The sequence below is a fragment of the Scomber japonicus genome, chromosome 18, assembly GCF_027409825.1.
Source record: "Scomber japonicus isolate fScoJap1 chromosome 18, fScoJap1.pri, whole genome shotgun sequence".
NCBI classification, from domain to species: domain Eukaryota; kingdom Metazoa; phylum Chordata; class Actinopteri; order Scombriformes; family Scombridae; genus Scomber; species Scomber japonicus.
In genome coordinates, this window is record NC_070595.1 from 24,062,676 (window position 1) to 24,134,764 (window position 72,089).

At 41.5% G+C, this 72,089-nt stretch overlaps 1 long non-coding RNA gene across 1 annotated transcript; it reads right to left on the bottom strand.

The window, feature by feature from the left end:
- Positions 1–4,303: 4,303 nt before the first annotated feature.
- On the bottom strand, positions 4,304–56,073 carry LOC128379159 (uncharacterized). The gene is made up of 4 exons (XR_008323388.1): positions 55,488–56,073; positions 20,513–20,574; positions 7,107–7,171; positions 4,304–5,159 (listed from the first exon to the last, which is right to left on the bottom strand). It is a non-coding gene; the product is annotated as an uncharacterized LOC128379159 (long non-coding RNA).
- Positions 56,074–72,089: the final 16,016 nt, after the last annotated feature.

Genomic DNA, 72,089 nt, shown 5'->3' on the forward strand with positions numbered 1-72,089 from the left:
GACAGATTTGGCTTTGTGGCCAGTCGGCAAACGTTCAAACGTAGCATTCAGCAGGCTGGGAGTGACGTTCTCACTGAGCGGGGACAACCCAGAGCGTTTGAGGTGGTCTCTTAGCTGGAATTCTGAATCCAGGAGTGAAATGGCCTGTCAGAGTGATGTATGATGTAGAGGGGACAGAGGGCTGGCATCCTGGACTTGAGAACGTCTACCAAAATGCTTCATTTCATGCAGACCAGCAGGAAGCACACATGCAAGCGAAATCTCCTTTTCTTTAACACATATTGTTATGTCCAAAAGTCTGAGACCACTTTCCCATTCAAGATAACTAGATAGACCCTACAGTATGTATAAGAAATGATGATACTTGCATAAAGCATAGGTAATAGTCTAACAATAATGCTAATGCTAATGAGGAAGGAAGGGGCTTAATCAGCAATGACTATAATTCATAGGAAAGCATTCTTCCAGTCATCATCTGACTGTACAGACATATGAGCCATATGGCATATGACATAATCAGAGATAAAAATGTTCATGATTACTGGCTATACATATGATGTGCTCTACAGTTCCTCTGTCTATAAATATTTCTTTTCTTGTAATCACTTCTCCAAAGACTGGACAGGAAGAGAAATAGAAACGAAACGCCTTGCTCATAAGGTCAATCTTGTATCATTCAGCTTTGCCATAAATGAAAGTAAACCCACATACCCCCCCCCCCCCCCCCCCCCTCCACTCTCACTCTCACTCTCATTACAACCTCTTGGCTCGTCTCTGCCATGATTTCAATCTTGGACTAACCCCCTCTATCCCGCCCATCCCCACCCCCCAAAACTCTCCCACACCCCCTTACCCCCACCCCACGCCTTGCCACTGCCTCTCTGCATTGATGCTGATAATTACCACTGAATGGATCTGCAGATTCCCATGGATGTCAATTGAGCCTTTGGCCTGTTCTGTTGCTCCCCTCCTCCTCCTCCTCCTCATCCTCTCCTGCTTCCCGAGTCTCCCCTTCCACTTCTCAATGGGGATTAAGAGAGAGGGAGAGAGGTGAGGGATGGAGAGGGTGAGAGACGGTGCTTGCCCAGACTGAGGGGTGGTTTGCCATGCAACTGCCTCATCTATGTCACCTTGCCAATCAAGGCTGTCACCAAGAATATACCAGAAATGCTGCTATGTGTTTTATGATTTTTGGGAACTACATATACTTAATGTCACTATCAATTTGCCATTATTGCACTGATAAAGTTCTTACTTGGGAAAATACGATCATAATATACTCAAGGTAAATCCCATGACACATTAGAAAGTGAAATCCTGTTGGAAAATAGGTTACCTCCATAAAGAACAATTGTGGAAAATACAGAGAAAAGGGAAAGTAGTGGATTCCCACCATTTCTTCTGTGCAAGTAGAGCTGAGTGGGATCGACGTCATGGTCACTGGGAGCCCACGCACCCTCAACATGCCAGAGGTAACTGATACCCAGTCAGTGCTCATCCAAGCTAAAAAACCCACTAAAGCTATGTTTTCTTCTATGGTAGTCCAAGGAGGGGCCAACCCAGCAGCCGGCACACCACAGTTAATCACATCACACCACAGGGAACAGCAAGAAAGGGAAAGCATGAAAACTGCAGAGAGGGGCACTTTAAAGTGGGCAAGAGGCTTGGCATGATGGATAAGATAAAGACAGAATGCTGCATGGGAAGAGCAAAAGGAGAAAGTTATCTTATTTGTTTATTAGGAGTTTGCAACAGCACTAGCATGCACTATACATGACTCTTTAATACAATATGTAACATTCAACATGAAAGGTGGACCTTTTCCAAAGCCATGTGGTAATTGTGTCATTTTTTCTTCGGATGCAGCTCCAATTTGAGGAAATGGTTTGGAGTCTGCTTAAAAGCGTTTATGCTGCAGGAGTGTTTGGAACCAACAAGGTTTGGCTCCAGGCAGCATGTCAACCTCATTTCAAATTATCCTCATTAACGACAATTCCAAGGGGATATGGCCATTTGTATGTGTGTGATACTCTGGTGTAGAGAGCCTGTAATAGTCCTGGATGCATACCAGCATGAAAAGTGGCATTTATTAGTCAGGGTCACAGGTTGTACTGCACTGATAGGCAGCCAATAGCAGCTCCTCTGGCTCTCATACTGTGGGAGAACCCAGGATTTGTGTCTTGACGTCATGTACTGATGAGGGGAAGAACACCCCAATTGAGGCCTTTTTTCAAATTGTGAAGGAAGTAAGAAGAAATGAAAAGGAGAACAGGTTTATCTGTGAGAGCATATGCTTCTATTTGTTTTGTTCCCTATTTAAAAAAAAGCAGAGGAGATACATGAGTGTACTAAAAAGAAAGTTAATGGATAAGAGTGAAAATAAAACCCAACTGAGCATGGATTGTGCAGGAGTGACTCCTCTCTATTGACACAATGTCTTCATCAATTAAAGACAATGCATCATGACTTGTGTGCTGTGCATAAGCTCACATGCCAAACACACACACACATGCACACTCCTTTCTTCAATCTAATGAGAGAAAAAGTGAGACAAAATGAAACTTGCAGCAAAACTTGGCAGAGCCTCAAGTGAGAGCTCTGCAGTCGACACAAGGCTTATGTTTGACATTAAAGGTTTGTGGCTTAACAATCGTTGCTGGAATACTTTCCTTATTGCAGAAAGTTACATCAACACTCCCTATAGAGGAGATGTGGAATAAAGAGGGAAGCCACCAACACAGTGTCCCTCATCCATCCACTCTTTTTTTCTCCCTCTATCATTTCCCAAGATTGTTTACCGCAAGCACAAGAGTAACGCTGCCTGAGCTCATTATGGACAGCCAAGTTGCAATATACTGCCAAGTCCTGCCCCACTGCCTGGGCCTAGCTCTGTTGTCTTGGTAACCCAGCATCCAAGAACATGTGGGGGGGGGTTCGGTTGTGTGTTGGTGATGTGTTGGGGGGCGGGGGGTGGGGGGTCGCATGATGTCATCCCGTGGCATGGAGGGGGCCAATCAAACCCTGAGAAAATTATGTCACCTTTTGTTGAGCTGGTCCATTCAGGGCTATAGAAGTGCAGTGAATTGAGAGCTGCAGAGAGGTCATTTTTCCCCTGTGCTGTGTATGTGTGTGAGAAAAAGCGGGGGAGGGAAAAAAAGGGGAGGCAGGCAAGCAGGGAAGTGCATTGTGAACATGCTAATTTTGTTGACCATAAGCAGGGCCATAAAGATGTCATGAAGCTCAACTTCCAAAACATCAGTGCCGGGGCCTTCACACTGCCTTTCTTTTGCGGCGTTGACCCTGTCCCCCGCAAATTTGATTCTTAATATGATCCCTATGACGCTTTAAACAACTTGTCAGAACATTGTCAAGCGCCAGAATAAGTGCCTGAACACACTGCAATGAAGCCCAGTCTGCTCGGCTTTGTTTTATCACTGTGATAAAGACAACAATAAGCAACCCCTTGAGGAATAATTACTCCCTTGGCAACTGAGTTAACCCACAATCCAGCACCCATATCCCATCCCTTGCAGGGTATGCAGCTTTCCCCCCTGAGCCAAACCTTATTGAATCACAGCTGAAATTGACAGTTGAATGGGAAGTCACTGCTGAATTGTTGAACTCACTTAAACTTATTGAAAACAATACATGTATTTGTGGTGTACACTGGAATGTCTTTTATGCAGTTGTGAAGAAGCTGCAGGGATTTTTATTTCAAAAATTGTGAAAATTCCCTTGAATGTGACCCATGTTAACCTCATCTCTGACATTAAACGCTTCTGTTATACATACAAGGTTTATAGAAATTAAGCTGGCTGACGCATTTTTCATTGTGTCATCTTATTTCTAGGAAAGTAATTGTAATAAAAGTAAATAATGTTAGTAAACATTACATTTTTATACCATTTCAAAATAGGCCTGTTATTCACTGTGGTATTAGTGAAGTAAAATTCTGGGATTTCCAGTGACTGTTTGTCTATCAACATTTAAATGTCACGTTTTTCCATTTTCATTTTAAGCTTCACTTTTACCGACCTCTCATTGCCTGAGCAGAAATGAGTGATACAATTCCAGATAACCCTGTAGCAGAAAGTAGCAGATTGGCACATAAGGTACAGCCCTTTTAATACAAGACACACTGGTAATGAGGCCAGTGTGATTATCATCAGCAGACATGCATATATACACACACACACACATTACGAACACCATGAAAGCATCTTATCAGTAATTAATCTCAACAGACAGACAGAAGTTTGGATATACTTATTGTTTTTATTTCCGTGAACAGGGTCTCACAGACACAACAAAAGATATGAAGTTATAAATCATCGTAAGAATAAATATCATGACAGGGTTGTTAACTGATATTAACACAGGCTGCCAATGTGTCACAATGAAATGCATTGTCAATAGAGGAGTTTTTTGATATGCATTCATCAGCACCTTGGTGACAATGGCTTCTTTGTGATTGCAATTAGCAGATGTCAAATGATGAAATTACATTTCTCCATGTCTGAGTAATCCTTTTAGTCTTTGAGTCATTTTGATCACATGTGTTTTATCTTATTTAACCCAATAGACAAGATTTCTTGCGCCCCATGTTAGATAAACTGTGCGTATGCTATACTTTGCAATCAAGCTGGTGTTGTTGGTGCTGACCTCAGTTTGTAAAACTAGCAATAAAAATGAAAATAACATCTAATTATTTCCCATTTACAGTTCCAACACTTGTCGATACTGTATCCAGAATAACATAGTAAATGTCACAACTACAGCGTAATAGCAAGAGTGTGAATAAACACTGAATATCAAAAGCAGATGTATATATGAGAAAATATGAATCAAGATTCCATTTAGGAAAAAAAAGTCAAACAATATGTCGATCTATTGTGGTAATTACGGTAAACATACAGCATATTCATTGAGTTTCCTTTCGAGCACATCTCCAGACAGGATTGACTGATCTGTTTCTTAATGTCTCAGCCGGAGAATACACGCCACTGTCCCACTGGGTTGAGCCTCTCCAAGTCCAGGTTGTGGGAGCTGGATCCTGAGATTGTCAGTGATGGAGCTCATGCTGTCAGCAGCCATGCCAGGAGCAAACATCTGCTACAGGGAATGCTGGCCTGCAGTCCCAACCACGATTTAGTATGATCCTAGAAACATAATACAGAAACTAATGATTGACTGAGTCCAAAAAACACTTGAGCTTGAACACTGACACGTGTTTTTCATACCCATACTAAAGAAAATTGGAGGTTTATTATCTCTGACCACATTTTTTTTTTTAAGTTAAGAGTGACAGTTGAACCAAGTAACTTCCAATAACCAGCAGAACAGATTTGGCTGCTTTCACAAACTCCACACAAAAAGTGCTGGGGGATTCAAAATGGCATAAAGAAGTTACAGATGAAAAACCCAGAGCCTCATCCACAGCTGAAATTATCATATTAATAGTCATGGCAAAAACCAGGCTGTGTGTTGCTTCAAGCAATGTACAAATCACCAGGCCTGCTCACAGTGCAGCTGCAACTAGCAACTTTTCAGGCCAGAAATGTAATTAAGATGTAACCACTTGTATTGTTTCAGGCCAAAAAAGTCCTGATTAGAGAGATATGTCTCATTTCAATGATTAAAGAAATTAATTTCTTGTGAACAGTTGTGGGAAAGGATGCATGTGAAAACTGTTTTATATAGAGAACAACAGCTGGATGAACGTTTTGTTTTCTTACAACAGCAGTGCTGATCAGTGTATGACATCTGCTTTTGTAACAACAAAGTCTGAACATCCCGAGGTGAGGTAATGCAGGTAGGTGGCCCCTTGACAACCCCAGCTCTGCTTTACCTGTGCTTGCACATAACCTCCCACAAAATTACATTACGTTGTCTGTCTCCACACACCACTGCACTCAACCCCCGTGGTTGTCATGACAGCAAAGTGGCAGGACCGGCCTCTCCCGTCTGTTCTTTGCCCGAGGAAGGAACGACGTGTCAGAGGATAAGTAGTCATCCATCAATGTTTCTCATCTTCTTTATGCCTGTCTGCACCTCTGAGCTGGTTTACCTGTGAGGAGTCACGTTCCACCAGCGCACAGGATGTGGCCTCACTCTCGTACTCTTTCTTCATCTCCTTTCTCCTGGGCCTCACATATCATCACTGCTTTCCAGCTTGCTTTCACCTAAGTTACCACCACTCTGTTGTTCTTATTACAAGCTCTGACTATACCATCATTTCAGAATCTATGCTTTTTCAGCCTCACATCTAAATAATCTTTTTATTTCTCTATCTCTCCCTTTTGTGCTGCATTCTGGCTTTTCCCTTCCCACGTTTCTCTCTTATGCCTCACCTTGGAGCAGTGCCAGTAGAACAGCATCAGCACACAGAACCAGGTTCCAACCTGCCTCTCAATCTCAGCCTGCCCGTGTATGCATGTCTGTGCCTGGGGCTACCACTGAGGCCGGCCCCTATCACCCTCCCTCATCAGCACATCTACTGTACCTGTCTGCTGGCACCCTGCCATCCACACACACAGTTCCCCTTCATTTACTGAGAGCACCAGGTACGAGGAAAAAAAGGAGATAATATACGCCCAAAATCTATAGAAAAAGACTACTCATGTTGGGGTCAAGCATGTTTGACCTCCACTGAGAACACCCGTGGCCACCGTGAGAGGTGCACATATACAGTACGACTCATTCAGCCTGGTGGCTACCCTGCAAAATCCCATCAACAGGTTGCTTTGAAGGCCACCGACTCTGTGGTGGGCCATCAAAGCATATCTTCATTCATTTCCACTGAAAGGATCTGAGGCTCCTGAGAGAAGCTGTGTTTGAAGTGATATCTCTGTGCCACTGCATTCTTTACCATGCTGTCATGACTTGAGTTACACAATAAAAAAGCAAGAACATGGGCAGAAAGCCAGTACCACCACCCTGAGCATGTCTCAAATATATGTGAACTACCACTGCTACATCTGTCAGATCAGTGAACATACCATACTCTGGTTGTTTATAACAACTGTCAGTGTGCATAATAGGACTGCACTTTGTGTGATCGAATATTCCTCTAAATGTAGATCAAACAAAAAAACAGTCATCCTTACCTGTTGAATCTCTTGAGATCATGTTTCCATTAGTCAGCTTCTTCCAGGCGCTCACCTGAGATCATCTGAAAAATATAAAGGACGGGGAAAGAAAATTATTCAGAGAGGGGCTCATTCAAGGTTAAAAAAAGACAGGGGAATCAAGTTTAATTCAGTCCTGCTCTGCCCAAACTTGCATTAACACTTCGGCAAACATTTATTTTTCTTCAGCACAACTAGTGAGCAAACAGTTTGCTCTTGCAGTGGGAGTCAGGAACCTATGGGATCACAAAATAAATCAGAGGAATTGTGGGATGATTACCTTTGGAAAAGAAAAAAATGTTTCTGTCACTCTGCCATCATCATTGTTCAATCAAAACTTTGGAATATGCACTGGAGAAGTGAAGTTTAATAGTTTCAAGTGTTACTACAAGTTGTCACTCAACAGCTTTTTCGTCCTACCTGGCGCATTATTTTTGGGGCTTTTGTTCAGACAAATCTGGTTTTATACTGAACAAATGACTCAAACCTCCTCCGGTATCTTCACAGAACATTTAAAAAGTCAAACCTAGAGTAGTGACATAGATCACTGCGGTCTGTTTTATGTAAATCTAAGGTTTCAGTCGAGTTTTGCAGTACCTGGCAGTCCAGGAGAATGGAAGCAATCAAAGTGGCTTTTCCATTCTACCGTTTCAAATGATGTGGTGTGCTGGTTTTATTTAATAAGGTTAACAGGTTCAGGTAGATATTGAATTGAGGAAGTTGCAGGTTTCTCTACACAGACAAGTTTTAGAGTCAAGCTATAGAGCTCTGGACCAATGACAGCCTGGGTCCCTCCTTATCCATTCACAGACAAAGGTGCTCTCTGCTGCTGAGTTTCACTGTCCTAGACCTGTTACCTAGGCAACAAGTGCACTGTTTCGGAGTGACACAAAGCCTGAACTTAAGAACCTCCTTTCAGGTTGAAGGCTCCAAGAGTTGAGGGGAAAACAGCAATAACAGGACGGTGGGGAGAGAAACTGAATACTTGCAAATTGCTTCCCAGAGTTTCTGGAGGACATGGTAAAATGATTCTTTCTTTCCTCTCCCTTTTAAAATACCTTTCCCTGGCATCAGGCACCATACTAGTTGTGTGTGCTAGTCCCATTTCTTTTATATCCCTTCTTATATTTCAGTTTTTTCTAGCTATCATACTGAGCTAAGTGAGTTATCATGTACACCAGTAGGCTGGAGCTACATGTGGCTGGACTAAGCCTCCAGATGAGGTAATGTTTAGAGGGCTGGTGAGCCAAGAGAAGGGCTGGTCAGGTCTTGATTAGCTCAGGGGTAGGGGCTCCCTCTAATATTGGACACCCCTTTGTGTGGTGAGATTACTACCTTATGAAAAACTGCCCCTGCTGACACGCCTGATGGGATCAGAGCTTCCTGCCCGCTGCAACGTCCTGCTTATGAGCTCTCCTCAGATATGAGAGAAAACACACAGCCAAACACCAAGCACACACAACTGAACTTCTCAAAAGAGGCAGACATGAGCAGTGAGAGATCATACACAAGTTATGTACATGCTTAAAAACCCACCAGCTAAAGCGTGCACAAACAGCACGTCCTAGGGCCTTCTCCTCTCCACTTGTGTATGTGATGACCACAACTGATGACCCCCAGATGGAAAACAACCTGCATTTATTAACAAGGCCAGATGACACACAAACACACACTCATGCTCGCTGACTTGCTTTTACTGTGGTTGTCTCCTCCGGCCACTGTTCAATGAAAATCACATGATGGACCACATCCAGCTTTGAAAAAACAACCGAGAATCTCCACCCCGAAAAAATATCAACAAACAATGTTAAAAAAAACAGAGAGGATTCAGAGGCAAAGCTTTCAGGGGATTTGGTCCTAGCAGTCTTCTAAAGAGCGCTGGGGCTATAGGATGATTTCAATTATTTGATATAATTTCTGATGGTCCATTAGTTCAAAATAAAGCTCTGATTATTTGAGATGTGTAAACAGAAAGTTGCAAACAAAACCTGCAACAGAGCTGTACTTTTTTCCAGATGTGTAATTGATTGTTAATTAGCAGTGCCTTACTGTCATGTAACCTTTCCCAAATAAATCTTATTTAAAACTAAGAACTGCAGAATAAATGCAGCAATCTGGTTTGTTCAACCACACAGCAAACTTCAACACTTTTCTTTTTCTACTGTTTAGAAGCCTACACTAACAGAAGCTCTCATTTCTGCACTTGCAGTGCACTGAAAACAAATAAATACTTGTAGGTGTATACACATAAGCATGCGAGCACACACACACCAGTAAGGGATACTGGCACAACCTTGCGCCAGTGGTCCTTTAAACCAGTCATGTGAAACGACCCGTTCCTTTCTGCAAATCAGATTACATCTCCGAGCTGAGGCCTGCAAGTTCACGCACACATTTAAAGCTTGGTTCCATGCAACCACACACACATGGACACACACAGCTTAATCAGATTTTGTAACCTTCTTGTCTTTGTGAATGTGTGCTGCCAGTATCAACCAGGCCCGGAAATACTGGCTAAAAAATATGCAAATAAACTAACAGGATGGAGTGATACAATGTATGTCTGTACTACAGTATGTACTTGATACTGAATTCAGCTAAGGCTGCAGATTTCCTTAAATAAGTGTAAAACTAAACAATTTCTTTGTCAAAGAAAATCATAGAGGGCTTTGATAAGCCTCCTTTCAGCAGAGCTTGGCTGCTGTTTGGCAGCTCTGCGATGGAATGAGCACATGTGGAAACATGTTTATAGAGTGTTTGGCAGGAATGCAAATGATAGATGATTCGCAAATTATTCAACCACTATTCAGGTTACCAAGTACTGATGTGCTAAAGAAGGGAAATCACACTGGTTTCTTTTGCTTAAATCAGTGTCAAATTTGCCCAGGTCAATGAAATATTTGCAAGTAAATAAGTCCAAAAAGGTTGAATAAGCACTGTGCATATGATAAAACAAAGTGAGTGTGTAAAACTTGCTTCTAAGGTGCTTAATACTTTTGACGTCTCTGCACATTTTAGCCTTAGTGATTAGACTTGCAACTATTTAGTTTTTGTATTCAGTCTTTCAGCCTAAGTCACAATGTAAAAGAAGCTGGTTGGCTCACTGCTGGTGGACTGGTCGGCTTAATCAAACCCAGACAGTTGGAGGAAATACAAGTCTCTGTTCTTACAGGATCTACATTAGTCTCCACACTGCTAATCAGAAAGCACTTCAACTACATCAGCATGTTCCCCTGGCCCAAGCAAAAACTAAACCTCATTTGTCTTTACAGCTTCATGAAGACACTTGAATTATGTCTCCATCAAGTTTGGAGAAAAACAATGGCTGCTGTCTTTGACTAAATCATAACCAACAAAATCCTCAATAAATTATCTTCCGCTCTCTTGTTGCCCTTGGTACCATACAAGTCAGAGGGTGGAAAGTTGTGGGTGGCAGGAATCTGAGACAGCATCGCCTATAATGGAGTATCAGGAGTGCCAGCTCAACTCATGTTCAACTCAAGCGGGTCAGTCTCTCTTCACATTGACATCTGAGAAGACCAGTGATGGCGTCCGGCATGGAGGGGAATTGAGAAGCAGAGGGACCGCGCCCTGGGTTAAATTGCACTGGATGCTCAGATAAGAGGACAGGAAAAGGCAGATTGGGGTAGGGCAACAGGGGAAGCTGGCTGGGGCTACTGTTACCCCAGGAAGAGCTCACTCATCCCTCAGATCACCTGCCACACCTGGGGAGGCCAGGATCTGATTCAGTCACACAATCCCACCGGACCAGGAGTTAAGAAGTGGTCGCCAGAGTCTCAGATTGGAACAGATATAGGGTAACTTCTGCAGGTACATGCATAATAAATTATTGTAGTAGTGCTTCTGCATGTTTTGGCCAAGCTAATACAATTATGCGTCACTAAATTATAGCTAATCGTTTTCCAAAACATACAAAGTTTTCAGAATTGAACATTCTAGGCACCCATTGGTTTTCCATTATTTATAGCACAGAGAAACAACTTGCAGATACTTTGAACGCACTTTACATACATATTAATCTTTTAAGCTCTCCATTAAGTTACTAGACTATTTTGTGGTTAAAACTCCACTTTTTGGACCCTTCAGAACACCCTGACATCGAGGGGGGGAAAAGAAAAATAGACTGTCAATGAATGAAATGTCAAAATGTACATGGTCTTTTTTGGATATCTATTTTGTATATTGTTTGTTATCTCTGTGGCAACTTAGCAAATTAACACAATTCTGGCAGCTGCTGTGTAAAGTGATTTCAGTGTACAACACCAGGTTGATTTTTAAACTTCAGTCAAATGACTGAAAACTAGTCACATCTACTGGGTACAGCCTCTAAATATAAGAATTTGCTACTCTGTTTCAGTATATCATTATAAATTATATATATTATGAACAGTTGGTCAGACAAAAGCAGAAATGTGGGCTTAGATGCTTACTTTATGATGTTTTTTTGCCATTATGGTTTACACATAAATGCTGTGATGTAACTAAAGAGGCATATGGTCAGTCTTATAGCAGACACACACACACACACACACACACACACACACACACACACACACACACACACACACACACACACACACACACACCGGTAAAGTAAACCACAATGCAGTATCTTCATCTGGAGTGCATTTCCTGTCCTCCGGATTGGTATATGGCTGCTGGGTCCTGTTTTACACTATTGCATCTCTCTCTGCATTATATTTCCCAACTTGCAAAGAAACAACTGTCTTACAACTGAAAACAGGGCAGAACTTTCTAGGGCAATGTGATGTACTCCACACATCTGGAAAAATCCCATACGGTGGATTATCTTGGTTTAGGATATAGCTTTGACAAGCACAGTTCCCAGTTTCAATAAATTCTCTCCAAAAGAAGCAGAGAGGTGCAACCATCAGTGTCAAACACTGACCCAGAATTCAATCTGGAATGGAAATTTAAGAGAATAATAAAGTTACAGCAAGCAGCTCTTTGTTCAGACAAATTAGACAACTTAATCCTCCTCCTCAGAAAAAAACAAACAAACAAAAAATGTGTGTGTCGAATTTTACAAGGTGAGAAGTGAGAAGACTTCGAGAAGGTTATATTCAACAGCAACAGCCAAGACCTATAATCCTATCTGAAACAAAAATGTCACCATGTGATCTTTTATCACTTTTTTAACCCAGTAGAAGTAGTGACCAGGAGTGGTCAACAGGAGCTGTGAAATGTTAGTTTAAGCACGAAGGTAAACAGCCTCTCCCATGGTGGGCCTGTATCCTACACATGTTTCCCATTGTGGTTAAAAGGAAAGGGGATTAAAGTGTAGTGCAGCCGGAGCCACAGCCATACACCCCATGGTGGGATCACAGTACTCTCAGGTCTTTCAGTACTGCTGATGCAGCCCGGTTGAAAGTGGCTGGTGTTAGGGTGAAGCCATGGCCAGGTCTATCGGATGGACTAGTCAGGATCCTCTAAAATTGATTTGAGGTCTTTCCTTGGGGCTAAGGAGGCAGGCATGTTAACATGTTGACAGAGCTGGCCCACTCACACAAACGGTGGCTAAGGATTATGAGAAGGTGTTGAAATGGAGCGGATTTCGCTTTTCAGAGGCCCAATACAGTCCCTGTGAAAAAGAGATCACCTTCAAAACTCATATTAAAAAGACAAACAGATCTAGAGAAAGAAAGAGATGAAGTCTATGTTAGACTGAAAGAAGGAAAGAAATCAGTTTAATGGACATCAGTTTAGGCTGCCAAATATTTCACCCTAGGGCCTCAGGGTCAAATAGGCCACATTCAGGTACCACAGGAGACAGTTCAAGCAGGAGACTGTGACTGTGCAGCCAATTAAAAGACACTTTAAAAAGGCAAATAGTGCAAGGGACATAGAGGAAGATATGCATAGTGGAGCATATCTGCACTTACCAAAAACTGCCAATTAACCAACACCCCATGAAGCTGCACATGGAAGGCTTCCATGTGCAGTGAGTAAAAACTCTTTCTGTGCAGGATAAAAAGAGATGTAGAGGGACGGTCGAACATGCACCCTGTCACACCCTATTTAAAGGATCTCAACTATATGAAGCTATTGACACCAGTTGGAAAGGGAAATGTTCAAATGACACGTTTTATTTGCAGCGTTTGTAATTTTCTTATGAAGATATGTGACTACTTGGACATGCAACAAATTACTTGAGACTTGAGTTGGATGCTTGATGCCTTATACACATATCTGTTCATCCTTACTACACAGTGCTCAGTGAGATGGAATTGTCACTGACATAAGTTTAGGTCAAGTATTCCAAAAAATGATAAACTATCTCTTAACCTTTTTGCCTCAAAGCCCACACCCATAAAAATAGATAATTACACGCTATATGCCTGTCAGTCTTGCCGTGTTGGTGTATCCGCTTCTGTGTGTGCTTGTGCTTAAAGGCGAGGAACTGGGATGTAGGGATTCTGTGTCGAGCTTAAGTGTTTGTGCAGATTTGCAGGACTTTTTCACCCACAAAAACTGTGTGGGTGAGAGAGTACGGCATGTTAATGAGCATGTGCGTGGTTGTGTTTTGAAACTGGAAACAGATTTATGTAGTGTTTGGGATCAGCTTTTTAAAGGTCACACTGAACAAGTTAGCTTTGCTCAATAAACCCTGTTCCCTCTCCGATCCAGGTGACTCAAGGCCAATAGTTTCACGACACACGGGACAAGACGCAAACACCACTCTGATCACTTTCTCCTCCTTAGTGACATCACTAATTTCATATTTCCAATGACGCCACACTGACATTTAGTGTATTTGATTAATTGGTTCCTACAGGGCTTTTGTACTGTTCCATTCCTGCATCATTATATCCAAATATGCCTCCAGCTGTAAGTACGGCCACATAATAAGATACCATGGCCCCGAATAAGATATCAGTCACGGTCACAGAGTTTTCCTATAGACACTGATCACAATGTTACATGGCAGTTAGGGGGGATATCTGTCAAACCTTTGATTTAAAACATCTTTCAATGACAGATGTGAAACACACTTAAACACGCATTCATGCATTGACACACAAGCCTACAAGCCTGCCATTGCATGCAGATGTGGGTGTGTATGAATAGTCCAAGCACATATTAACAAATGCAAACACCACAAGCAATGCATGCAAAACTCCTAACGTAAATGTCAAGGACTGCAGTGGTGGAACAAGGTGGGTTAAGGAACACATCAAGGCTAATCCAGCCAGGGATTAGGAGTGGGCAAATATCACCAATAATAAACAAATGACTAACATTCCTGGTGTGTGTGGTTACAAGCCCCTAGGCTCCAATTAGAACCCAACAACGTCTGGATCCAATCCCTGCTGTTTATCAGTCCGAGTAGAAGCAGCCACTGGTGAAACCTCCATGACAAACACTTGGGGGACAAACCTAGAGACCAATCATTCCTCTCGCTTTGATTTACGGCTCAGACCTCAAAGTACCCAGTTTGATATTCAGACTGAAATGACCATTTTGTTGCCACTCCAATGTTCACTTTAACACTGTGTACTTGTTAGGAATTTTGTGAAGGGTCGCAATTTTACTTTGTCCTAACCAATTTCCAGTAACAGCCATAAATCCTGCCATCCATGTTATGAGACTGGTTCCCTTTGGAACAATCTGTGCAATTTTCTGTGTCTAAATTATAATTCATAGCAAAATTACAAATGGGATTATGAGTTTGACAATATACTTTTAGTGATTGGGATTTGGTTAAGGTCTGGTGAGGACCAGATCATTAAAACTGCAGTTTCAGTGCCAGAAGATCAATTGTTTTACTTTGATGACCAAATATATGTAAAAGTGGCATTCTATGAAGATCTATGTTCTAATCTGAGGACAAGTTGGCACTCAAACAAACAGCATCCTTGACAGTGAGACTAGGAATATTTTAGCCATGATGTAGATTTCACTTGGATCCGACTGTAGTTTACTGTATGAAACACATGTTACTATAATTTAAAACAGTGCTTTTATCTGAGAGATCCCTCTACATCTTGACTAATGTTGGACCAGCCTTCTGAGATAAAATAACAAGGAAGTGCTTTAATGCTGATCTTTCCAGCATTACCAGAAAATGCTGAAAACTGGGCAAGAGGAACAGCTGGAGAGAAAGAGAGAGAGAGAGAGAAGTGATGGCAAGGAGAGACACAAGCAAAAGGGACGAGGGCAGTGTTTATAGAAGTGGGCCTGTGATCTGAAGGTTGCAGCTTTATCCTTGGACCAGGGTGGGAAAAATGAAAAAACACTGCTCAGTGGCCAGCAGGTGGTTGAACTGGGCAGCTTCTTGGTGTGAATGTGTATAATTTTGTGAGTATAGTCAAGGTTTTCTTGCAAAAGAGATCAATCAATATAAGTGAAAAATAAAGAGATCAGTAAATGGGTGAAAGAGAAGAGGGAGATGGATTGAAAGTGAGGGATGAGAATCCAAGTGACGAAGGGAATTTATCTCTATGTTCTTATAAACTCAAATTTATTTCAGTCAGTAAACCGACAACACTAACTCTGATGGCCATTTTTCGCTGTTACCTGACATTTGCAGACTATGATTATTGGTAAAAATAACTGTCAAGTTAATCAATTATGAAAGTTGGAGCCCTTGTTGTTCCAATCTGATTAAACGTGGTAATGTCACCAGCTTAAGGCCTGCTAACAAAGACTTTGACTAGCTATGTTGTTCACTAAAATTCATGAGCAGAAATCGAAGGGTCTGGAAACACGCTACAAAGTCCTCATGCTCAAGGGCAAGAAGGAATTTATAACACAAAAAGTCAACATCAGAAAGGGGGTAGAATGGCACACTTGTTGAGCATTATTGACAAAATATTGATTGCTCGTCTTGGCGTCACCATGGAGATTATTGCAAGCCAATGCTGAACATGGGCCATAAATAATGGGCCATGAATTCCTTTAAGTAGTAACAGGCTTGGTTAATTAGCAGTGTGTGATGAAACTGAGATCAAAGGTAAAGCAGTGAAAGCAGGTTGTAATTTGGTTGGTGCACTTTTCTGCAACAAGGAAATTGTGCACAAGAGGAGAAAGGGCTCCCACTGGAAATGCAGACACAGCAACATTTCAATCTCTCCCTCTACCAGCTCTTTTGTGCTATATGACATCATATGAAACACCCCACTAGGTCCAAACTTGGGTGGATGTTCAGAGGCTCTAATCCCACCATGTAAATGTGTGTGTGTTTGTATGTGTGCTGAGAAATAGTCTTCCCTTTGCTCTAATCCACCTTTTTTGTTCCGGTCCACTGTTCAGATTCAAGGTGGAAAAATGCCGGGATGGTAGTGTTTTGCCTTCTAGGTCTGTATAGCCCACAGTGCTTTACCTGCTGAGCACAGTGACCTACCAAGCCTGAAGGATTCTGTTGCTTTAACCCTGTCCCCAAGCATGTCCCTGGCCAGCACAAAAGCCATCTGGGGTGCGGCTGAGAGCTTTAGCAACAAAATAACTCTTTCAATCTGCACTCTGCATGGTTCTGACTGCAGGGCGTTGGGGTCGCCAATGCCAAGACTCTTACTGGACCCTCCTCCTCCTTTTCCTCCACCCTTCTAATCCTGGCCTACATGACTGAGTCCAACTGAAAGCCCCACACGCCAGAGGTGGGAGCCAAAAGCACTGAGATTCAAAAAAGACCACCTGCTCATCAAACTAAATTGCACTCACTGAAGGCAATGGGGAATAGAGAGAATGAAAAGGAAGGGAGCAAGAGAAAAAAATGCATAAGAATAAAAAGAAAGACAAGTCAGTGCTCTCCCTCTGTGATCTTGGCAGACAAAAGAACAAATTGCATTTCTGCGTCATGGCACCCGAGGGTCAAAATCCGCATAGGGTCCCACTCAGTACTGTTTGTGTGTGAGTATGTTGATATAGGTTCCATCAGTTCCCACAAGAGAGCCAGAGTGGTGCACAGACCTACCTTTCAGCCTTTCATCTAGGCTTCTTTTGTATTCTGGTACACTTGGTCTGTTGTCTTTTTCCTCTATTGGGCAGAATTGACTGTTATTATTCCAAACAGCATTATCTTTATTAATGCCACAGGTCTCAGGACTGTGCACTCCCTGGGAGCTGGGTCTGGACAGAGCTGCAACCAATCTCCCTAGATAAAAGCTCAGCAGAGAGCTGTATGCAAGCCAGACAGCTTGGACAGGCCTTCATCCTCCCTCCTCGTTCTCAGAGAGAGGTATAGACCCTACAAAGACTAAGATATGGCTTTAATCTTAGCACTTTGTATCAGACAGAAACATTTGAACTAAGAGCAGCTCTCTACACGACTATCAGAAGTCACTTCACATTTAGTCAGAACAAACAAATTGTATTATTATCGAATACATTTCTATTTTTAAAATTTCAAATAGAAAAATCCATCAATCCATAATAGAAAAGTTTTAAATAAAACCAGGAAATTAGAGGAAAGGTTTTGGAGTCATGAGCGAACTATTCAGGTGGTAAGTCATGAAACTATATCTCCTGGTGCTGAAGAAAACCACCCAGCACAGTTTATGAGGGTGCCCTCAATTTCTGCTGTGGCTTATATTGTTGGTGGCTTGTATGTTCTTGGAGCTGAGGCCATTTCACGAAGTCAGCCATGCATGACAAGTTATTTTAAAGATGGTGTGGAGAGCTGACGTGTGGCCAGGCCAGGGCAGCGGCTGGGGTCTCAGCTTAGTGCCTCAAGCCCCTCGCTCCACTGGTCACACAGCATCAGCTCCCGGCCCGAGCCCGGACACTGATTTATGGGACAGGGGGATTACCATCAAACCAGCCGTGAGGACCACCCAGATGGTGGCACAGGACGACAGCCGCACAAACACACACATGCATGTACTTACACATTCACACATGCACTTATATGTACCTTTTTTCACAGGTATCCATAGAAATGAAGATGGTTACACAAATACCCGCTTCAATGCAAAGAAAACAAAACAAAAACTTAAATGTAAATATTAAAAATCATAGCCTTATGAAAATAACCAAGCATGAAAAGTTGCACATGCCATTGGTAACTGCTTCGTTAAACACTCAAGTGCAGTAGGAGGGATAAGTTAGCTGAGGCTTCCTCATTACCACAAAACAAGACAGGCAGTTTTGCTCATCCGAGTTTTTATGAAACTGCAGTATATGCTTGGTTTAGAAAAGTAATTCTGCTCAATCATGTCATTTTTTTCCTTCCTCTCACTTATGTTTGCATAATGCATAATTGAAGACTGACGACTTGTGTAATTTTCTATCTCAACTGACACACATCCAGAGCAAGAGCCTTCCATGTAGTTACAGATGGGAAGCAGAAGCCAAGCACAAATTCTGGCTTTTATCAAGTCTGCTGTTAATTCTCTGAAATGGGTGACATTCAACTTGACCATGATGTTTAATTATTCACTTTCCACTTTTTCTCAATGCAGGTCTGGACTCCTCTCATTCTCATTCCAAATGCATTTACCATTCTTAATACTTTCCCACCAAGTCACATTTTCATCCAAGAACATGTGCAAATACACTGAGCAAAAGAGGAAAAAGGGAAGAAAAGCACATATTTCTCACTTGCCAGGGCACAGCATAACTCAACCTCAAGGCACCAGTTGGATGAGCTGAACAATAAGAGTCAATGACAAATCGGACATGGTGCATTCCTTGGGCAAACACTCACCTTATAAAGGGAGACAGGTAGGCAAACACTCACCTGCCCTAAGCTAATAACGCGTGTGGAGGCAAACACACAAACACACACACATGCACACACTTGCTTGTCGATACACTGAGACAATGATGGGAATAAAAACTCTACAAAACTCTGTTAGTTTAAAGATAGGAGCTGATTTGCTCATAAAAACAAAACAAAAAATACAATGAATCTCAGATCACAGAGAGACACACGTAGCATTTTTATAAGGAAAATCACTTTGCCTGTACTGTACATTGTGAAATCAAGAACCAAAGAGGAATATGTATTACTGTGCTATTTGAAAAATGGAAAAACTGGCACACAATTATAATGCATATGGTACACCCTCGATCTGTTTAGGGTTTCTCTTCATCATTGCACTGCAAAAATAAACTAAAAATTGAATGATTTCAACCAAAGCCAGCACAGTGGTTGCAGAAGGAGGATTTAAGCAGCTTTTGCAAAGTATAATAAGTTGCAAATTATAAACCACATATAGGTCTGGCCCAACTAATACAGCATAGCCTCCTCAAAATGTGTATATGCATGTATGCACATGTATATTCATGTATGACCAAGTGTGACAGTGTTGAGGTGCTGTTTACGCATGCTTGTGAGTCAGTTGTGATGACTGTACTCTCTTTCCTACACACATTTTCCCTTAAGGCCTTCTTTCCCAGCAGAGCAAAGCTCCGGTGACAGCACCGCTCCACTCAGTGGGATGCACCCTCAACACTTCCTGATCATGTGATTCCATCAAACTGCCTTTTGATTGGACATTTGGAGGCAGAGAGGATGAAGAGAAGGAGGGCGGAGGGGGTGGCAATGCTGGCAGCGGACACATGAGAGAAAACAAATTCCTGCCCCATTGCCATGGAGATGAGTCAACAGCAGGTTGGGGGAGAGCAGAGAGGGCCGGGGGTTGTGGGGCACAGGCTGACCTGCTGTAGTTAACAATTCATCCCTGTATCCGGCTCCCAAATGATTGGGCAAACACGGAGTGCTGTGGAGTCAAAAGGGCCCCAAGGGGCTGAGAGAGGGGCATCACCCTGGGGTGACACACTGACAGGCACACACTGGTTGGTGGAGGGTGGACCATCTGAAAGAGGGAGTAAGGGATAGGGGGCACCAGCAAGAGGGAGGGAGCCTGATGGGATGTGGAAGAGTACACAGAGTACTGCAGACTACAGCACAGCAAATAAATGATGGCTGTGGCTTATTTTTTTTTTAAGTAGTTTAATTAAATTATTTATGTTCAAATGCCATCTTGAAGATGAGAACATTTTTTTAGCACACCGCAACAAAAATCACCCAGTAGATTCTGTTTAAATTCTTCATGTTAAGTTAAACAGTTAACAACATTTGGCTACCAGTTGTGCCAGTGAAAGTAAGAGTTACGTCAGTTTTATAAGCCGAAACCACAGTAAGACTATAAGTCTCTGGCACATATCCACTTTGCTGTTGATAGTTAGAACATTTAGCATGTCTGGGTGAAAGGCAAAGCAGAACACGAAAATGAGACAAAAAAGGAGATCAGGTCAAAACTTCACCTTTTGAAAGCTAACCTGATAGGAACATGGTTAAATACAAGTTAGCTGAGCTTTATACAGTAAGCAAAAAATGAACACAGAAACACAAGCACACTGAGACTATTTTCAGAGTCTTTGGAAACATATATACTCACCATAAGATCCCCGGGAAGCAATTATGGATTGACACCTCATTCCCGGAATTTGGATCCCTACACTGTGAAGAAAAGAAATCAAAAGAAGCCAAACGTCACTTCACATACTGGCTATATGCTATTCCATTTATCTGCTTAACTCTTCACTGTCCATTTATTCAGCTGGGTTCAATTAGATAAAACTGTATTGGAGCATGTGATATGAGGTGCAAATGGAAAACGGTTCAAAGCCTCAACCCACAGGACCAGGTTCCAAAGCACTGACCCTGTTACAGTACAGCGCCACCTGACAATAATGAGTTTAGAGACTGGAATAACGGTCAAGTGATGGGTGGATCTCATCAATGCCACATCATACAGAAGAAGAACACAAGGCTTCAATACTGTACTTATATTAGGCTAGACTTTACGTAGTGTAAGGTTTTGTCTCAGTCAGCAATATTTGTCTTAAATGACTTTATGCACTGTCACGACTTGGTTTTCTCCCCAGAGTGGAAAACCAAATCCCATTATCCAATTGGCCATCAAACTTATAAGGGTTGAAATGCCACCATTACAACAGACCTTTCAATGGCCAATGTTGTAGGGAGGGTGTGTTAGCAGAGAGGACCTGTTACTGGTTCTCCACTGCTACTCACGTCAGAGCACAGTGTTTTCATAAACACTACTGAAGCATGTCATTCCTTTAGTGGGAATTAGTATCCTCTCTATAATAATCCACCCAACAAATCGAATAAATGAAAAACAGAACAGCATCATTTATAGTGTGTCTGTGAGGAAAAAAAAGAGAGAAGAAAGGAACAAAAACAAAGGAAAAGTACGATGATGATAACAATAGCAGATGTTAAGAGTCACTTCTCGAAAGGTGTGTTATTCAGGGAGTTTGGGACGAAAACCTTGGCGAAGACTAAGGTCTAAATATAGCATGTTCGCTGAAATAAAAAGTGAGTTCATGGCACTGGAACTTTCTCCTCCCCATTCATGACCTCAGTGGTGCAGCCAGCGTCACTCATGACGAAATACAAACCATATAAAACAACAAAAAAAGACCTCCTCAAATACGCTGAGTACATAAGGAAACAACCGCAATTTAATGTTCCTACAAATGATCCTATTATGGAAATCCAAGTCCAAATCAACAGAAAAATATGGTTTCGTGGATTCTAAATTTAGAACAGAGTTTGAGCATGAATTGCCATTTATATAACAACCTTAAACAGAACACAGTCTATTACAGTTTATTAATAAGACATCAGCCACTTTATAAGTTGTATTAATAGACAAGAAATAAAAGCGTCTTACTCAGGTTTCCATGGATGTATAGATGACTGTGTATGAATACTGTAAAATGTCAAGCTGGGATGTATGACACAGTAGTACGGTATCCATATGCTGGGAATGAGCCTGTGTGTGGCAGGCTGGGGAGGATGCCCCTGGGCCAGGCTGAGGAGTAAGTGAAGCAGAAGTCCCATCTAAGCTCTAAAGCATGCAAGTATCAGGCCTGTAACTAAAACACAAGCGTAAACACAGGCGATGTTAGGGATTACACCCAGCAATACCGCCGCAGGAAACCACAGACAGCACAGGTGTAACCCTCGCCAAGGACACATTCTTCCCCATATTCGTTTTTGTCAGTGGAGGTCTGACTGACAGCTCATCATCTACTCTTGTTGGCTGTGCAAAACTTGTGTAAACATCTGTGGGCGTTTGTATGCTTGTGTGTGTGTGCAGTGCGAGCCACAGGTGAGGAGGATACACACATACACACAAAGGGATTACAATGGTCTAATGTCATGTCGAAGAAGCCCTGCAGCACAATACCACACATTCTCACAGAGATTGTAAAATATTTCCTTCAAGAAATCGCTGTCTTATGTATTTTTTTGTTTTGTTCTGATTGTCCCTCAAGGGTTTAGTCCCCTATGTCTGACATATCCTTCTTGAGATTAAACCAGATTTGAAAAGTATTAAAAGCAATGATTTTGAGAGCTGAACAGGAAACAGGAAATGTGGAATATGCTTTGCAATTGATGTGATATTTTAAAGCCTTATATTTGTAAGTAAAGCACAGAGAATAAGATTTAATGAGAGCAGCAGGGATGAATCAAGCATTCCCTCAGTAAACAGCACCCTCTAGAGCAACACCCTACATTTAGTCCTGCACCTCACTCTCTTGCTGCTGCCTGTCTCTGCATAAACTGCAGAAAGCTATACTCATATGGCAGATTCATCAGTAACAATTACTTCATGTAAAGTGCCAAAAATGTACTAAATTCCTCTGATTTTCAAAATGAGAATCTCAGACAAACTCAAGGGCTTACTTTCTTTCTTTGAAAGTTACCAAATAAGCAAGCTGGCTTATTTCTGAGCCACATACTTACAACTACAGAGTTGAGGTTGAACCTTACTCATTTTCCCAGTTTGAGCTGATAATGAGGCAGGCCATTATTAAGATGTTTGCTTTAATCGTGTGCAGGGTTATTAGGGGCGGTTTACAGTACACATGAGAGATTAAGGTAGGCCACGCATGACGGAAAGAGCTGAAGAGGCCAATGATAAGCCAGCTACCCACAACTGGGAAGCAGGCTGAGAAATATGAGCACACAGTAGGACATGAAACCCAGCAAGACAAACCTCTCTCCTTTTCTCACTCTTTCTTTCTTTTTCTCTCTCTCTCGTTCTCATTTGCCCTCTCTCTGTTCGCCTTGGACCTTATTACACAACCACAAAGGAATGCCTCGTATATCGGAGACAGATTTGAAACAAGCGGAAAAGAAAAGAATAGTAAAGACAGGATCGCAGAGGGAAGTATAGGAGCAGTAGGTGTTGTTTGGTTCCTTTATATTTATATAAAAGGACAACACGGTGGGGAGCTTGGCAGTACTGTAAAGGCACAATGCAGTGACACACAAGTCCAGACACATACACACCTAACTACTTCACACATGCTTACATAAACTACATCAGCCTGGGACTTACGGTTCTGTGCACCAACCAGGGAGCACTACACATTTCCTCTATATTTTTCCATGCCATTAATAAAAATACACATTGTACTGTTTCAATACATTTTGTTGGAAGTAAGGGAGCACTTGAAAATCCATCATTTTATGAGCTTTCAAACTTTCCCACAGAATTCCCACCGTACATTAAAGTAGCACTCAATTAGGCCGGCACACAGAGCCTGAAACGGGGCACTCATATGCCGCTTAAACATGACAAATAGCAGCCACCAGCCCATGTTTATGAGGCCCGTGTTGCATTAAAAAAAAGAAGCTATTTCCTGACATGTAGACAATGGAAAATCATTCTTTAACTATAATCAAAAGAAATATTTTTGACAAACTATAAAAGCTGTCAACTAAGACTAAAACTGAACTGAGCTGTATGTACCATCAGGTGGATCCACACTTGTATATCATTAACGCTCTACTGCACAGTTCAAAGGCTAAAGCCCTTTGATATGAAACAAAAGTTGGATTTGGTTTACGTCAACATTATCCATGCCTATGTTGCGTCATTTTGTTATATTGCACAATAAAAATTCACACAAATCCAAGATTAAAATGAACATTTCACACTTCCTCTTGCACAGAATGACTTGACTGCATTAGTAAAAGGTGTGCGTGTGTTTGTCTATGTGTGTATCAAGTTAGTAGAAGGTCATAGTGGTGAAGTATTAGAGCACTGTTTGCTCTCTTCCATGTGCTCTTGGGGACCAGCCTGTTTGAGAGTTTGAACAGTGACGTGTGAAACCCGTAAAAACAGGACATAGCGCCACTCTGTTTGCTTAAAACACCCAAAGAATGGACCGCCATTACAAAACAAATCCCTCAGCCTGCATTCCTCCTGTCCATCAAACTCTACCTGTTGAACAAGATATGACACAGAACGGAAAAGGTAGCTTCAAGAAGATTTATTTCATGGGGGGGATGACTTGCAATTTGTTAAAAGGTTGTCAGCTGCCTGACCTTCATGTCTGACCCACGGATAAAGTTGCATCCACAAGTTTGCAACAAGCATAGATTCTCTTTCTCTCTTTCCAGTAAGAATGAACCTGCTCACGCAAATATAGGTACTGTACACACACTGTAGGCAGTGAGAAGAAAAACAGTATCTCATCTGGAATGCCTTTATCAAATCCAAATTCTATGAAACATTATGCACCTCTATTTATCATGCGATTTATAGAGCTCAATCCATGAGTTGGTAAGAAAAAATTAACTATTTTGATATTGCATTAATAGTTAAAGTAACAACAAGCCAAAAATCCCATTACATTATAAAATGAAACAACCTGAAAAGTGAGGGAGTTGCCTTTTTTGATTTTCATAAGGTCAGACAGTGATTTGAAGGTGTCACCTTGAGCTCTCGGAAACTGTGCATTTTTCACAATTATCTGACATTTAAACACCAAATAACTACTCCATTAATAGAAAGAAATCAACAACAAGAAAATAACCATCATTCATAAATCCTACCTTGCATTTTGATGCATGAAGGGAAACTGACTGAGTTTAATAACGGTGCCTTTAGTTCTGCCTTCTGTCTGGCAGCTGTTATATAGAACATTTTAATATTGTTTTCAGCGGAGATGCCCAGCTTGTTCTTATGTAACATGTGATTCGGCCCATGACAACAAACTAATGGATCCGATAGTAAAGTAGGGGTGACACTGGGTGGAAATCCATCAACTGGAACAGATGAAAAGGGAGAGAGGCACTACAAGATTCCAGCCCCTTGCCCTCGCCTCCCCTCCTTGCCATCATCCTCGTATCAGAGGAGCCATTGGGAGAACTGGATGTGATTTGTATGTGTGTTTTTGAAGAGGAGTGCTCATAAACAGCCATGAAAGGGGCCCCTCTATTCAGCCCGCAAGCCGAGATGCGCTTCACTGGGCTTGCCTTTTGTTTTCCCCAGTTCACAAAACCTTAAGCGTAGAAAAAAAAGGGGTTGATTCACTCGATGTGTGCAGGCCCAAATGATGCCATTAGATTGGTGCCCGCTTTCGGTGAAAAAGGCTTCAGTAGCGCTTGAAGTGATTTAAAAGATGCAGGAGAGAGCTGCCTGCAAATCCTATTTGGGAATAACACTGGAGGAGAATGGGGAGGCAAAATGCCAAGCTAGTGATCATTCTATAGTATGCAAAATTGCTCTCAACTCCATGAGTGCCGTGGATGTTAAGACAAAAGATATGGAACATTCCTTTGTCACGTGATGAGGGTCAATGTGCTGTGGTGGTGCGTGGGGTCAGGAAGTTCACCAAACTTCCCACGCTGCCTTACACCATAAGACCATGGTTAAAGCCTACCTCTTAATTTTTGGCACAGGATGAGCCGTCAGGAAAAAAAAACATACAGAACTTCCTCATCAGCATGACCAATCATATAAACAGGGTATAAGAATAGCTTCACATGACTCTCTCAGGTGTGTCAGTGATGTCACAGACATAGACGCAACAACACTGAGGCTAAAGCAGTGATGGTATCCACCCTGAACCACAATGTTCAAAGTAAAAAGACAAAACCTGCACACCTCTACACTCCAACGGTCCACTGCAGGCATTCCAGCCAAGCAAGCAGGTGATAATTTGACAATGACACAGTGCCAGCCAATGGCATTGTGCAAGGTATGTCATCACATTTGCCCATCGACAGCAACCTAATAGGCATGGGAACCTGACAGTGTCAACAAAAGGACAGTGCCAAACAAAACCACTTGTTGTGAGTGAGAGGACTCCTGAACAGGCTAAGTCCGGTTCCACTACGCTCCACTCAGCCTTCATTTCCAGTTACATTACATCTCCTTGACATCTCAGCTATCAGGAAGAAACATGTCATGTTTGTTTTTTCTTTCACAAATTATGTGCTATTCTCAGCTGCCACCCACGCTTACTCTCAACTGACCGGTTTAGTATTTGAAAGTTACGGATGATCATTCTGTCAAACTTATGTAGTTTATGATTTTCTTTTGTGATTAGATAAGTCCATTGAATTTCCTGCTTTCCACTTATGACCTTTAGGAATAATAAACAATTAGATCAAGAGTATGATTTAAGTATTTTTATTGGTAAAAATGTTGGGGCTTATTGTTGACTTAATTCCAAAAGGTGTGAAAAATAAATCATGTTTACAGGTGTTTACGACTACACATTCAGATACATGGGAAGGGTTATTTCTGGTTAAGAGCCTCCTGTGGCTCTGCAGTCTCATAGAAGAGATACCAAAAGACGAAAGGAAAGGCAACAATGGTGTATGAGCACATAACCTTAAACAAAACTCCCAATGGAAAAACTAAGTTGAAATAAAAGTACAGAAATATTCTAACCCCTAAAACAACATCAGTGGAATTCATTTACCACAAACACCAGGTGAGCTAACAGTGAGTCAGCTTTAAATGTCTACTGACTCAGATGGTCTCCAAACTAACACATTTTCCGCCATTTGGCATATGTGTCAGTTGTCTGGCCTGCCAAGAAATATCTCCTCTAATTGCACATGACAGGGCAGTCAAATGCCCTAAATACCTTAGTTATCAGTGCTTATTAGTAACACAGTTTGAGAAGTTTGAGATAAAGTTTCTGCTATAGACTATAGTCACCTCTGGGATCTATGGACAGTTACTTTATGTGGATACACTGTTATCTGCTAAGCGGCAGTGATAACTACCATTGCTCTCAAGGTTTATGCTCCATTCAGTAAAGGATACAGAAGCTGCATGAATGAACTAACTTTTCAATTCTAATACAAATAACGCTGAGCACTGCATTAAGGAAGCTCCAACACAGACCAGAAATGTAGTGAGTAAAAAAAAGGACACAAGGACACTGAAGCTGCTCCTTGAGAGCTTGAATGCAATTAACCCGTTTTTTTTAACTAAAGGAAAAACCAGTACACGTCTGAATGCTTGACCCCTACAGTGACGGGATCTGCTGGCTCTGGTATGATGTGGGGGGCATTTTGCTGGCATGATTTGTGTCTGATGTTTATGAAAATGATTTGAATCACATGCTATGGCCTTCACAATCACCAGATCCCAACCTATTTAAACACCTATGGGAAATTTTGAACGGACATGTCGAACAATGCTCTCTACCACCTTCATAAACACACCAAATAAGGGAATATCTTTTGGAAGAATAGTATTCATCGCTTCAGTAGAGTTCTAAGACTTGTATAATCAATGTTTAGACACATTAAAGCTATTCTGGTGGCATGTGGGGACCCAACACCTTACTAAGACACTTTATGTTGGTTTTCCCTTTATTTACCACCTGTTTATGAGAGTGATATGATGATTTTCCATTCACCCGTAATGCAATAATACTCCACAGATTGGAGTAGTCAATCAAACTTGAAGCATTTCTGAAGAAACAGTTCTGGAAAAGTGCCAGATGAATGTTCTTAAAAAAACAAACAAAAACATAATTAAATTTCAATCATTCTAACAATGAGATGAGCATGTGCTAACTATAGCTGAAATATTTATCTAACATTTACCGCACTGTTATTTTTTGAACTACCTCAATACCAAGTAAGGCTTACATCCTGGGTTTCATTGCAGTAACAGATGATTGCCACTGAAGTTGCACAACACGTTCCTTAAGAGGACACGTGTCACATTCTAACTGAAACAATAAGTGGTTTGATGTTTTTCATGCTTCATTATCAAACCAAGTAGCAGTTTCTCAAGGATCAAAATATAACTGGGGTAGACCCTTGGGACCATGATGTCAGTGGAAGTCTTTTCCAGGATGCTTGATATGGGTCCTGTGGGCTTTTGCTGATAAGATTGAGGAGCAGGCCATTAGAAGACCCTCCGCAAACTGCTTGTTGGCTTACAATGCTGCCTCAGTCTCAGCTATCAGCCCATCTCTCCACAGACCACATGTGGGCTAGCCGGACACAGGTAATCAGGGCTGTCAGAATGGGACAAGCTCCTCTTGCAGAAACCATCTCAGCCCTGTAAAACTAATTCTACTAAGCGCTGGGGACACAAACTTGTGAAAGAATATTTTTATTTAAGGGGGGGGGAGTTGAATTCTTATGGAAGCTGTAAGTGAGGACTCACTCTGTGCCACATGCAGCAATGTCCCTCTTCTCCTCTCTTCAGTGACCCTCCTTGCACAAGCGCCACCACAGACTCTCTGTTGAACCGGTTGGTGGCGAAATCACTGTTCTTTGTGATGCCTGTTGTCATGGATACACCCAGGTGTTGCTCACGAGCCAACGCTGAAGAATCAGAAAGCCAAGGCGCTCACTAATCCTTCTCCATACCACAGTGTGTCAATAATCAGGAATGCACTGCCTAAACTAAACCATTGTTCCTCTGCCAAAAAAATCACAAATATAAGCACTGACAGTGCCTCTGGGCACTGCCGTCTCTGGGACTGGAAAATAAATGAAATGAAAAGAAACAACAAGAGTGAAAGATGGAAGAGGGAAGCTTTGATATCTCTCCAGACAGCTTAATATTGTCTAAATCATAAAGCTCTCCACTACAGTGCGGAGTGGGGGGGCAGGGTGGCGTATATAGTGTTGTACTGTTGGGGACTGACAAAAGCAGTTGAGTAGTAGCTTCTTTATACAGTAGGACAAAGTCAGAGACAGTGTGCTCCTGAGAAGACCAGCTGCTGTCAGCAGTTGGATGGCTTTGAACTAGCACTAAGCCCCGAGACAGCAGGAAATATCCTCTTCACTACTTTGAACTCAGCTCCATTAGAGTCCAATTCAGAATATACAATCTAATAGAAAAATAATCCCACAGAGACTCGTACAGATGCATCTGACAATAGTGTCTGATCTTTGTGGACAAAAGCTACCAACTGCTCATCTGCCATGGAGTAAATTTTTGACACTGTTCTTCTGAGTACATTAGTTGGCAAGTTGCCATTTATGCCTACAGGTATAAGTCACCTGTCATTGAAGACCTTTAATAGTAGATGACATGTTAAAAAGTCATGTTGATGTAAAGCAGCAGTACCTTCAACTGCCTTACACAAAACCACAGCTTATACTTTAAGATCAGACATGCAGACATGACTAGTTCTGAGTCCATCCTATGGAAGACAAAACAATACCTTGCCTGTTGTCTCTCTTCCCCTCTCTCTCATTTTTCTATGTATGTGTGTCTTTGTGTGTGTGTGCGTGCATGTGTGTGTGTGTCTGTTGTGGTATCTCAGAACAGAAATGCACAGAACTGGGCAAACGGATGCGGCTGGAGTGGTGAGACCAATGTGGAACACCCCTACAATGAAAAAGTCCTCCTGAGAGCTTTATTGTGTGGGGTGGCTAGCCGCAGCTAGTTCTATTTCCCTGAGATGGAAGTTCTTGCTGCGCGCCAAAACAATGAGCATCTTTGTCAAGCAGCACTATTATCTTTACACATTACTGTAAATGACAGGAAAGAGGAGTGCGTTGAAGATCTGATTTAATAACCTCCAGGTATGTGCTTGTCATAAAACAAGAAACTCATTTAAACATCTGCAGATCGAAACTGAGAGTGCTTTCAGTGTCTGAGAGCATGTAAGTGCTAATTAGAGGAGCTGGTAGTACTTAATCCTAAATATGATTATGTATCAAAATGAAAGAGAGAAACATGGCATAAAATTGTTTGTGTAAAAATGTAAGCGTAAAACAATTTATTTTTTTCTTTGGCAGAAACCATAGCTAAATGGTGCTTTTTTGTTACCATTTTTACGTTCTTTAAAACAGTTTAAATAACAAAAAATGGTCATGGTGTACACATTTAGTGGTCTGCTTACAAGAAGAGGTGCGCATTTTCTGGAAGCATTTGTCATCAATCATTCTCTTTGGCACAAATAAAACAAACAGGCAAATGTTTTTCGGATATCAAATGAATCATCCATACTTGGAATAAATGCACTCTGAAGAGCTAAAGACACAGAACACATTGTTAGCAGCACTGACACATTTGCTGTTATCCAGCTTTTCCACTCAGTTGTACCCAATTCCATTCTCAAATGTTCTGCTTTGTGTTCTTGCAAAGTCTTTGACATCCACTCAGTGTCTGTCTGTTTCAGTCAATATCTCTGCTCCACATTAGCAGTTCTACAGTTTTGGTTATGTACCTTGTTTTGTTAACCTTTAATCCATTCTGTTTATAAGATAGTCTGGACCAGCTACAAAGCTGCACATTATACAGTAATTATTTATTACTGTGCCTCTAACATTTTTTATAAACTCTGTAGCACAAGTGTCTGTAAAGTCCCGTAGAGTCCTGATTTGAGGAGAGTATATAGTTTGCTGACTTAGCCACCATATAGCATTCAAAACAAGGTGTAGCACACTATGCGTGACATTATGTGTGTCTTGGATTTAAATTTACAGGTACAGTTAAAGCAAATTTTTAAGGGAAATGCTGTACATTTATGATTATAATGCCTCGTCTCATCATCATCAAATTAGCCAACCAGTTAAGTTAACTATTTTTGAATATTGCTACTCAGCTATCAAGATCACTACGTTGCAAACAGTACAGAAATAAAATTCATAAAATTAGAAATATACCCAAATTTGTACAAAATAATTACATGTCATTGTAATGTGCCTACTTTCCTAGAAATCCACAATACTACTAGCAATCAGATCAATCACCAAAAGAAATTACCTACTCCAATTTTCAGATTGGGTACACTGTAACACTGGAGAGCTGAGCAAGTATGCAGGTAAACCTGAGAGCACCTGAGCAGGGATGTTGCAGTAGAAAGGCAGACATTGTGAGAAACAAAATAGATTTTTCTACTCAAACTGAAATATTGTTTGTGTGATAATTACTTCCGTTCAAAATGTACTAGCAAACACTGATAAATGAGGAACAAATATAACTCCATAAACCTGAACTTGACCCCTCAGTCACCTGATTTAAGTGCCTCTTTTTTCAAAAGAGCTGGTTGGTTGAGGATTATCTGACCCCAGACTTGTAGAACTTGGCCCTCCTCATTTGGCAAGTGCACACTTGTCCTGATGTCATGGGTCTAATTGCTCGCGCTGCGTGGGATGTGAAGTTTGATGTACATTGTTGGCTGTGTGCACAGCCCTGTGTGTATGTGTGTGTGTGTGTGTGTGTGTGTGTGTGTGTCATCAGAAGCCAAGCTAACACTTGCCTGCAGCAACACACACAGACACACACACACTCATGTCTTCACCCGCCACAACCTATCATTACTGCTGTCACGTAGCCACCTCCGCAGCGGGCCTCACAAGCCCTGACAACCACCAGCACACACACCTGGAGGGCCAAACACTTAGTTCCCAGCCCTGTGCTTCGTAAACACAACCTCTTAACACACACACACACACACATACATACGCACACACACACATACGCACACACACACATACACACACCGATTCATATCCTGCAGCCTCAGCTTCTACCTTGCCCCTCCCATTCTCCAAAGAATGTCTCACTTTTCTATCTCCCTAACCGCAAATGCTTTAGTGCCATTTAATTTATTTCCTTTGTTATCATTTCCTTTGTTATCACACCAGCTGAGTGAAAGAGCACACAGACTGCAGTGCCAGGTTGGCAGCAGCTTCCTAGCTGCTCCTGTGACTGGAAAAACAACTGCATGTGTCTTAGAAGCAGACAGAAGTTGTAGAAGTTTTAAGAAGTTAAATGGTCTACCAAAGACACGGTACTTTCCAATCCAATCTCAGGTAGAGCAGATTATGATTCTATGAGAAGATATTCAAATGTGATGGCTTCCTCAACCATGTCTCCTCATCCCTGTTTGCTTGAGCCAGAGCTACTTGAGAGTGTATACGGTTGAAAGAACACATAAGACCACTAAGCAAACATGTGGCTGACGTTGCACACCTTAGCCCGGCCTGCCTGCCACACATATGTGATCTTTACAAAATCTGTCACCATGACAAATCAGACACAAGAAAAACTTCTGAAGAACCCTGCCTGCTGGTTTAAGGCCGCTCAGTGCAAACAGACACTTGAGGCAGAGTTAATCAAGGGAACAACGAAGGACCTCTGGAACGTGTTACACCAACAGAAGCCTTTGAAAAAGACAAGAATCACAGCAGTGTTTGCCCTCCTTTGTCATGTAACAAGGCTGTCTTGGGCCTACGCTTGCTCTGCACCATGCTCTATTCAGAGAGGGCTTAGTGTGTAGCAGGTTACTCTGATAGGTGTGTGAAACCCGAAACTCAATGGCTTTACAGGCAAACCGTAGAAATGGAGAATCCAGAAAAACAGCATGTCACACCTTACTGGCTTCAATTCCCTGAAACCAAAAGCAGATTAGCTTGATTATCTATGCATTCTCTTACAAAGACCTTGAACTTGAAATACTTTCCCTTCATGCTATTTGATGCTTTGCAAATATGTAGAATATAAAGCAATACTCTGATAATCATGTTAAGAACCATGGTAGCAACTGGACAAATTAAACACATCCTTTTTAGCTAATAATTTTATTTTGCTTTTCATGTGGAAGCTAAGGCCTCAAGTGACAGATAACTGCTGATCAATCAAATATTTTGGCTAATTCATGTAGAGTCAGATCATAAATGCATCAATAGCCTAAATTGCGGCCATATGGTATGCATGGCTTACTTCTTTGTCACTGCATTATTTCTGTGCCTACAACTGCATGTGCATGTGTGTGTGCTGCCTGCCCACATAGTGTGGATATACACTATGTGTTATAAATGACCTCATCAAACGCTAGAATACACAGTGGAGGGGTCTGGGCAACATCAGGTCCAAGCTATGCCGCAGAGCCCCGACGGTGTCTCCCCGCTTCATTTACATACAACAATATACAGGTCCACAGCCCACTCCCAAACACACATACACAAACCATTCACGGCATGCTAAACTCAATCTCAGTCAGATCGGTCCATGCATGAGTGTGTGTTTGTTTGTAACTGAGCAGAAGAAAGGGCAGGGCGTCTAAAGAACATGTCATCTTCATTCAGTGTGGTGGGTAAGCAAGATGTCTTTCTTGCATGCATTTTATACTTTTCTGTTTTTTCTTGACCTGAGCACACAGCACAAGGGCAGGCCGTATCCCTTTTCTCCCCTGCTGTAAGTGGCACACTATGTGACTGCTGTGAGAAATATGCAGAGCTGTCTCCAGTAAGAGAACTGGGGAAAGATCCAGCCTCAGGATGTGTGTGTGTGTGTGTGTGTGTGTGTGTGTGTGTGTGTGTGTGCGCAGAGGGCTCAGGCATGATCAAACAAAGCACATCCAGGTACAGTATGCCATCTGTACTCCCCCCAGCCCCCCAAAAATGTACTCTCTCCCGCCCTCTCCATCTCCATGCAGAGTCTTTGCGGTATATGGAGTGTCAGAATGAAAGAGGCCTTGTCTAAGAGCCTAATCCTTGGGCGATTAGTCAACGCGTCTCGATTAAAAGCTGAAAATGCAGCCACTCCCCTGTCCCTCAACCCCCACGGTAGAAAAGGCATCCCACAGGTGTCCATACAATGTGTCTCATTAGGAAAAAAATGAAGGAAGTGAAGGAATGGTCAAGAGAAGTGCCTGAACAATTCCTCATAACATGCCTGATACTGGCAGCAGGAATGCCAACACAGCAACCCTAAAGTCATAAACATTTATATATTTTTGATGTTGCATTCATGTTTTATCCCATTCTGAGTTAAAATGAGCGTTGTCTTTCTTGAAAATGTTAATAAGACAGCGATAGACATAGAGAGAAAGAGAAGTGGCACGTATATTTTTGACAGATTATCCCTTCATCAGCCGATGTTGTCTGTAAACAGCCGTTTTGAAGTGGAAGGATTGAGAGCAGAGACAGGTATTTCACCTAATCAGCCTCATACACCCTCGGTTTCCATCAACACATGTTCAAAGGGTAAAATACCTCATCTGAGGGATATTCCCATGTTAGAACATGTCATACCACAAATATTGGGATTCTGATGACTACACAATCAGACATATATAAACTTTCTGTGTCAGCGCTCCAAAAGAAACGGTCATCAAAAGATGCAATATTTTGTGTTGAAACGCATCATGAGTCTGTGGGGTGTTTTTATGTTTTATGTTTTACAAGTGTTAATCACACAGGTGCTTGGAGTGATGTGTTTGAAGAGGGGAGGCATAAGATATTTCGAGAGCTCAAGGACCCAGACAAGGGGCAACAAAGAAAGCTTCTCTCGTTGAAAAAAACAAAACAATCATAAAATAAATCCATTTGATAATTATATTTTTTTTCCACTTGCGTAATAGTCACAAACACTGATCACTTTATGTAATTACTGTTTAACTATTTAACTATCAGCAGCTTATTCCCTCCATTGTCATTATGAGTTTATAATAATATTATTAATAATGTTTATTTGTATAGCACCTTTCATACATAAAAGGAAGCTCAAAGTGCTTTACAGTATGTCATTAGAACAACAGTAAGATACAATTAGAGCAGGTTAAAATAAAATCTGATGCAAGCAGGAGGGTACAATATATACAAAATAAATAAATTCATAAAAATAGAATAAAATATCCAATGAAAAGGGATAGTAATAAAAGTTGTTAAAAAAGCAATTTTTCTTAATCTGCTCTTAGTTAACCCGTAGCAGCTTGAGAATCAGGAAATGACCTTTGGGCCTGGGGACAGACTACTGTACTTCCCCAATCACATCCATCGTGTGCCTAACCTTGAATGAAAGCTAGAAAAGGGAGGGGTATGTCTTTGGAGACCGGACATAGAGAGGAATCACTTACCACTTTCCCCAAGAGACTCCAATAGACTTACACAGAGGGGGGATTCAAATAACAATGGCAAGGGGCAGGGACTGAATGCTTCCTGAGATCACATGTTGTTAGGAAGACCATAGCACTTGCCAACCAGCCAGCCAGGCAGCCAGGCCGGCTGTATGCGGAGGTCCACAGGGTAAGAACACACATGGTTTGAGTTTGGCTCCGTGTAGGACGGGGAGGAAAGAGGGGCCTGGTAGCAGGAACCCTCCAATTCTCACTTCCTGCTTCTGCTGGAAACGTGATCTGCGTTCTCGTCGTCCCCATCAACACTGACCATAGTGTTCACCCAGCAGCCATGGGGATAGCATGTTCATGCACAGGGCACCGCATCACACCGAATCAGCCTGTCAGCACCCTGAAACCCAGGCTGGTGTTTCCCTAATGAGCTGGGGGGGTACAGCAAAGACAATCCCATTCAATCATACTGTCAGTCCTCTTGTGCCACAGTGGCAGGTTAGGTGACATTTCTTTAATCATACAGGAAGCATTTTAAAAATGCTGGGGCTGATTATTAACAATATAAATAAAGCCAGGACAATATTTGAAACTGAACAATATCTTGTTATTCTGACCCATCTTTCAACTGCATACAGTATACATAGATCTACTGTTGACAATAAGTGTAGACAGAGTACATATATATATATATGTACATAGATATATACATACTGTATATAGGTGACGCATGGGGAGAGGCCATAATTATAGGGCTGTGCAGCTGTCTTAATTATCTTTACTACCTGCAGGCCAAATCAATGTCACTTTAAACTGCTCCTGGAAGAAAGAACTCCAGCTGACCTCACCATCCCTCCTTGACAGCGGAAGATGACTCACCTTGAACCACAGGTTACATTTGGTCAAGTAAACACACCACACTAGTAAAACCACTGGGCCCACATACATACATGCACCAATGACTTATATTTAAAATTGAATTATTTAAAAAATTAGAGATGGAAAATCAGTTTGGCCAAATGAAACTAGTGAAAATGCTGCACTGTTTTGCAAGAACTGAAGCAGTGTTTCGGTAGTGACAACAGTTGCATCAGGCAATGTGTGTGCTGTTGTGTGTCCATGTGTGCTGTGTGTGTTGCCAAAGCCCGAGCTCCATTGTTTATGCTCTGCTGTGTCTGGGTCAGCGGGGCTCTTGACTGAATTCTTGCCCCAGCATGCAGAAGGTTTTAACGGTGTTGTTGCAGGAGGAGGAATGATTACATTATAAAAATACACCACACCATATGTCCTAGTGAGCGCCCAAACCGCATTATGACATACAGTAGAAACCAGTAGGCCTTTAACCCTGCCTATGCACTCCACCAATCCAGCTGATGCAGCTTTGGGTGATCCGCTCACCTGAAGTTGTTTTTATTTTCAAAAAATTGTGACTTCCAAGACAGGAAATGCTTAATCAGCAAGTTCCACTTTGATGGGAAAATAGGACAGACAGGCATCACAAAAGGAAATGGGTGTTGAAGAAATCAAGCTCTGTTGTCACCCCAGTATTTGCAGGTATTAATTCCAACCAACCAACCATCAGCAGCTGATTTTAATGACCCCCACACTCCCCTCACTCCTCCCTCCTTTCCTGCCAGTCAGGCAATTAGCTGTTGTAGTGTGTTTGGTTAGGTTGAAAACATGCTCTTGGGTCTTGATGACACTGTTCAGCTACAGAGTGAGGCACTGTGGGAAATGTACTGGCAGAGGAGAGCTAATGCTAATGGGGCTTTGGCAGCCAAGGTCATCAATGCTACTTCACACTTACACAAACACGGCAAGACCAGTTTGGAGATGGCTTTTGCATACAAAGCAGCCCCTTTTGTGTGAACCTTCTCACATGAGTTCTCACTGGTTAGGAGCCAGTCGGCTACCTCGATCAGAACCTCACCCTCTTTCTTCTCGTCTCCATTTCACTCTCTCTGTGCTCTCCTTGTGTCTCATAACAAGACGGAGCATGCTCACAGTAAACCTCTTGGGGGGTGAAAGGGATTGGGAGATTAAATTTATTTTGAATTCCTTCCCCTTAATGTGGCAATTACCCCCCCACACCCCCCTTCTCCCTCCTTCCCTCTCCCTCACCTCTTCTCTCCTCTCCCAGCAGCACAGCACAGAGTCTGTTCCAAAGCACATCTCGTTTATGTTTTGTACACAGAAAGCATTTCTTTCACCAACAGCCGAATCTTGAGCCTCACAGCAGAAATGGCCTGCCACTCATTCGACTTTAGGTGGATTAGATGTACGTGTACTGCTGAAAAGGATGTGCAGAGTATGAATTTCATAGTTTGAAGAGGATATAAAAAGATCTAGCCTCAGTCATCATTATTTGATACTTATGAATGTTACATAAAGATATGTATGCTTGTATGGCAGTGGAAACAAACACAGAGAGTAACAATAATGGCTTGACTTTTTTAAGGCTCAGGAAAGCATATAAAAAGTCATCCTAATTTTGTTGCAAACTGATGCTCTCGACTTTTTTCCAGTTACTGTAAATGTGTATGTGTAATTTATTCATTTCCTTTTCAGCACTGTCATGCTCCAAGTGCAATGCTTCCACTAGTTAAAACAGTCTTGTGAAATGTGTTTTCCCCCGAATGAGACAGAAGTAAAGCTAAATGCTGTAAAACCATAATTCTATGGATCTTAATACCACCATTTTGCCACGTCATAAGCCTGGTTATTTGTGTCTAATCTTAGTAAGCAGATCAGAAACTGCGTGTGTATGTGTGTTTGAAATGCAGGATGCTGCAATTTTTCCCCTGCATCCAAGACAAAGGTCAGGAATGCTAAGTTCGGCAGTGATACAGTTACAAAATGCAAGTATCTGATCGTGACGTTCAAAATCCCTGATCTGAACTACTTGTGTAACAAAACCAGCCAGGGATGTGAGATTTCCCGGCTCAATTTTTGTTCTACTTCTCAATCCTCTGTGTCTAACCTCTCAGAGGCGACACGGATTCTTATTTGGTAAATGAATCAAACCAAAAGGCTCCATTTCCCTCTTTTCTTTGGTTGGAGGGCCAGTCACAACCCCCTTTTCACTGCATTTTCACACATTCCATGCATCTAAAACGGTCTCGTTTTCTATCAACTAAGCTTCTTAATTGACCGTTCTATACAGGGAGGGATTAGCTGATAAGAAGAGGGGGGGGGCGTGAGGGAGAGCAAAACAAAAAGAGGAAGTAAACGGTCAGTTGGGGGGTGGCAAGACACCAAAGGATTACCCCTGTCATCTGCCCTGAGATAAAAATACATCTTCAGAAGTGTGTGGGGGGGGGGGGGGGGGGGAAGACTTTGTGAGGCATCCAAGAAAAATCAGTGCTATCAGGCACTGTGGAGGCACTTTCTCTCCAAGGGACAACACAGGAAGGCCCCTACAGGGAAGATTCAGCATTTCCTCCACCAGTAGCTACAGTTAGGACACTCTGAGGTAACACAACTCTTTCAGTGGGTCTGCCCTCGATGGTCTCTCACATTGCTCTCTCCTGCTCTCTACTTTCTTTATGTTACTGTACACAGCTGCCCAGGGCCTATTCATGCACAAAATGTTTTGTTGTCATGTCATGCTGTACAGTAATGTTCTAATCTGTTCTTTCCATTGTTTGCTGAGTTGCCAGTATATAGATGATTTTCAGTATACAAACAAGGAAAGGAGGTTGTAAAAGTTGGTTTCGTGCTGTTGTGAGATCTCCAAACTCTTTAGAGAAAAGCTGTAGAATGAATAAGTACAACAGGGACTGATATAGTCTATAACCTGTGAGTACACACACACACACACACACACACACACACACACAGTTCGAAATGCCAGCTGTGCCACTGACGTAGGTGGAGTCCGAGTATCAAGCCAACACAGGCCTTTATAATTGTGCTAGATTTATAGGTGTGGTGCCTTGTGTTCTATATCTAATTACAGATTTTTACAATGATAGCATGTTAAGTGAAATGTAATACAAGAGTGTAAGAATCATTGCTTTGACCTAGACATAGCAGCCCATGAAGCCCTACCTTTTAATTTCACCATATAGGGTTTCAGCGAAAAAGGCTGATATGTTTCCTGCTCAGGGGTGCAGAGTTAATGTCACTGGCAGTAAAGCAGACAGGAAAGATTTTTTTCTCTCTGTCCTTCCCTCAATCTGCCTCTCATTTTCAGGCTTATCACTCCATTCTGTCTAAACCCAATCTCTCCTCTCCCCTTCTCTTTCTTTCTCTATTCCCATTCTCTCAAAGGTGCACATTTCTTTTATCTTGTATTCCGCAAACAAAAGGTGCCATTAGGTGGCATGCCTTCTGACAATATTTAATTAGGTTAAAACAAGTAGAAATAGCCTCAACTCTGACTCAAGGGAAATTCCAGTTGTGGATGACAGGGGCGGTGGGGGATCGGAGGAGAAGGGGGATGAAAGTTGAGCTCCATCTCTCTTTGACAGATTGGTACAGACACTGGGAAACTTTACACGCTGTTTATTTGACCACGCTTTCCGTATGCACGTATCATATTAAAAACCACAAGTGTCGGGAGAGGAGTCAGAAGAAAGGGCGCTTTCCTTCCCTCAACAATACCTGAGCTGTTCACGCTGACTTATGCAGCACAAAGGTCCCAGTGAGAGGAGAGTAATACACACTCACACACAAATAGTCTCTACTGCCACCAATAATCTGTATTGATGCTGTCACACACACAAACAGAAATAATGAGAAAGTGTACACAGGCACACAGAGACACTCACACTCTTACAAACTTTGCATAAACATAGTGGTGCATCTGTCAGCTGTGACTATAATCTTCAATCTGACACCTGGCGATGAGCAAACAATTATAAAGCCATCAAGCAAGTAAATCCTGGTGGTGTTGAAACCATGATAAAAAAGGCCAGGGGGTGAGACCGTTGGCAGATTTTACACTGCACACTACAGGCAAGATCTTGTTAAATGAGTTACTTAAAAGCTGCAGTATTCTTGATTCCAGTAACATTTAATTGGTGAACAATATGAAACACAGAGGCCTCAATCTCATTGTTTAAAGTCACTGTACTATATAAACTCTAATTGTCAATAAGCTTTTTCAAAATGTGCATATACACTTTGACTATTGGGTAGTGTACCATGGCAAACTTTGCACACTTTTAAATGCATTTCTGCCATTTTCTGCAATGAAACTCTCATCAACAAAAACATGCTATAATAATTATCATGAAATATCACAGTACATCAAACTCTGTTTCAGCTGAGCTCTGAGGAATCCAAGTCTCCATGTGCCCTCACATTTGCAAAGCAGATGTCTTGATTAGAGCATACCAAGAAAATCTGTCATTCCCCCCAAACAAGATGAGACACAAATTTCATGACAGTTCGGGTTATAAAAACAGCAATGTGTTGAGAATGAAAGCAGTTTTGTTTTCTAATAATGATATAGCATGGGGTTATTGCACTCTGATGGTTAAACACACAAGACATCAGATTGTACAATGAATGCATTAAAAAAAATGTTAGATTCAGTCCAAGATGATCAGTTCAGAAAAATGAAGACCACCCGTGTTTGCTCATATAAAAACTGTGGCTCTCGTGTCCAATCACATATCATAGATCAGACTGTTTATGAGTCAACCTGTAAAGACCAGCGGCAAAGGCTCAGCCACATGTTTTACTGCTCTGTTTGAATAATCAGGTACAAGTAAAACAAACAGCTACAGAAGGGATGTTTAGCAAGGAGCTCAGGATCCAACTTGGGGTAATAAGTGTTCATTAGTTTTAATAGCTTGGCTCCTGCACCAAATGAAATGAAGACCAGGAGACCACATCCAGCTAATGTAAATAAACCAAAAATCTCTCTGTCTTGAAAAAATTATTGAGCTTTCTTTACAACTTAAGTAAGAGTAAAGCAGCAACTGAAAGATTTTGCTGTCCTGACTGAAAATTGGAGTTTGTATTCTGGAGTAATTACTAATGGAAAGACATTTAGAAGCTGTGTGCATGTATTCAGTCAAGAGAGAAATGGAGTAAAGATCATCCAATAAAAATAGAACATTTAACAAAATTAATTCATGTGTCTACGTATCTTAAATTACCCTGTGTTTCTGTAGTCTGAAGTCTGTATGTGTCCATTAGGTAGATACTGGTGTTGGGCTTTTTCTGGTGTTTGGTGGCACATCTTGATTCCACCTGAGCCGAGAGGGAGGCGGTGAGGCAGGCCCAGTGGTCCAGATGGCCCCCCCAACACAGGCCTGAACATAAACATGGCTTGGGTCTGGTTGAGGAGAGGGAGACCCCGTTTATTTATGGACATGTCTGGGTCTGGGACACAATTATAGAAAGATAGATAGAGGAGGTGAGGGACAAAGGAAAAGGGCTTGGAGAGTGGTGCGTCCAAACTTAAACATGTGGATGACTTCCAGTATGGTCAGACAGTTGTGTGATCTGGCCCACCTACACGGCAATAGCTGAAAATGTGTGTGTATGTGTGTGTGTGTGTGTGTGTGTGTGTGTGTGTGTGTGTATGTGTGTGTGTATAACTGTGAATGTGTACAAGGTTAAATGTCCCTATGCCCACATACTATTCCTTCTTATCTACATTCCAGTCCAATGTACAAACTATAAAGCAAAATACCTTTTTAAACCGGAGGGGAAAAAGCAACAACTGGCTCATTTGAAGAAGTAATTGAGCTCTCCGTGACGTCAAACGCGCCACAAACAAGTCCATGTAGCCAGCGGTAATGGCTGCAGGGCGGCAAAAGTAGAGTGAGGGTGTGAGGCTGGGGAATTCAAAGAATTTTGCCGTGTAGTTACCGGTAAAAACCAAGCCCACTGTAGGTTTATGAAAGTATGGCTGAGCGAGGCCCTTTTCATCTTTGCTGCACTCTCCTCATCTATATCAGTTCCATCTAGATTTTTACAATAGGCTTTACAGCTTAATAGCCTGGCTACAGAAACCCAGACATCGTAAGGTGTTTTTATGGTTCTTGTAGCTCCTTTATGACTGGGCCAAATGTCATTGCGTTACTGTACAACACAGAGGTAGGGCTATACAGAAAGGGTGCTAGACAGTTATTTTGCTTTTATAATTACTGCTGGATCCTTGACATAGACCTGAGAAATTGCGGTCATGACGAGGAAGCCTTGATGAGTCAATCATTGGTCCTGCAGCAAATCAGCAGGATCCTTGTGAGGAAAAACAAATCAGTATCAGTTTTTTCTCACTTCCAACTTTTCCAGTGTTAAAGTTAGCACAGTGTTGAACAAATTCAGATAAGGTACATGAGTGCTGCAAAAGCTGCTTTTACTTTTTTTTTTTTCTTCTTCTTCTTGGCGACTTTGACAACAAAACTATTAATTCAGTCAGTCAGACATTCATTTCACTGACCGGCATCTGCTCATTCTTCTGCCTGAGTGTGAACGTTCTCTGCTCGTCTGACTTCGGCATCGTTACAACATCGCACAGGACAATAAAACTCTAGCTAGGTGATTAGCACGGTGGCCTGACACAGCATGCACACACACACACACACACTGAAGTATAAACATTACACAATCGCACCAAACATATGAGCAGCTTCAGCTAATTAAGACCACGCTGCCTTTTAATGCCTGTTTATATCTGACTCTTAAATGAATGCTGCCCCTGGAGCTCCTTCCAAAACAGCTCAGTCAAAGAGTGGAGCAGAGGGAAGGAGAAGAGGCGTAAGGGAAGGTAGGATGAAAATTACAGTAGAGAGCGGACCTGCAAATTATTATTATTATTATTTTATTTTATGAAGGTTTCAACAGAATAAAAGAAAGTTTATTATCAAATTAAAAATTGGTTGATTGGAAAAGCAGTGTAGGTGTGGGATAGTGTTTATTATTATGCATTACTGTATGTCGTTTATTATTTCAGCAAACCAATTCTGTAGGTGAGCAAGACATTTGAGGCAATACAATTTTTACACGCGCTGGGCTGTTCCAATTTCTTTGATCTTCATGATTCAGTGAATGAGTGAACGCGAGCAGTGCAAAGAAAACTTTAATACCACTCAATCAGTACCATGTGGGGCTTTATTGGTGTGCTGCTGCCATTCTTGCTGCCTTGGCAGGCATGAAGGACACAGGGACCCAGGGGGCAGGGGGACTGGCCATCGCTTGCTCACATCGTTAAAGTCGATAAGCTGGCAGCTGGCAGGAGGGAAATTTGCCATCAGTAACCGCCAGGTCCCCGACCACCTCACTCACATTTTCCAAAACCTTTTCTCAATCTGCTCTCTGCCTGGTTCAAGTCAGATCGGACCCGACCCGTCAGAGCACAGGCTGTCTGACGCATGATGCTGCAGTTTTGGTAGGGGTGCAAATGTCCAACCTCACCTGAGTGACCTTTGCCCTGTCATCAAGGCCACCAGGCTCTCGGTCGAGCCTCTGAGTAACAATAAACATTTGTGACCAGCTTTGACATCAATAGTTCCACATACGTCCTTGTCTTTACAGGCCACACAGAGCACATAACACACAATTAATGCAGTATATCCCCATTTTAGAAATGTCACTATTGTAATTATATTTGGAGGTGGATTACCCATTTTCATAAGCACAGCTTTTGGGCCACAGGGTTTGGATTTCCAGTTGCAGCTTGTACGGACTTAACTGAGAAGGTGGCAGAGGCATATGTGTGTCTGCATGTGTGTGTGTGTGTGTGTGTGTGTGAGGGAGAGACAGATGTCTGGAAGAGGCTAGGTTGGCAGAGTTTACAGTAGAGGAGTGCAGGCTTTGTAAACGAAAGGAGGAACACACACAAACATACGTACCCACCTCACACAAACTCCCCCACTTACACCACACTGAAACCCAAGCTTACAACAGCCGTGCAACGCTGCTAATGCCCTCCTTGTGTGTATAAGTTGGTACCTGTGTGTGCGTGCACATGTGTCTACTACGCTACATCGAGCACCATCGAGTCCCCCCTCTGCAGCAGCTGTCCACGCCCCAACACACGTGCACCCCATTTAAACTGCTGCTGATTGAGAGCTGCAGTATGGATTGGAGGTAGCAGCATTTAAGGGGAAGGCATTTACTCATTTTCATTGCTGTAGGGTTTCCCCTGCTTTCTAATTGGGGTATTGCCAATGTTACTGATGGAGGCCCAGTGTTACAGTGGAGGTAACCCAGTGGAAGGGTGAAAAAGTGTAGAGCTAGGGGTGCTCCACTATGAAAGCCTGTAAAGTAGCTGCTGCCACTAACAACACCCTGTTAACATGAACCACAGGGAACAGACACACAGCCATAAGAAATAGTTATAGAGAGAGGCTCACCATGTTATGCTTTATTGCACAGCTGCAATGGCAAATGCACTATGAAGTTTAAAATGTGAAAAATGCAGCTCATGACCAAATGTTTTTTTTTCTAAATTCTTGCCTGCCTACAAAGTACATAAAGACAGCAAACTACAGCGTTAATGATTAACTTGAGCAGCAGACGGAGGTTCACCTGAGCCATCAACCAGACAGACATACTGTACACTTAGACTTCCTCCTCTGTATCTCCATAAAAGCTCCACCATGGCTCGCTCACTCTACCAGCTCTGCCATGCCTCAACATATTGTCTGCAGTAAACAACAGCTTGGGAAAAAAAACCCAGAGATCTCTTCCCTCAAGGCTAGTAGGATCCTAAAGTACCTGCCTTCCTGCCTACCTTGGACACGTCTGGTCAGGTCTTCAGCTCGGCTAGCCTTGAGGTAGCAGTTATCAAAAGTTGCTGAAGGATTTAGATGATCGATTATTATTAAGAGATGAGTCATTTTGAAGTGTTTAGAAGAGATTGCAAAGATAGGCAACTGAGAACATATGTTGCAACCATCCACGTCTGTTGTGGGCTGTTTGCGATTGCCACAAGATCTGACGCAGGTGCTATTGTCAACAGGCTGTCTCCACACAGACCTGAGAGTACAATGTGGGCAGCACAAGCTTGCACTTTCACTGAGAATAAACAGGAAAGAAATTAAAGAAGAAAAAAAGAACAGGAGCAGAAGCAAATAGTGGCCAACAGCTCTGATAAGCCCTTGGTGTGGAATTTGATTTTGGTTTTGGTAAGAAAGCAAGAAGTAGATAAGAGGGATCCGGAGGAACTGCACACAACGCATTAAATATCACAAAGGTTACACAAAAGGCTGTGTGTGTGTGTGTGTGTATACAAACTTTGTAGAATTCAAGGTGGATGATAGAATAACCCAAAAGGAAAAATCAGATTAGCTGGACATTATGGACAACTTGACAGCCTGAGAGGTGTGGCAATGTGTGTTAAGTACACACACTGTACTAATGCATAAATGCACTTAATCTATGCTAGTATATACTACATGTATATACTGTATGCCTATACTATATGTTAGTGCACATGCACACACATGAAACACGGTATATATGCATCAACCACAGTGCAGTCAAAAAGTTAATGTCAAACACTAATGACACATACAACTAAAGTTACACAATACAATGAGCACATTTCACTTGTGATTACAGCCTTTTCCCATGACACTCCTTCCCATAATCTCTAACTGACAGGAACCTGAATAACTACATAACTCTCAAATCAGATTTGTTAAAAGTAAATTGGTCAATGATCAACCATGAGAGGAAACAAGAGAGAGGAAACGGAAGTCTTCAAAAATGAAAAACACAACTGTAAGAAGAAACTATGGTATTCAATTTTTTCAAAAGAACAGAGCTGAATCAGGAGGAGATTAAATGAATCTTATTTAGGCCATAAGGAGTTGCACATGTAGTAGTCCAATTCAGATCTGAACCTATAGAACATGTTTATTATTGTAAGTTGTGGGGGTTTAGTCACATGCATGAAGCAGTAAACAGAACAGTTATGAAATACCATTTTGACCTGGACATTATCTGTCAAGATTTACTTAAAACTTACTGAAACATAGGTGTACAGGACACCTGTGGGAACCGAACTGTGAGCAGCATTACACTTGTGCTATTACTGTCACCCAATCATAAGCTGCCCCACCTGTTCCTTAATCATGTCACCTGTATCTCTCTCATTCATTGTTTGTGTGCTATAACGACTGAAGTTCAGAGAGGAGCTAAGCCAACAAAGAGCTTAAGAACATGCCACATTTCTGTTATATGATTCAAGCCACAAGTGACCTGCATCCAGTCTGGTTGTTTGCAGTATTCAACATGCAAATCTGGGTTTCTATTCACTATAATGCACCACAATAGCATGCATTCAAAATGATATTCCCAACTTTGCTTAAACTTATATAAAATCTCCTGCGTTGGCTTACTTTGAGAAATCAACATGAGCAGTTTTCCACTTGTAAAGCGGGGAATGGTTAGAAGCAACAGATGTACAAAGTGAACAGTTGGCTTTATTGAAGTTCACTCTGGGTTTATCAGTGTCGGTACACACAGAGACACAGGGTCACTTTGATCTTCAAAGGGGGATGAGCTAGAATGAGGGGCAATAAGAAGATAATAATGCCAATCTACACCCATTACTCCATAGATCAGAGGGTTACTTTCACATGCAGACTTTTACTTTAGGCGTGTTTCATGTTACCACATTGCCATCTAGTGGTCAAACTTGAGACTAAGCTGAAATTTTGGGGCCCTGGCTCTAAAGTGACAGCCCATTGCAGGGGAATGTATGAAAGAGTCATTTTTTGGTAGGGGGGTCGGGAAATGTAGTTGTGATGGGTTTCAGTTTAAGCTCAGAGGAACAATTTTATCTACACAATTTTATCTACACAATTTTATCTACACACTGTATTATAGACCTGTTATAAGTGATTGATTAAAATAAAAAAAATATATATACTGTATATAAAAAAAAAGAATGTCCTTGGAGTTTTTGATGCCACAGCCCAAATGATGAAGAAAATAAAAACTGAAAAGCCAAAAATGTCTTTAAGGAGGCATAAGGGTTAAAGCACCTGCATGTAGCACTGGATGTCATTTTAATTATTTTAATGCAAATCATTATTTTAGACTATTTTAGACTAGTTTGTTCTATTTTTCTGTACATTGTGTTATTTCTGTTAGAATTTGGTTCTTTTTATTATATGTTTTAATGTTTCCAATTGTTGTTCTAGTTGTATTTATTAATCTTTTTTAATTGTATGTTTCATGCTTCCAATTCTTACTGTCAAATGTTTGTTTTATGTAAAGCACATTGAGTTGCCCCTGGGTATAAAATGCGTTATATAAATAAAGCTGCCTTGCCTTGAGACTAGCCTTTTCTATACTAGACATAAACAGAAATGTGCTCAATGCACCATTCTTGTAATGGCAGCTGACTTTGCCTGCTAATTTACAAACAGATAAACAAATCATCAATAAACCAACCATGTGAGGCAAATTTGATCAAGTACGCTGATTTTTTTGTTTTCTATAGTCCACACATTTCTTTCACTTTTAGATTTTAAACTGTAAAAACTTAAAAACATGAACAAATTCTAATGAAAGCATTTATAAATGTGATTACTGTATGTATTTAAGAAAACACAGGCCTAAACCTGCCTAAATTATCATAAATGTGGCCATCTACCTATTCACATAGTATATCTTATACAAGAGAGACACCTTGTGGGTAATCTACCAAATTGTAGCATATTAAAACTGTAGTCAGCAAGAGGAAAATGAGGCTCTGTGATTAAATCCAATCAAGTTAAAAGCAGAAAAAAGCAAGCAGAGAAAATCAGAATAATCCATGAAAATGGTTTGACACTTTCCAAAAAAACCAAAACTCTCTTCCATGCCATTGAGGAAAGAGTATAAGAATATTTGACAACAAAACCTCTCTAACCGTGTGTTAGACTAATTAAGTAAGAAAGAAGGTGGGAAGTGGTATCTTTCAAGTGGGGCTTTTCCATTATACTGTTCTAGCACTACTCGACTCAACTCGACTCAGTTTTTTTTGCTTTTCCATTAGGGATAGTACCTGGTACCTGGTGCTATTTTTGATACCTGCTGTCTCAGGACAAGCCATCCAAACTATGACCTCTAGTGGTGAAATTAAGTAAGGAGTCGAAATCGTTTTTTTTCTCTCAGTCTTGTAATTCAACCATGCACTGCACACTGAATGTTATATTTTAGCCTAGTTTCTGTCATCCTTTTCATTACAGACATCTGTGTGTGTTAGAAACACTCCTGACCTATGGTGGGTGTATGGTGGTCTTACTAAATATTTGGAGAATTATAAAACTTTACAAATAGTAAATACTTTATACATTCTTTATAAACCTTATAAGATAACACTTGCTGTGTGCAGTGGAACAGATATTAATTAGTATTTGCTAATATGGTTATAAACTTCTGCTCATGTTCCTGTAAAGCTGCTCACTTTTTATTTTTAATATAATGCTACATATATAATAATTTTATAATAACTTTATTCATATAGCACCTTTTAAACAGAGTTTACAAAGTGCTTTGACAGCCAAGGCAAGGCAAAGTTCTAACTGTGTGGCGCTTTTATTCAGACTGTGACGGCTCTGAGCGTGCTCTGATAGGCTGTGGGGTGGAAGTAAACCAACATGATTAGATTTTATTTACATTATTCAGAAAAATGTCTAAAATATGATCATTCCTTGCAAGAGTTAGATGTTTTCTAAATAATTCAGTCTTCTAATGTTGTAGGTAGTTTTTCTAAAACAGTGAGACTGAAATCGATCATGTATAAGTTCTGAATAAAATCTGTAGTACTTATCTCAGGGTTGGATTCCTGTTATTTAGACTGGTCAGTGTTAATATACCTACCATAAGCTGGCCTAACTTCATAATTAAAAAGTCTGTGAAGTTGTTTTTAGAGGGAGATACAATCTACACAATTTACATAATTAATTATATATTTTTTATTTATTTCTTGTTTGTGCTTTTATCCACACATATATTCTTGACAATTTGATAAAAGGTTTAGGCAAATGGTTTTTACACATAAACTCCTCATAATAGCTATATAGAACATAAACATATACAAAAACACTGAAAGCAAGACAGGAACTTGTATTGTGTGTGTTTGTAGACACAGTATTTAATATCCATTATCGTAAACAGCATTATGTAAATTCTGTGTAAGGATGGAATTTGAATTATATACTTTGTAACAAAGATCTAATCATGTATATCTTTGTAGAAATTGTTTTCTGTCATATTATTGTGATATATGAGAATACCTGAAATATTTACTGTTTGTAATAGGGACTCCCTGAAAGGCAACAGTGATACTAAGTGAATTATCCAGGTGAAACAGAGTAAATTATCTAAATGTATCTTTTAGAGTAACTTTTGTAAGCACACTCACTTCACTTCGTCTCCAAACAGTTTTTAGCACCATAAGGTTTTAGTGGCCAGAGAAGGAAATACAACACAGTAAACTGTAATTCCGTACGTTGTCCACAAGGGTGTAGCAGTGTCTAAGAAATGCATCAAGGCTTCTCCAAAGTCAAACACTGACTGCCCTGAAACATTTCCACAGGTTCCTCATTGCTATAGGCTAAATAAAGCTGCTTAAAAGACTAAATATAAAAGTTACTGTCAGTTGTTTATCATAAAACTTTTTTGTAAACAATCATAAGATTTGAATCCTCTTAAAAGGTGACACCATATTCAGTCAGGAACAGCTCACTGAGGAACATGGGTGTCTGTATCTTTTCCACAGCCTGCTGAATGAATGATGCTCTGTGATGACAGCGTGACGTCTGGACAACCTCCGGTCACTTTAGCTGTCATGACAGCACTTTGGCACAGAGAGAATAATGAGGACTGTTACTTTTAGCTTATCTATGCCTCTGGTCAGAGACACTAACAGCCACTTCTTCCACTTGCACAGCATGTCTGTCAGTAGCTCAGGGCTCACTGTGGTAGAATACGTGCAGCCTTAAACGTAATAGTTTCTGCCTCCTCCTCACCCCGCCAATGAGATAAATGAGACATGATCATTTGTGTGCCCTTTCTAAATGTCAGTACACTTAACAATCCACTTTGATTGCACTTTTTATGCAGACAGAAGTGTAACTCGACTTAATTCAATCTCCTTTAAACAAAGCAAATAAAACCAGACATGCACTCAAGCTGTTGACGTCACACACGGATCCCCTACACAAGTGCAGGATTTAACGCACACATACACAGTGGTCTGAGGAGCTTGGTGGTCTGCTGTGTCCCGGGGAGGTCACACAGGAAATTTCACGCTCCTCTTCACACCGAAAATGTCTCCTTTATCCTCCCCACTGAGACGAAAAGAAAAGAGAAGAATGAAAGAGTGGATCGAATAAGAGAGACCCAGCTCTTGAATGAGGATGGCTTACTTGTATAGGTGTGACTCGCTGAAAACGCAGTGGTGTTGCCACGGCGACCCACACCCAGAAAGTGAGGCCGAACATGGTCACAGGTTCGGTGGAATGTGACATTTGTGAGACGGGAACACAAAGGGAGGAATTTTCCCTCCAAAATGAGAGCATGAAAAGAGCAAGTGAGGCCAGTTTGATAGAAAACAGGAGAAGGAATGTCTGCAATTTAAAGTGTTGCAAAACTAAGATCATTTCAATTTTTGTAGGTGCAAGGCAGGTCAAGATTTCCATCCTTGACACCTGTCTACTTCATATGCACACACATAGAAAAAAACAACTTTTGAAATATATCAGCAGGTAAAATTATACTCTCAAAATGGGGGAATATTGCAAAAAATATAACCACATCTTATGCACTTCCTTTGTATTGAGCAGGTAAAGTTAAGCCTGCACTTCTACTCTGCAAAACACCACAGTGGCCTCTTCACCTGCACGTATTCCAGTCTGACTAGCAATGTCTGTTCTTAGCATCTCTTATTTACGACTGCTCTGCAGATCCATAGTGTCCTTGTACTGAGGTGGGTGGTGCACAGAGCTTTCCTGTGGCAGAGCCTGAATGGAGTGCTGTCTGTCTGTCGGGCCAACAGAGATGCCCCTGTGCTCCACTGTGTGTCTTTGCTATTTGCTGTGTGTGTGTATGTCCTCCACCCATCCTTCTTTCACCTTTCTGTGCTCTCCATCTCTCCTACGTGCTCTTTCTTCAAGATGCAAGCAAAATAAGACGTGGCTGTGCTAACACAGGAGGTCAAGGACAGGAGGGATAGCAGGATTTAAATGACAGAAGAAGCTGTTTTTTTAATCACCCAATAGGGAAAAGCTCTAAAGACCAGGTGCACAAAGAGGTTTATCAGAGAGCACGAGCCTTAAGTTTCAGACCCAGAGGCATTACCCTGAAGAATCCTCACTCATGTTCACCACTTCCTCTAAAGTACCCTGCTGCACTCTCACTCAAGCACAGGCGGTCTGTCTCTCTCAGCCACCCACTTCCTGATAACTCCCAAAGCAGGATAACAACCCCCCTCACACACACACACACACACCACACACACCACACACACACACACACACACACACACACACACACAAACGTCACCCTCTAAGTTGCGGTTTGCCTGTAGGAAATCAGCAATCTGCCACCATTAACCACCAGCATTTACTCTTCCTCTCTCCTCCCTCTCCTCCCCTCCCGTATTTCTTATACCCCTGTGTTTAAACAAAGCATCTCTCCCTCATGAGCATCATTAGAGAGAAGACAATTGTTGTCAGCCAGTAGGAAGAAAGCCCCACACAGACTGTGGCAACAGGCCAGAGGAAAGCACAAAATAGCCAATTAGTCTGAAACGGTGGTCTGGTGTCATGGCATCTCAGAGGGCTATAGCTTTGTGTAGGATGGTAAGGCCAGATTTACAGTTGTCTAGGAAGGCACTTGCTCTTTCTGTGTAAGGCAAGTCAAATTCCTCTGTTTTAATACATTAAAAGGTCTAAATATGGCTATGGTTATAAACAGCTTTGTGCCAGATAATTCCTTAATTCACCCACATCTCTTATACATTTTCTTAACAGATGAATACTACGAGAACGTATCACAAAACTTGCAGCTAAGAGAAAATCACAAATGCAGGGGAAATCACCAAAGCTCTAAGAAAAAAAACACTTTACACAGTGCTCCCAGCTTTTCAAAACCTCTCTCTTTCTCCCTCTAACACACACATAAACACATAGGCACAAACACATACACCTCGAAACAAAGGTGCCATTTTACTCAGGAAGGGTCAGCAGTTCTCTCCATCAGACAGGGGCTTGTTCTTGGTCAGAGGCTGCTGCCCAATCTCAGGCCACCCTCCCCTGGCTCCACCGGCCCCCTCTGGCCCCCCTCTGGCCCCCACCACCCTGGAGACAAGCTCCCCATTGTTCCTGCACTACTAATAAATGACAGTTCTCCTGTTCAGACAAACTTTAGAGCCCATTCTAAACACACACACACCCACACACAAACTGGGTGTAAATGGTGTTCCATATGAAAGGATACACAGCAGCTTGATATTTCTCATGGAGCTCATTAAAAGGTTATCTGACACTAATGATGGAAGGATATTTTCCTGTGATTTGAGCTTTGTGCCCTGTGGAGCTGATGAGGTAATGCTGAGGGCACATTTGCTAGAAAAACAAGGTGTAATTAATATGTAATAAATGTTCCTACTGCTTTCCTTTTTCCCCTTCCATGGTCAAAAAACGGTCATGACATCAAGACACGGTTCACCAGCAGGTCACGCTGCTCAGCCAGCATTGTCACCTGAGTGTAATGTCACATACACACACACACCAGATTCAGAGCTTGATCGGGGCCAGGGACCAGGTGAGCACTGAGTTCAGACATGATAAATCACCACTCAACTTAAGCTCATAAACACACTATTAACACGCTGGACCACAGCAACTCGATCTGTTTACATTTACCACCGTGCTGGGGACTATGGCACTCAGGCAGGCCTGTATTAGCATGCCTTGGGGGGCCTGATGCACATGTCTATCACTGGGGCTGGCCAGTTCCAGCTCTGAGCCATGAAATTGTCTCAGTGGTGCTGCTTCAACATTGTCTAAAATATGTCTCAACACTGCATGAGGTAATTTTCCAGCACTTTTGGGCTTGCTTCAGAGCAGGCTATAGAGCTCTACAGAATCACTACATAGCACCTCTAGTGTGGAAAAACGGCCTGTTTTGTGCATGTGTGTGTGTGCCCTGATGTGTTCAGGTATTTTAAGGTAATGGAAACTGATGTTAATGAGTGAAAAAAAACAGAAAACAAATTCTAACAATGACTAATAAATCATTGTTGACCCTGGTTTTTCTTGGTTCTTAGAAAATTGCCGGTGATGAGAAAGTTCCTGGGAAATATTGAGTGGAGTAAATACAGGGTTGTTAAGTGAGTCTGACCCTGGTGTGTGTATGGCTCTCTACTGTGGTTCACCACAAGTATATCATATGACAGCACAGCCAGCACACTCAGCTTGGTTAGAAAGCAAATTCCTGCCTTAGGATTCCCAACTACAGACTAAGACATAAACAAGACTGTCAAAAAAAAAAAAAAAAAAAAGTCTACTGAAATGTTCTGGCTACTTTGATGTCTAACAGACAGTCTGAGTGAGAGAAGCAGGCATATGAGAGTGGGCGTGCATGGGCACATCTGTGTTTGCGTGGAGCTTACACAGTGCAGAGATGATGTCGGCCGTGTGCTGTGCAGATGCTGGGCGAGCGGGGTCACGTCAACAGACATGCTCCCGCTCCGCCGTTCAAATGACAAAAGGAGGAGGAGGAGAAAGAAGAGGCAGAAGTTGTGAGGAGTAAAAAAAAAAGCCCCAGTGTTTAGTCAAGGCCTGCTCACTGACACAAAGTCTGTCTTTGTCTGCCTCCCAGGGTACCAGATAAAGGAATTCTTGTGTGTCGGGGGCTCTGACCGAGTTTATTTGACACTTCAGCTCCTTTTGTGAAGCAAGTGTCCCACCGTCAATGCTGGCCATGAGAGTCACTTGGCATTAGACAGAGGGTCCCTCTTCAGTGGAGAAAGGGGGTCTTGTTTGGAGACGATTTTTAATGGAGGGGGTGTGTGGGGGCTGCTGAGTTGGAGGGGGGTGCTTGGTCTGCGCTCTTCGCTGTATACAGACATATAGTGGGGCTCTGTCCCCCTGCCCCAACAATAGATGATTTTTGTTATTGCTAAGGAAGTGGATGGGATTGAGAAGTGAGAGCTGAAGGGCTGAAGGGTGAAGGAAGAGGGGATGCTTTAGGAAGATAGAAGCCTCATCATATAACTTGCACAAACACACACCCACTACAAATGCAATGCCATTATGTCACAGTGTCCTCATTAAACAAGCACCATGCCAACTAGCAGAACAGGTACCTTTTCTCTATGACCCTAACCATATAAGGCTTACCAATCAGTGTCATCAACATGTGATATAGGTTTCACTAAAATGAAACATCTAAAACATAAACCGTCCTATGTTAGCCACTGCAGGGATTTGATCTATTATACAAGTCATGCTTCTGGTAGCAGCAGTCTGCTGTAATGACAGCTGCTTCACTTGGCTGACAGGCTTCCCTGTGGGCAAAGTTATGGAGCTCAAACAAATTTACTCCTGAATGGAATCACTGTGGGAGAGGTGGGTGAACTGCATTTTGCTTTCTACAGTATGGACACTGTATCCAAACTATTCACTCATTTTGCACCTGGTCTGCATGACAGCATATGATAGTGTCTGTGTGAATGGGCTGTGGACACCTGGCACTGCAGGTGTATTGCCGCTGTACGTCCGCTTAAGGACAGGCTGTAAAGCTTTAAATTTCAAAATAGGATGGCAGGCTTGACAGTGCTCTATTCATCCATCTGAAATACAAGTCAATATGTGTCTATTTGGAAGGTGAGAGATGCGCGAGTAATAAACACGGGAGAATAGCGGAGCAGTGTTGAACAGGTGGAGCAGTCCAGAGGTTTGACAAGGCTTTTCAAACACACCCCTCTCCCCAAACAAAAAGTAGAAACACACCCCAATTTGATAAGAGATGTTGTTAGGAATCCCATGTGAAAAGAATTTGATTGTTGAGTGCAATTTGGGAGTGAATATATAATAGGTCAGATGGGTGTGTAAAGAGATAACGACAGAACCTTTGGTCAAAACAGCATTGTCTAACAACGTATTCTGTTTGTGAGATAATAGCTGAAAGACTTAAGTTATTCCACATTGGGACCCCATTTGGATCACCACAAATGACAACAGCTGGTCCCCAGCACGAATTAGTAACACAAAACGAATTTAATCTCAATCTTTAACTATCAAACAGGCACGAATAAGTTGTGGGTAACTATCCTTTCTTACATACCTGCTGGATCAGGAGATGACATTATCCAAAACGCTGGACATCTGCTGAGCACCAAAAATATCCAGGGATATTCCATTCCTTGTGTCAAAATCCGCAACAGCAGATATCGATTTTCCAAAAGCATATCATTGTACTGGCCGTCTATGACTCTGGCCACACTTGAACACGCGTAAAGTATCCAAAGAGGCTGTCCGACAAAAGACTTGTCCAGGAGCGAGAAGGACTTGGGTAGCATGAGTAACTGCTGCTGGACTGCACGCATTCCGTGCAAGAGATTTCCTTATATCCTACAAGATCCACAGCTGTAGTATTAAATCCGTTAGCTGTTGCCATTATGATCCAGTTTTCCAATAATAACAATAATAATAATAACTCCTCCACGTGTGTCAGTGCTGTAACGGTTGCATTAATAATACGTCCAAAGAATCCCTGCGTAAACAGATTGGTGCTTTGGCAAATCAAGCAGATCGATAAATGTGATTACATCCAATAAGGAACAAAAGAAGCTCGGTTCCTCCTTATGATCCAGCGCAGTGATGGTTCCTGCTTGAATTCCAACTTGCGTCTCTGTCGCTGATACGATGCGCTCCTGTGGAAAGCCGGAGCTGCACTGAGCCATAGTTAGAGTAAAGCAGCCCAGCACATGCTGCTCTCAGCCAACGTAGGCACGCAATGCATGATGGTATGTGGAGTTCATTGTTGGTACGGCCAACTATTTGAGAGCAGGATTATCATATCACATTTCCCTAACCTTATAAACAATAACATGAAAAACCCATAACTGACAGTAAAGATAACCACATTAAAGTATGTTAAAAAGTACAGTAGACTCAATTTTGCCTATATTGGCAGATAAAAAGATATTTGCCAGTTGCTGGAAATGTTATCAAATTACATTAACTACATAAAATAATACCAGCTTCCATTAAGAGTGCCTATTATTATTAGAATTATTTTCTGTAATAATCCAGCAGACCTCTGTTATTATGTCATGAATCTCGGCTGTTATAAATTTGTTGCAATCACTCATCGTCTGTCAGTTTGATCTTAGGTTGCGTGTGAGCCCTGTGTGAGCAGCGTGAGTGAGTAATAATGATCATCTGTCGCTGTGCAGAGATACAGGGATGTCGGTGCCTTGAATCACCTTCCAATGAATGAATCTCTTGTCTTTCTTACCTCACTTTCATGTCCTAACCACCTCCAGGCTTGCTTGTATTTCTGGGATCTCAGCGTCCCTTAAACCTCAAAACAAGGACTGGATTACTGGGAACGGAAGGCTGAAAGACTAAAATTAGAACACACCTGGAATTATTGAAAACAGTAGACACTCAAGTTACATTATTGATTTTTACTAACAAATGTGACTGAAAAAAAACATTTATGGGTTTTTCATGCACTAGAAGACTGTTTTAAGAGCTTATCTGCACTCACTGTGTATGATATGATAGGGGGGAAGTATATGCTTATTAATCTGTCATTTTTAATCAGTGACTGTATTAAATATGGCTTTCCCTGTGGTGTAGTCCAAACGTGACAATACAGTGTGGGTGAAATGGGCAATCTTTGAAATACATGCAAGTGATTCTTGTTTGGCAAACAATAAGAAATAATAAGAACGTATATTCAATAAACATAGTTTTCCCTATACAACAAATTATATTTTATGTACATATACTTTACACATATGTAGGAATTAATATTATCTTAATTTTGTGTCATCCTGTAATTTTGGACAAACTTAATTAAATTGAATAAAAGTTCCCCCTCATCACACCACTGTGACTGATTGCTAACACAGATTGTGCCTTACACATTGAGCAGGTGAAGCTCCACTCCGCCTTTTCCTTTACTCCCCATTTGGCCGTGCTCCAACACAATCCAGGAGTACCTGAATTGCACGCGATTCTGTCAATTGCAGGTACTTGATGGCTTTCTTGTGTGCCGAGTTGAAAAGTTGTTGGAGGTTTGCGCACACAGCATTGCGTGACTAGGGCCGGGGATGAAAACACAAAGACATTGTTTTCAGTGATCAAACCCCCTTTATAGTAACTCAACAGCATTCCTGTCTCGCATTCCTAAGCCACCGCTGCTGTGTGAAGGTTCTTTTTTTCCTTTTAAGAAAAAAAAGAAAGAAAAGGAAGGTTATACATTTTTATCTGGTTCACTGTTCTGTGTTGACCTTGCTTCTTGTACCAAAGTTATTCTGCTCTCATGGATCATTAATCATTAATCAAGACTGAATTAAAGTTTTAGTAGAGGTAATTACTTTGTAAAGATTAAATTCAAAATTAAGAGGTGAGGCTCTCTTATCTAAAACTATGTAATGAATGTAAACAAAGGAGCCAGCAGCTCCTCCTGCTATTATGTCCAGTGCTCTGCAACTGTCTCCACAAAACACATATGTGCAAGTGCTTGCAAATATGTGCCCACTTGTGAGCATCCTCCTCCACATCTATTCATGCCAGTGTGTGTATGTAGGTATGCGCTAATGTGCACACAAATGTTTTCCAGATTGGTGTGACAAGGATAATCATATCCAGAGAACACGAAACCAATCTGAACACTGCTCACACAGATTGGAGGAAAAGAAGGAATGCATTGGAGAATCAAACGGAAATTAGGCTTACTGAGGGAAGAGAGGCTTCAGATCTTGAGCAAATTTCTTCGTGGACATCCATACCAGGACTGTAAAATGTGTTATGCTGGGATACAAATATGCATATGTGGTACTCTGCCCAAAGAGTCCATACAAGTAGAAACAGTGATCACCTGGTGGTGGTGAAACAAATCTAATATTTACTGGAAGCGATGACCTCTATGACTTCTGCTTTCAACATACAAAACATAGAGGGGAGGACAATGGAGGCAGTCATATCTCCAGTGTGTGCTCTGAGAGTGATTAAGACTAGAGGACATTCATTACTGGCCCAGCTCAGACAGAGAGGGGCTTCAGAGCAGAGCTCTTGTGTTGGACTGTTTGGATGTCCTATCCTCTTGTATCTCTTTGACTACCTCCAGCACAAGGCTCTATTCAACCAGACTGGGAACAAATGTTTCCTTATGTGGCTCTGAGTGCCCAAGCTCCAGCGACAGGAGAGCAAAAGCCTATGAGACCGAAAGACAGAGAGGTTATAATAATGCAGGCTATCCCATAGCTATTTAACTACTCAGCCCATCTTATAGTATGATGTGAGCTGCATTATTAGGTGTGGGCTTAATGACGTCATGGAAACCGAGGGGTAGATTAGAAAATGACAAGTGTTTCCCAATAACAGCATGCCTATTCACTGGCATGGCCCCCACCACAGGCGTGCTAGCCTGCCACACTTGGTTTCCCCTCCTTATTTTCCCACTCTCCAACTTTTCATGGGTGTTATTATTTCTACATCCGCCTGGGAGTTAATTCGGTAAATATCAGCCAGGAAACCTGAGGTTGAATTCCATGTTGGCAGCTTGTATAATTTCATGTACAGCCAATATGCCGACTTCCCCCAAGGTTCTCGGACTCTCCGTGGGAACGGGCAAAGTGAAGCTATACAGGGGTCACAGGGAGGTTTCAGAGTGAAGATTACTCATGAGAAAACTGGTGAAAAATGTCTTGTATTTGCACTTGTGCCAGCACTATATAATAAGAAATAAAGCACTGTGTACCTCCTCTATATAGAACCACCCAGGATAATGAGTTAATCCTCTTGTGCAGTAAGACTGATAGGGCTGGACTCCTTCCAGCTCCTCAGGGAGTCAGATCTATGGAAGGGGCACTTTTTAAAAGCAAAGCATGTAATCAATGACCTCCCTGCTGCTACAGTATTCTTCACATATGATTAGTGAGATCCTTAACAATTTAGGTAAAATCTCTTCATTTTTTCAAAGTGCTTCCTCCTCTCTCTTTATCCCTCTTTCCATCTCTCTCGACATTAAGGTGTCAAACTAACAGGGGTTGTAATGTTTACTCAAACATGGTTTCTCACTTAAGGAAAAATTAAATGAACTTTTGGCCTGGACTAGCTGTAACACTGACATGTGCATGACTCACTCTTCCATCTACCCTAACACTCTTACACTTGGCAAAAGGGGAATTTATTTGGACAAACACACCCTTCCTGGAGTCTTACCATCGTGTGACCATGAGAATTTTTACCTGCAGGTGCCTCTGTTTATTGGGTTTCTGTGTCTTGTAAACATGAAACTGTGAAACACTAATTATCAGGAAACTACACGTGAATTTCCTGCAGGGAAATACCATGCAGTGTAGATTTCCCAATGTATGTGTTTTATTTTGTTGGAGATTCATACAATGAGTTCTGTTTTGGGAGGGGCATGGATTTAGGTGTTGTAATTTCTGAAAAGGGGCCATGATAAATTGGTTAAAAATATAAATTACAAAGACAAAGGTTAAGGTAAGGATAAAGGTTAAAACCAGGGCTCTGCAATGATGAATAAAATAAGTATCTGTGGCCAGCATACAAGTATATGCCAGCTTTTGTCTGTGGATGCTTTTCTAGGTGTGTGCATGTGATCTCAGAGGCAGGCTGTGTGTAGGCAGCTGGGAGTGTGGCAGGGCTATGCGTGACTAGGAGAAATACACCTGTCTCTGTGCTCAGGTACGGAGGGGGAGCCGGCACGCAGGGGCCTGCCAGCTGAACAATGCTCCCTATTGTACCTGCGCTCTGACTGCAGACGCTCACAGGAGAGGAAGCCCTGAGCCCAGTGTGTGTGCAGCTAACTCTCTCTCTCTCTCCCTCCCTGCTCTCACATCACACAACATACACAGTCAAATTATTTATAGTACACATATTGTGCTGACCGCAGGCGCCCCAGGCTAAATCCCAATAACTCTGCCTTTTACACGCAAGGTGCCAATCAGAGCAGTGACAGACAGATTTTACTTCCAATCAAAGACAAGGCTAGGAAAAGGGAAAGGGTTATGTTTGGTTAAATGCATAATTGTCTTGAGAACATTTTACATGCATGTCACTATTAAGTGAAATGTAAAACACATCTTAAACTACATGTACAGTTTATGCACACCAGTAGAAAGACTGTTCTGTTAAAGTCCAGGGTTTGCATTGTAAAGCTTATCACGTTAAATAATGGGATTCTACATTGCCATGCACACCTACACAGAGATAATACAGAGGTGTTACTGTAAAGGTCTATCATAAGAGAGGGCACAAGACTCTCAATATAAACCCATGATGTGACTTTTGTCAGGTAATCTATTATCAGTCTTTCACCAGCACAAGTTTTTCCAGGCTTTTTGTTCTCGGTACAGATAAGGCAACCTTGAGATAGAGAGCCAAGATACTGTAGATGGAGAGAAAGCGGGAGACAGACAGTCAGACAGAGACCCAGAGAGAAAGCAAGAGCGAGGCTGCTTGTCAGTAAATCACTGGGGCTCGCTGTGGTTTCCACAACAAAGGCTGACTCTCATTTTGTCTTGATTTGTTGGCCAATTATGATGAAAAATGAACAGGGCAACCACAGAGAGAGCCGTGGCCAAGAGGGAATGCTGAACATATGCTTTCAGAAGTTTTAGTTCTGGGTTGAGCTTGGATGGACACAAGTGCCCCTTCTGTCAAATAGAAACTCCAGCTGTTCCACAGATGGGGTTGGTTATTTGGTCCCATTTGGTGAATAAGAAAAGGTACAGATCAGTCCCATTATCTGGAATTCATAAATGTTTTCTTCACTTTATTTACGTGGTTATTGCACGTAGAGCTGCAATATCAGTGCCATCATTTAGTTATCTATTTCTGTTAAATTCCTTGACTTGTGTGTGTGTGCCTGTGTCTCTGTGTGTGTGTGTGTGTGTGTGTGTGTGTGTGTGTGTGTGCACGTGTAACTCCAGCAGTATCTTACATGAATGTGTGTGTGTGCTCACTGACTAACGTAATACAGTCTTCATAAAGGTAGTATTGTTAAGTTGCGTGCGAAGCTCATGCTTTAGGCTTTGGGTCCCCGCCCACCCCTGTAAACCACTGCCTTTTTTTCCTCTCCTTTTTTTCCCTTCTACACCTTCCCCTTTCTTTTTGTTACAGGTAAACATTTGATGTCCGCACGCAATCCCCAGAGAGTCTCCTCCCCTTGTTCTCTCCTCGGCTCCCTGGCTTCCACTCAGCGTTACTCATACTATTCTTTCACACACTCACTGCACACACACACACACACACACACTTCTCTCTCTCTCTCTCTCTTGCCCATGCACACACAGACACGCTACCCTTCCCTCCCCATTCTTCTGACATTCCTCTCCTCACTGACTCAGCACCTGTTTCCTATGAAGGTTATGAAGTTTCTCTGTCTGTCTCGTGCTGAGTGATGGGCAGAATTTTTGATTGACTGGAAAGTTTTATCTGCTATCAGGCGTTAGCAGCATGAACTTTGAGTTTAATATGTTTTTGAACATTCATACTCTGTGGGACTCTGTTGGATCTTCAAATGTGTTAGAACCATTAGAAATATAGTCTGTCCTGGAAGGGCATGAAAATATGTTAATTTGTTGGAAAATAAATGCCATTTTGTCTCGACACATACACAATCAAGGTGTTTCATTGTCAGAAGTACTTCAAAAATTCTTGCAGTGTGGATTGCAAAATAATATCTCACCACCATGAAACAGACACACCTTTAACAAAATCAGCGTGGTGATATTTTATGATTCAATGATAATTATTCAATTTATTACAAATGAGTTACTTCTGTAGAATATGATCCAAAAACATATCATCATTGCATAGATGAAGTATGAGTCATTTCCTTTAAACTTTTGTAACCTACACTGTAGTTTGCCATTTTATATGTTGTTGCTACAGGCTTTCAAGTAAAGCTTATACGACACAATATGTGTACATAGGATCCAAAATATTTATTGGTGCGTGTGAGTGATTGTGATCTAACAGATGTTGAACACAGAGAGAAGGTAATAAAACAAGTCCAAATCTGGTCTGTGGACTCCAGCTCTGTTACCCATGCCAACCTCAGTCACGCACATCCCTCAAGCTGCACTGCAGTGCAAACTCTGAGACTAAGGGAAGGTCTGACTGGTTCTGACACATCACGGGCGACTATCATGTCCAAGCAGAGAAAAGCACAAACCTCTCTCCCAAATGTTACCAGCAGCACACATGACTTCAATCAGCACTAATGAATGTAGGGGCATAGAGGAGCTTTTTTTTTAGAGTTTGTTAGCAATATCAAACACATACACCAACCCACACACGCATGCATGTCTGCACCATACGGTCATACTCATTTGCTGCCTGACAAATCCACAAATGAAAGTTAGGTTAGTGCAATGGAGACAGGATGCTCACCAAATATAGTATTTTGCATTGAAAATAAAGGCAGATTTGGTTTGTTTCTGATATTTAGTGATCCTTGCAGTTAAAGATTGCTTTCTAAGCTTAACATTTTGGCTACTATTTCAATCGGAAAAGTCAGATTGTCTGAGATGAGAAGACAGTCCCATGCAGGCATAAAGAAATTATTTCAATCCCTACATTGTTGTGTCTCCTGTGATAATTGTGGCCGCTGCTCTCTTTCATCAGGGGCTTTTGGCTCCCTCCAACCAGCCCAATTAGCAGTCCTGCTGAGGTGGAGTGTATTATGCAAATACAAGCAGTTACTGTACCAGCATGAGCAGCCCCCATGGGCTATGTTAAATGAATATTAGATTTGTTGTGCCTACAACAAGTTACCTATTGTTGTGCTGGCCTTTCTGCTGCTCTGGAAAAGCCATTCAAACAAGATAATCTGTCTGCGTCTCGTCAATGCAGCGCACTGTTTCCCCTGTGCTTGGACGCAACTCTGACACAAAGGGATTGTTTGATTGGGAATATGAAGCAATTGGTGTTTGAGGATAAAGGGATACTTCTCATAATCTCTAATCTTTGTCATTGGAGAACCAGCATGCAGCATGGCATAAACACTGCGATATAAATGAAGACAACTGGAATCCTCAGTTTTGACTCATTTTCAGTTTAGACTCATTTTCAGTTTACTCCAAGCTTTCAAGTCAATCTTTCTGTCTATTGTTTCAGGCTTAGTTCATCTCATCCATCTCTGCTCTTATCGGGAACAATTGCTTTTGTCCATGAAGCCAATAGATGTTGTGGATAAAATGTGTGACAGTTGGGAAGAGCTGTGAAAGAGCTGTATTGTCCTTCCTCACACCACAAGGTGTGCTTGGAGATAGACCAACAACGTGGCAATGTAATGATGAAACATGTTTTCTCTCTAAATTCATACCACATGTTTACTAAAGGAACCGTTGTTCTTCCATCCCATTATCCATCCATTAAGTGGTTAACAAATATTTCAGTATGTGTCCATAAAAACTGTAATACAGTTGAAGCCTTTTGGAAGGTTGTTTTAATGTTTCCTGATGTATTGATGCTTAATAATAGAGCTGCCTAACTATGACGAATACAGATGTTTCATTTTTATTGTTTTGGTAACCATGATATTTTATCAGTTTTGTCAGCCAGTCACGCAGATGGGTCTAGAAAAGTTTAGGGTGTGTTGAAGTACATAGCATATGTGACACTTTCTCTGGTCATGTTAGGCAGCTGTTTGTAAACAGTACTCCCCACACCCTAGCCAGCTAATGACAGGGTTGAGATGGAATACAATAGCTGCTTGCTGACACGCTCTAGCAGGGAAAAGAACAGCACTGACAAAGCAGCTTTGAAAGGAATATAATGAAACCGAGATAGAGAATGATCAGCAACAAAAGTGTAAAAATTATAGCCTTTCCTTTCTTTTTTTGTTTGTTTTGTTTGACTTTTGTTACTGGAATCCATCTTCCAATTATTATAATCATTATTATGTCCATGTTTTTGCATACTGATGCAAAAACATGGAACAACACAGATGCAGTTCATCAAAGAGGTCAGAATATTGCCTGTGGAGAAATTTGTAGACCAGTGTGGTACTGATTTACTTAATTTGAACAGGCAAAAACAATTTTCTTTTTGATGAATTTTCACTTCTTTTACATGCATGGCTCATTTCATATATTTATAGCAGTTATCACAGCTGACTGAGCCATCTGAGGATGCAGCCAGAGCAAGAAGAAGTGCACCATGAGCATTGTATAAGCTATGACCACCATCAGAAATCAGAAAGATCTTCCACCCACCCACCAGGTCAGAGTGTTGACATTTGGTTTGTGGTTTGTTTGAATGCTAAACATACCGTACAGTCAAATACAAAAGGTCTATAATTACTGTACGCCTGCAAAACATATGGATGGAGGATTACCTGTTCTGTTGCCCTTTCTGTTTGCATCCTATGAAGGAACACCCACAGGTAAAACTTCAAAGGAACAATAAAGAGTTTCTCTCACTGGGAAATCCAGTGTGATTAGCATTAACCCATATATTGTCATTACTGCCTTTTTCAGGCATCTGGCAACAGAGTAAGGTGTTTGGGGAATTAATTTCACAACTGTTTGTTTGTACCAACTCAACAAACTGGTCAGGAAACAGTACTGGATATGCGAATACCATGCTATGGAGGCTCAGCGTATGGAGTCACTTTAGCCTGCCTTTGATGTGTGTGAGAATGGTATGCTGAGGTCCAACTTCTTTTGCTGACGCTGACTCACTCAACTGTGAGCTTGCGTGACAGCTGAGGCAGGTTAATGTGTTCCCCCTCCAGACAAACACAATGAAATACGACTGACTGACTGTTGCCTTCAGGGAGAGGACATCAAGTGCAGAAGAAAGAAACTCCTCCGTTTGAACATTTTGGTGGTTTTCATTAGCAAGTTCTTTTCTGAAAAAAAAGTAATTACAGATGGCTTATCTCATTGTTTTGTCGAAGAAGTTCAAACATTTAATCTGATATAACACACTTGCAACATGCCAATAAGTGTACACATTAAGAAAGGATCATCATGATCTCATTTGAATCCACAATTGAATAAATCCAGCGTGCATAGGGGCAGACAGAGTGCAAGCTGAGCCCTGCTTAAACTCATTATGGGTGTCTAACATTTATGTCACAACCTCTGAACTGACACAATAACAGTTATTTTTATTAGGATAATGGCAACTTTTAACATGCATATAATATTGATGTTATGCTGCAGAGTTATTCTTGGAAACAAAAGTGTTGAGCAATGATCTCTTAAGATAAAGCTGAGGAGCACAGATAATAATAATATTGTTAATTGATGATCGATTGTAAAAACAATAACAGAACAGCATGCAACGTGTCTGACTCTGACGCTGTCTAAATCAGCCTTAGCACCACTGAAGATCTGACTGAATGTGTGTGTGTGTGTTTGAGTGATGCAGTTACTAATGGGGATCCAAATAGACAGTATAGTAATGGTTATGGTTGCAATAAGTTTAAGATCAGGGTAAGATTGGGGAGTTTTAGAGTGTAGAACTATGGACTTATTATAATTCAATAGGATGTCCCCTCAATAAAAACCTATACCTGTTTGATGTGTGTGTGTGTGTGTGTGTGTGTGTGTGTGTGTGTGTGTGTGTGTGTGTGTGTGTGTGTGTGTGTGTGTGTGTGTGTGTGTGTGTGTGTGTGTGTGTGTGTGTGTGTGTGTGTTCATTAGCATCTAGACTGTTGAACTGGGTCTCATAGATGACTGTCATACTCTCAAGGCTGCACATATAGCCATAAATGGATCCATGTCTGGTTGTTTTTGGTCAAATATATAGCAAAATCACATTTGTAAGCCTGAAAATGTGTGTGTGGTATTTCACACCATCTGCAGTACACCCACAGCCCCGCACTGTACACCCATATCGCAACACAATGCGGGTTTGAGAAAAAGTGAACTTGTAAAGTCGAACAAAGAGTGGAAAAGCTTTACAGACCCATCGACATTATAATCACTTTGTTTATATACTCAGAAGTGTAAACCATGCATGGTTCCTGTTGTTGGATCACTGAAGAGGTGGGGGACACTTAGGAGGAGCATGGTGGTCCAGCTACACTGAGGTGAATGAGCCATAAAGGCTGTGAGGGCAAAGGGAAGTGGATAAGTTAAGTATAGTGTTATGTGGTGGTGGTTTGTAAAGGTTGGATGTTCTGAGGGGGCAAAGTATGTGTGTGTTTTGGAGTGGTTGATGGGGGCTGAATAGAGCACTTGTTGTGGAGAGGAGATATTGCAATACACCCACTGCCGGTGGCCCCCTCTTTCTCTTCATTGTGAAGATCACAGTATCTCTTCTCACAGGAAAGAGAAACCAGAGGGGACCGCATTAAGAAAAAAGGGGTCTGCGATAAGATAACAAAGAAAGATCCAGCTCATTCATAAGAGATAATAAACCCCTGAGGCACAAATGAACACACATAAGAGCAATATGAAGACTAGAAATGAGACAAGTTGTTTCACAGTTGACATTCAGCACTCTTGCGCTCTCCTTCTCACCTCTTTCTGTTGACTGACGTTTATAGCAATAACAATGGACTATTAACCTCAGAGTAGCTCTTTATGATGGCAAAGGATCTGCATTTTTATTAGGGTCAACTGTTGAAATTGCGACTCATTCTTCTCTGCAGTGCTCCAATGTGTGATTTCTGCCTGCAACACAAAGTCCAGAGTGTGCTGCCAACACACTGAGGATGACGCGGAGGACCGACTGAATGCCAGTCATAGCAGCAGTCAGGTGACCTCTGGTTTCTCTGGGTCAAAGAGTCACTCAGGTAAATGACAGAATAACAATGGTAAGGCACAGTGATACAACTTATTATATTAAATATAAACAAATCAAACGCGTATAAGCTAACACAAGCTAACTAAGCTGCTTAAAACAATGTTAGGAGATGATTTTTTTAACTGTGTCTAAACTCAAACATTTATTGAGTTTCCTGAGAAAAAAAATCAGGTATTTGCTGTAGGTGTTGCTTCTTTTAAACAATATTATTATGCTACATAGGTGTATATGGCTTGATCACACTCAGTGTCAACAGTAGTTTTCTGACTCATATTAACTATAATCTTTTTTTTCCCTCATGGAAGCTGCAGCAGGTGCTGTTAGTGCTAAAAGTATATACATTGATGCTTGTATCATTGAGTGTTTCGTAAAATATAGCCTTAAAAAATGCACACACTAAAATCAACTTGACTATAGCATGCATCCAAACAGTCCTGTGTGTTTGTAGGAGAGCAGAGACTGAGTCAAGTTTACCAAGTAGAAATAGAGATAGATTTCATAAGTGCCAACCTGCGCCTGTTTGCGCGGGTGTGCATCTTAATGTATGGATATTAGCCTAGGTGTGATGTGCTAAAGCTGCATCTAGAGTCATTCCTTTGTTGTGTGGAGCAGTGTTGCCCTGAGGGCTGCAGCAGCGTGAGTGTGAGCTACGCGGTGCTCTGGAAACAAGAAAAGCGGCTCTGTTTTTGGATGGCTGTCTTGGCTTTGTATGAGCGCTTGCTGGCACTCAGTCAAGATTCTGCCCCTAGAGAGGGAAGATTAATGACAGCTAGTCACGGAAAGGCTTTACAGCAGCAGAGAGCAAAAGAGAGGAATAGACTGGGAGATGGATAGGAGGAAAGAGGGAGGGAGAGAGGGAGGGGGAAAAACAAAGGTGAGTAACCGCTGTGTTGAAGTCACAGTGATAGGATTAGATATGAGTAAAAGGTGTGTGTTTGTGCCTGTGCATCAAAAAGAGCCCAGTGCAAAACAGATTAACACAATTATCATATACATTCATAATAAATGTAATAACGTAAGAGAACACAATGACTGGACAAAAGCCCATGGATTCCTCTTTGAATTTCATCACACTAATCCAGCTGTCCACATGACAGCTACTTATCTCACAAACCTTCACCCACCTGTGATCAAACTATTGATGTGAAATGCCTCTACTAAATCCTGGGGAGGGTGAGAGATAGCTAATTACACAGCTTTTGTTTAGTTAAGGTCTAGACATTACATCTATTCCCTGTCACATAATGACCCCTACTTGACAGTCCCTTGAATCCTTATCTAGCACATTATTTTCCCCTTACATAGTGTGTTATATTGTACTCAGGGTTCTTTGTGTGAACTAAGAATGGCAAGCTATATCTTGAAATAGATAGAAAGTTTGTTTCTACTGAGGAGTTTTTCAAGTGAATGGGAATGTTCCTACAGTGAGGAATGGAGAAGAAGCAAAGAGAACCAATAAAAGAGTCAAGTGCCATCCCTGAAGTTAAGTAACCTGGACCACAACTAGTCTACAATTAATGAGCCAAGAGCAGAGGAGAGTGTGGTGCCGCAAGGACCGACCTCTCTCCCCGTCTTCCAGCCCAAACCCCAAACCAAAGTCCCGGGCTCCAGGGCAAGCACAGGTCACTGTGAACTCACTCTCCCGAGCTCCCCTCTCATTCCCTGACCACACAGCAGATGACCTCACTCCCTCTGAAAGTCCCTAACAAACTTAGGTCTTTGTATCATAGAAGAAAAATGATCCTGAGCAAAGTTCGCCTGCCAGGACCAAAGATTCCTCAGATTGAGAGAGAAGGGGGAGAGGATGTGTGTCTGTGTTTTAAAGCTGTTTACCTCATTCTGGAGACATGCTGGATTCCTCCGTCATAATGCATGGTAAAATGCTCCATTTCACAGTGCCAGGCAATTCTGACCACAAGAATGAAGGAAAAGTTACTCTGTGAAACCCTTTTCATCCGGAGAACATCTTTTAGAGCACAGAAAATGACTCCACAAGGCAGTGTGATGAAATATTAAAACTAAAACTGCATTCAGTCGCACACTTTCTGGGAAATATGTTCATGCAGGATGTTTCTACAGGACAAATTTGACTTTTTATGCCAACGTGTAGTGGTAATACATTGAGTAGTGAACAGAAAAGTAGGGTTTTAGAAGTCAGAAGGGTAGGGTTCCATGTAACATGTTCAATTTAGATATTCCTGCCTCAAACCAGTCAACTATGTTGGATTTCTTTAATATTTTACCATGACACAGATCTTCCTAACCATGATACCTGGTGTTTTAGTCACCTAACATTCACATGTAGAATGTAGGACATTACTGAAATAATAAATCACACTCATGTGGGCTGTTCAAATAATGTGTAACCAGATGTGTTTTGGGGTTTTGCAGCATTTCCAGTGCTGGTTGAGTGAGTTGCTCTTTTGCAATATGTTGAAACACTCTGCAAAGAGAACTTAATCCATTACTGCCATCATCACATCAGCAGTGCTGTAGGACAAAACTGAACAGGGAAAAAAACATGAAGAAATCTCTTTAGTATTTCCACTGGTGCACCTGGAGGAAATTAATTTAGTAAAGCAAAACAACCAAACGCAATGGAAGCCTTTCATTGCAGTTTTATCTGGCTGACTATATTATACATACTATACACAGCTGTGATACTGTATCTCTGAGTGAGTGCTTGCTATCTTTAACTATAAATGATCTACAGTATGCGTGTCTGCAAAAGTGTCCCCAGCCAGATATATCAATACTTAAAAGAAGATTTATGAGTCAGTTTCTAAACATGCTTCCTACCCCTCTGACATGGCATTTTACATTTTTCTAAACACCTGCCGCTCATTCTGCTGACATGACCATGGAGAGAGCAGAGTTGGCGGTAGGGAGAGTGGGAAGAAGGGAGGGGTGCTATTGTTGGCACACTCCTGCAGCTCTGTAGGCTGGGGAATGTGGAGAGGTGGAGAGGGGGATTAAAGAGAATAAATATTATTCTTTCACAGAACTGCTTTGAATCAGCATTGAACAGTATATTTAAAGCTGTATGGATTGGATGAGATCATTCGGGGGAAACGGCTGCTATGGTGACCCATAAAAAAAGCAAAGAGAAGAAAAAATGTCCAGTGGCAACACACAGGTTAAGGAAAAGACAACAAGAAGCGAATAAGGGTTGGAGGAGATTAATGGTTGACAATTGAAAGAGCAGTGTCATACTGAGACAATTGCTTTGCCCTACCCAAAAAATTGTTTTGCTGATTGTTGCTTTACTTGGATGTTTGAGCTTCCCTTAGTAGGGTGATGTATGTTGATCTATCTGTTTTCTTAAATTTGAGTTTAATTTGAGCATGTACCTACGAGCATGACGGCACATTCATCATGTGTCCAGTAGTTTTTTCAATGAGGGACGCGGAGTAGATATCATGTCAAATATTTTAATGACGTAATTAAAAGATTCACACAAATTATTTTTACTATTAATTCTGAAGGGGATCTTTAAGCATGTTCATATCATACTGAGATGAATTCTACATATCAACCATAGTCTGGCTCAGTTGTTGGAGCAACCTTGAAAACCTCTGGCTCACATTTGATGACTTTGATGGGACTATACAGAATCTTCCTCTGTTTTAATTGTGCAACTTAAATAAATCTTGAATATCATTTGGACTGATAGAGGCAATAATTATGGGAATAATCCCATAATGGGCATTTCTGTTGAAGTAACAGTTGAGAAAAGGATCTCGAGGTCCATTTAGTGTTTGTTCAAACATATCACATGTTCTTCATCAGAGGGTGGAGTTTGCTCATATATTATAGAATTGTAGATTGTCAAATGTACATCCGTGTTGGCTTATTAGCTGAGGTAAGAAGTTTATTATTGACCTTGGAAACAGCAGTAGAGCTAATAAAAAAATAAATCCGCCGTGACAGTTGTCCTGACGATATAGTGATGCCCAGCAGTAGTTTTAGAAAGACCTTTATGACCAAAGATGTTTGTGAGCATGAGCCAATTGGTCAAACTTTCTTGTGCTTTCTTAAACCTTTCTTAAACCTTTCTATATGATATTTGAAATCATACCATTGAGATTGACATTGGAAGGTGAAATTAAATACTTTTTTTATTATAATGTGGGGATTATACGAAAAGACAAACTAAAACACTGTTTGTTTAAGGTTGAGCCTTAGAGGAAAATGATTGAGACAAGTTGGGTTAGGACATTAAGTTTTTGGTGCGCAAGGAGTATTACTTCAGTGTGGTAAGTGGAACCTCATTATACTCACAGCTCCAAACACTGAGGTTAGTCACTCACTGGCTGTGTGGCTGGGTTATATGAGCAGTCTCAATATTGTGTTTTATGACAAAACTCAAATAGTTCCAAGTGTTTTGGTGATTTTCATGAATTTGCAAATGAATTGTAAGAGGTTATACATTAATGAATTTAGTTAATGTTAATATATCAATTATGAATGAGGAGAGCAGGCAGAGAGATGGCAGAGGAATCAAGAATCAAGAGTCTGAATGCTTGGCGAGCAAGTGGTTGAGTGGTGCATGCCATATACGCAGCCGACCCCAGATCAAATCCCGATCGGAGGTCCTTTGCTTCTCTCGCCCATGTTTCCTGCTAAATAAAGGCATCTATGCCAACGAAATCTTAAAAAAAAAAAGAGTTTGAATGTTGAAAAGAGGATTTCTAATATGCCTCTGGTCAGACCAGTGATTAACTTCATTTCATCTTAACTGGTCAGCCTCTTTTAAGCCCAAAGCTTCTTCTAAAGATCGGATTGTTATTATACCATAGCTCTTAGTAAAGCCAGCTTGAAGACTGGTATTCAGCTTAATTTCCTTTTGACATTTATTCATTCGCAGTCATTTGAGCCTCAACAGCAGCATATTAGATGTTAAAAATTAGATCAC